General features: G+C 43.5%; 1 protein-coding gene across 1 annotated transcript; it reads right to left on the bottom strand.

The window, feature by feature from the left end:
* Positions 1–14,560: 14,560 nt before the first annotated feature.
* LOC124622455 lies at positions 14,561–49,934 on the bottom strand. The gene is made up of 5 exons (XM_047148157.1): positions 49,804–49,934; positions 32,769–32,938; positions 25,201–25,504; positions 17,887–18,072; positions 14,561–15,674 (listed from the first exon to the last, which is right to left on the bottom strand). The coding sequence occupies exons 1-5, from the start codon at positions 49,850–49,852 to the stop codon at positions 15,571–15,573; spliced, it is 813 nt and encodes a 270-aa protein (XP_047004113.1). The 5' UTR covers positions 49,853–49,934; the 3' UTR covers positions 14,561–15,570.
* Positions 49,935–72,089: the final 22,155 nt, after the last annotated feature.

Genomic DNA, 72,089 nt, shown 5'->3' on the forward strand with positions numbered 1-72,089 from the left:
GGCACTCTGGAGATTTAAGGCACCTGGAGGATCTGAACACAAAACAATAAGAAATGGAGGCAGTTTGTGGTAGCAACGCGTGATCTTCAGGGCCTGTGATCGCTGGGTATGTGTGTTTGTACGGTTTTGCTGGGTTTTTCCCCTTGTTGGCGTTGAATTATATTCTTGTCGTATTATGAGTGTATTATGTACTAAAGTTGTTATGAACCAATTGGAAGTGCTGTAGGATCTCTAAGCGGTGTACATATTCCAGTCCTGTGTTAGAATCTCGTAATCTTTCCGAGTCCGCAGCTCGTGGTCGTGCGGTAGCGTTCTCGCTTCCCGCGCCCGGGTTTCCGGGTTCGATCCCCGGCGGGGTCAGGGATTTTCTCTGCCTCGTGATGACTGGGTGTTGTGTGATGTCCTTGGGTTAGTTAGGTTTAAGTAGATCTAAGTTCTAGGGGACTGATGACCATAGATGTTAAGTCCCATAGTGCTCAGAGCCATTTGAACCATTTTTTGAATCTTTCAATTGCTATAGGGCACTGGTTATTAACATTGAGTTGTGACAAGTTCAACCGTGTCTCGTGGCTCAGAATGAGGCCGGCGACTGTTATTTGTACTGTTCCGACAGTACGTCCCGGAAAACAAACAAACAAACAAAGACACACACACACACACACACACACACAACGATGCGTCACGAAGAAAGTATCCAAGTGGGACATAAATCAAAATTTTGAAAAACACAGCCCTCAGTAGCGAACACAATTAATTTGTAACCTAGGTCTCTGTGTCACAAGGGACACCTTCTTCAGACAAAATTAAAACTAAATGTTACAGCATAGTTTTTTGTTGACTGTAGCAGAGGACACATGGCAGCCCCTAGTGGCTTGCACCTCTGTTGCATTTTATTTTAATTCTGACTATCTGACGCTGTCAGGTATGACCGCAGCTTTCGTATTTTTTGGTACGTTATGCTGTAACATTTAGTTTTAATTTTGTCCGAAGAAGATGTCCCTTGTGACACCGAAACCTAGGTTACAAATTAATTGTGTTCGCGATGAGGGCTGTGTTTTTCAAAATTTTGTATTATACGACAGTCGCTGATTGACAGCCTTGTTAAAAACATTGGGACATAAATATTTAGAGGTGATGTACATGTACAGATAAATAAATGATTACAATTTCGGAATAATTGGATGAGTCATTTAATAAAAAGAGCTTCACATATTGAGCAAGTCAATAATGCGTGCCGGCCAGGGTGGCCGAGCGGTTCTAGGCGCTACAGTCTGGAACCGCGCGACCTCTACGGTCGCAGGTTCGTATCCTGCCTCGGGCATGGATGTTTGTAATGTCCTTAGGTTAGTTAGGTTTAAGTAGTTCTAAGCTCTAGGGAACTGATGACCTCAGAAGTTAAGTCCCATAGTGCTCAGACCATTTTAGAACTAATAATGCGTTGATCCACCTCTGGTCCTTATGGAAGCAGTTATTCGGCTTGACATTGACTGATAGAGTTTCTGGAGTCCTCCTGAGGGATATCGTGTACAATTCTGTCCAAAATCCCGAGCTGTTTCTAGGGCTCTGCCCATAATGCTTCAAACGTTCTCAATTGGGCAAAGATTCGGCGACGTTGCTGGCGAAGATTGGGCTGCGCCACGACAAAGACAAGCAGTAGAAATTCTTGCAGTTTGCGGGACGGAATTAACTTTCTGAAATGTAACCCCCGGATAGCTTGCCACAGAGGGCAAATAAACGGCGGTGAGGGGGTGGGGGGGGAGGGGCAGGATATCGTACCGCTGTGCTGTAAGGATGCTGCGGATGACAACCAAAGGCTTCCTGCTATGTAAAGAAATGGCACCCTGAAACATAATTCCTGATTGTCAGACCGTATGGTGGGTGACAGACAGGTTAGTGTTCTACCGCGTTACTGACTTTCTAAATTTGCGAAGCTCTTGAACAAATCCTCCAATTTTTTCTGAAATTGTTGTTTTCGCCTCAAGTGCCTTCTACACTATCTTTCTTTTGGCATACGAACTACATGGCCCGCCCAGTGGATTCTTTAACTTTTCAGCTTCTGTAGGATTGTAATTCATTCGTTGTGCCTCGCTTTTTTACGTCTGAATGTATATCAGAGCAGTGCATTTCCAATTAAATTTGCAGAGTAGTGCGTCGCGTAATTTGTCTCAGGCACATCGCCTAGAGTTCGGGGATTCTGGATGCTGCCGCGAGTGTGCTTTCGCGTTACGCCGTGGAAGCTCCAGGCCACAGCCGAAAGGAACGCTTGATATCTCTTTAACAGGATACACCGCGTCACAGCCGACATTAGCCAACTTCTGGCGAACACCTACAACTGGTATGACACAAGGAGTGAAGCAGTGGTTACATTGCGCAACACCCAAGAGAAAAAAACCTTGGTAACGCTGATGTGACGGGGACTTTGTGTTATAAATGATTGTTTTCGCAGCACTATGAGCTGTGTCCGAGTTACTAAATGCTTTTGGAGATACTCTTGGACGAGTACAGGGACGGTAGATGGGCATTGTGGGCGTTGTTGGATGTAACTTTTCTGAATAAAATAAATTTGAATGTTGTGAACTAAACCTGTACTGGACTGGTTTCCTGTCTAACTCATGAGGTGACTTTTCTGTAACGTATACTACGAGGGGTAGTCTCTGAGCCCTAGATTGAACTGAAATCTAGGAATCAATTATTTAAATTTTTCATTTAAGTTATATAACATTTATTTTAATCATTATTACAGTGTTGTTTAAATAATGAACTTATTGCACTAAACAAAGCCTGTAGCATTTTATTTTCTGTCCACAAAGTCGCGTACTTTTGTGCCATTTTTTAAAATAGTACACATAAACAAACTTTCAGAGAATTGAATTGTACATTCTGAAAATTATAGTATCTCTGTAGCAAGTATATTTTCAGATAAAGCTAAATTCCCGGGTTTAAATTTGCAGATAAAAATTGTACTCGCTAGGAGTAAAAGGAAATTTGCAAAATTGACATTCAGGGCCAGGATCTGCATTTTCATTTACCACCACTCAGAACACATTTGATGTTAAGTAATTCTGTAAGTATTTTATTGGATAGACAGGAAGGTGCTCCACACCATTGTTCTGAAGTTCTTCCTCTGAATGACACTCTTGTTCGCCAGCAGAACTGTGATTACTGACTACAGCAAAATCGTCGTACTTTAGGTCTACGCGTTTATCTGACATGTTTCTCTATTCATAAACTAATAATGTCATCAAACCTAGGATCTTTAAAACTGACACATTCCTCTAACACACATTTTGTGCTCCACTAAGAAAACAGGTATGTAATTCGTGAGGTGTGGTTTAGGAGGCCGCATCAGGTGTCAGTACCGCGTGTCAGCGACAAACAAAAAAGACGATAATGCATCCGACAATAAAATATTATAGAGCTGGCGATTTAACGAGGATAGGTGCAGTATAGAAACACTTCACCAGATTTTACTTTGGAGAGCGAATGCGAAAATTCTCACGCGATCTCAGAGACCAGATTTCGTGAGTTATGGGCTAACTTGGTGTATCGGTCTCATTGTCCTGAACAAATGTAGGTGGTGTAAGAGCGGAAACGCTACCTGATAATAAGAGTGACCAAAAGTCTGCAACTATATAGCTGTATATCTGTATCGCAGTTAACTTCTACCAAATTAAATGAGAGTATCAAAACTGGAAATTAAATGAGCTGTCCTGTGAAACTCTGTATTGTGCAGTACAATGAACGATGCTACAAAGCGTGATGTCACAGTATGTGACTTGCAGTTTCATTATACAAAGCTAACAGAGTATAAAAGCTAAATAAAATTACAGAACAAATTTTGAAAGAATGAATAACCAAAATGTTCATCTGAATATACGTTGTGAATTTACGTGCGCAAATTGACTAAAGAAATTTCCAACACCAAATGATATACATGAAAATGTAACACTGCACTGTGAGAATAAAACTGTCTGCATAAGAAATGAGATCTGAAATGAACTTCACCTTATCTGACTTTAGTAGCAATTTTTAAATGCAACAGCTAACTATGAACGATCCTGTTGTTTCCTAACTGATGTGAATCTGGCCGTAATTAATTTCCATGGTTTGTAAATTGAAGCGGGGGAGAGTTACTGCTATCAGCTGCAGCGAGACAGTAAGCTGAATCAGCGGCGACGAGCGAAAATGTGTACTGCACCGGGATTAGAACCCGGGACCTCCTGCTTATTAGGCAGATACCGTAACCACTGCGCCATCCGGGACACAACGTTATCGAAACTGCACGGACTACCTCGGTACGCCACACGGCCGATCCACACTCCCATCGAGCGTCACTTCTCCGCTGCAGCTGATAGCAGTGTTCCCTCTTCAATTTACATATAGTGTTTCACAGCTGCAGGATCTGCGTGGTTTCTGTTCTTTCGAAGGAACAGACACTGTACATGCAAATAATTTTCACGGCTTACCTGTGGCAACGGAAACTCGATATTGCTCTAAGTGATGAAAATAACAAAATTCTGCGCAGCACTAAACTATGTAAATACGAAAGAAAGCCATGCGCAATGTAATGCAAGGACTTGGAACTATTCTAAGGAGATGATGCTTCAGTACCTGTGTGGGGCACAATCAGAAAATAAACTTTCGTAGGTGACGGTGCTAAATGACTGAAAAGAAACTAACCTTCTAAAAACCTACACTGCTGAATACCGAACTCACTCCTTGACTGTTACAATGATATTTACAAAAATTACTTTTTACAACAAATATTGCTCTGCCATGAAATGAGTTAGTAGAATGACAAAGACGTGGTAAATTTCTAATCTAGAGTGCAAGATGTGTGAACTGATGAGTTTGCTTAATCATGTCTCAATAATCGAACTAACTAACCCGACCCGATAAAGAAAAATTCCACTTGAAAAGTTTGCGGTATTCAAAATATTATAAATTACGTGCAAGCAACCAGTAGAGCAGGAACGTTACCTGAAAGTCTTCGCTTCTCAAACTAATCTTTACCAATCGCACGCACACAATTCAGCAATCTCTGTGTCTTCATCTCTCTGCTCTGCGGGATATTTCCAGACCTCTCAATACTCTGCTAAACACCCGACTCACTCACTAAGTTCTCTTAGACTACTACAGCAACTATAATGCAACTAGCAACCAAAGATCATACCTGTATTCCTTGTACACAGAACGTCTGTGGTGTGATATATGAAGAGCTTATTTCAATAGAGGTACAAGTCCATTTTTGTTCATATTGAGATATAGAGTCCTAAAGTTAAATGAGCACTAAAAAATCTACAGTTGAGATACCAGAAATATTCAACCATATGGCTTCTTGGTAGAGATGAACCTTTCTTTCTGTTTATTTGGATCATTAACTTCAGAAACATTACAGGAGAAAAGTGGAGGCAATGGACTTGTACCACTATTGAAATAAGACTACTGAAAACTCCTGTTTGAAAAATATCAAGTATACGGATAAGAAGTACGATACATCGAACGAAAACAGAGTTAACATCACTTTCCTGAATGTCAACAATAACCTATAAACCTTACAGCAATACCACGGTTTCTGTAAGTTTGAAAAATTGTCATACCCCATATCTATGTACTGTCGACGCTAAGTGTAGTAGGCGATATGTAAGCATTGTGAGTTTTGCTGCCTTCTTTCGTTTTCAAAGTAATAATTGTCGGCATCAGCTGAGATTAGAGCTGCTCGACTTTGTCAAGCGCGCTTCTACAAGCCGCCGGAGAGTAGAAAAATCATACACTCTCCATTAACTAGAAAGAATAAATTTATTTATCGAAAGTCAAACAATCGTATCCAATCAGTTACGTTAGTAAGAGGACGTATTACAAGAGTGTAATATCGTTACAATACAGGGTACGCTAACGGAGTATAAGTACACTACTGGCCTTTAAAATTGCTGCACCAGGAATATGACGTGCTAAAGATGCGAAATTTAACCGACAGGAAGAAGATGCAGTGATATGCATATGATTAGCTTTTCAGAGCATTCACACAAGGTTGGCGCCGGTAGCGACACCTACAACGTGCTAACATGGGGAACGTTGTAACCGATTTCTCATACACAAACAGCAGATGACCGGCGTTGCCTGGTGAAACGGTGTTGTGTTCCCTTGTTTCCGACTTTGATAAAGGTCGGATTGTAGCCTATCGCGATTGCGGTTTATCGTATTGCGACATTGCTGCTCGCGTTGGTCGAGATCCAATGACTGTTAGCAGAATATGGAATCGGTGGGTTCAGGAGGGTAATACGGAACGCCGTGCTGGATCCCAATGGCCTCGTATCACTAGCAGTCGAGATGACAGGCATCTTATCCGCATGACTGTAACGGATCGTGCAGGCATATCTCGGTCACTGATTCAACAGATGGGGACGTTTGCAAGATAACAACCATCTGCAGTTTCGCACATCCCAGTCGTAATCGGCGATCGGAATAAGTGACCTGTCGGGAAACTATCTGCGGTTGTAGCTACTAAACGAGGTCAGCACTTCTGTTTGCAGCCTACAGAGCAATCCAGTGCTGATAGCTATCTACCTATTACTCGACTTCACAGTTTCCTAAAGTATTCGCACCACCAGGAGTTTTGGGGCTTGTTTATTCTGTTGACGCTCTCAGCTTCACTCTTCGCCGCATTTTGCCCACATCATGGATTTTTGTATGTGCGAAGCTATAGAGTTATCTCAGCGATCACTATTGCACACCGTAGTCGAGTTTTTAATCCATTTGAAATTTCATGCTGCTCGCATTAGAATGTAGGGAATGGTAGTTGCATAGTAAGTCAAATGGGGACTTTGCAAACAGGTCATTCTCAAATACCTCTTTTTTGTCGATTCACAGGGTGTAACGAAAAAAATCATCCGATTTAAAAAAGTCACCTGGGATACGTGCGTGAACAACGTACTGTTGGAAAGAGCACACTTTCGAGTTTTACATGATTTCCGCTAGGTAGCAGCAGTGTGCGCCCACTTCAGTTCTAGTAGAAATTGGGTCGGGACAACAGAGAGTGTTTTGCGTTCTTCGTTTTGGGTAGTGTGGGTCAGTAGTAACTGTTCAGCTCAACTTTCGTGTTAGGTACGGTGTGAATTCTCCTACAGCACAGAGCATTAGACGATGGCATGAATAATTCGGAGAAACAGGTCGCACTGGACTAAATGATTCAACCTAACATAACTGGCTTCCAAGGTCACCGAAGCTGACTGCATGTGATTAATTCTTGTGGAGGGGGGCGGGTTATAATATACTCTGTTTATGTACTCCCGTTACCAACTACAATGAATGAACTGAAACAATGCATAACAACAGCTGTGGAAGCTGTGACTAGAGACAAGCTCGCTGCACTCTGGGAACAATTTGAATACATCATTGACATATGCCGTGAATCTCAAAAACGGCATTTTGTACACCTGTGAAAAGTAATGAAAAAAACTTTTTGAGTTTCCTGTTCATCAAAGAACAAAATTCATTGTGTATGTTCGTTAGTTTCACAAATATAGACGTGCCAAATCGGGTGATTCTTTTTGATACAACCTGTATTGTAAAATTATTGAGTTGTATGTTGAATCATATCTGTGTCTTAGGATAATATATCTCATAGTAATATTCAATCTGATTATCATTTCAGAAGTTATGGTACGACGTTTAACATATCTTTGGTGGACATTGATTAATCAAATTATCACGAAAATACATTATGACGCAACTGTCAGCTCTTGAAATGTCCACACTGAGCCTAAATACTTTCTTGTACTGTTAATTATTAACCACCGCATGATGGAAAAGTGGCAGCTCAAGAGAGGAGGAGGGGATGGCGGGGGGAGGGTAGAGTGTACTTGCCTTTCTGATAAAGATTAGTACGAAATCAGCTGAACATACCACGTCTCCACCCCAGCACCTCACAGTATGTTCACGATTCCGAAAGACAACATAATGAGACCGGGATTGCTATGGTCAAATCCAAGTCAAGATTTCTCAGATCCTAAATAATAACATAATTTAGTAAGCCATGTCTTAGATTATGGTATATTATTATTTACTGGATCACTTGGCTTAAATATACTACAATTATTGCATTTCACTTCTCATTTTTCAGGTATGTCACAGGAATTCCAAAGCTAGCAGCATTATCTGGGAAGCATCTTCCACAAACTGAGAAGTTATAACCGCTGCGTTTTCAAATCCACAGATTGATCAAAAGCTGTGCCAGTCATTTTACTGGTCTGTCCAACCTACCTACCTTCAGCTGCACGACCAAGCAGAGAGGGACCAGAAGAAGGTCGTTGGAGGCAGCAGTATTGCAGCAAAGCATCAAGACTAGTGTAGTCAGCCGTAATGAGTATTTGGAAAGAATTCCGTATATCACTTCATAAAGTGGAAGATAAAAACGTAATATCCTTACAAAAGAATTGGGTGAATATAGTGGAAGAAGAGTGTACCGTATTATTTTTATCGTTTTCGTCTATATCGATGTATCTGTGCAGTCTCATTACTTGGTGTATGCTTATGACTGGTAATCATTTGAAAGAGGAGATCTATTCAAAAAGGATACCATTAAACACAATTCTAGTCACTGAAGTTCTTCTTGTAGTTGCACTGGTAACAGAATATTGTGTGAATACGATCGAATGTGATGCACACACCTCTCTCCGTTTTCGTATAAGAATAATATTTGAAAATGTGTGAATGTTTTAACTACCTGTAAGACACATTTGTTCCTTTAAAGATCCTAAACTGTCTATAACAGTCCATATGCACAAAAATAGAGCATTTTTTCAAAGACGTCACCGGTTTTGCGTACCAACATGTTAAGTCGTGCTGTATATGCTGTGCACGATATTAATCGCGTTCTTAATTGTTTTAGCTTCATTTCTAAAAAACCATATGTGTTCCCTCCGTTAACTAACCGCTTTCAAGTACTAACTCGAAAAACCCTAATTTCACGAGCCACACAATTGGCTCTCCACTTGGGTATGACGTCACGATACGGTAGTTTGGTCTTGTCGCTAAAGCTGTAACTGTATACAACTACAAAGAGAATGAAAGTGAGGCAAAGAATAAAAATACTGTCGTCTGTGGCGGCGTGCGTAATTTCACTGAACTGCGCGACGACTACGCACAGCAGACGACGGCGTATGCGGATGACGTGCCGCTACATCAGCCCCTGTTGTGGAAGCTGAAGGTCATCTCTGAAACTCGAAGGGAAATTCGCGTGCCGTACAGAGCGGATCGTGCGTGCTCGTTGTGGAAATGAGTCGGAGAGTTGCTAAGTTTCTTGACAGAAATGTCTACTGACCGTGCACCTCTTCGTAACACTTTGTGAGGACCCATGTACGGATCTTTCAGAGAACGCTTCACGCCGTCCGTACATAGCATCACGTATCAACAGTTGGCCAAATCGTGATACACGCAGGGTCGAGTGCCATGTCTGGAACCCTCAAGTGGATGAAAGCAGGCGATACGCTCACTCAAGCGACGTAGAAATTTGGCTTGTCTTCCTGGCAGACTGCAGAGAATCTGGGTCGACGAATTCACCCGGAAGACGCATCGATTCGCCGAAAACCAATTCCGCCAGAGAAGCGTCTACGTCCGACTTGTAAGGGTTTCGCAAACCAAGTAGCACGATCGCCAGAGCAGTCCTCCAAGTCGTATCACGACACATGAGAGCTGCTTTGAGTGAACGCTACCGTCGATCTGTCAGATCGTTGCTTGCTGCATGACAAAGAAATAACTGTTATCTTAGTTCTTTTCTTTTTTTTCTTTTTTGCTTTTGTTAACTTACTTATGAACTGCTAGGACGAAAAAATTATGAAAAAAAAGCAACGCCATTATTTCCATGGTGAAATACTGTGGGCCGGCCGGGGTGGTCGAGCTGTTCTAGGCGCTACAGTCTGGAAACGCGCGACCGCTACGGTCGCAGGTTCGAATCCTGCCTCGGACATGGATGTGTGTGATGTCCTTAGGTTTGTTAGGTTTAAGTAGTTCTAAGTTCTAGAGAAGTGATGACCTCAGAATTTAAGTCCCATAGTGCTCAGAGCCATTTGAACCATTTGAACCAAATACTGTGGGTATAATTTAATTTTATAAAGTAATTCTGTTCAAGGAAAAACTTCGTTTGAACAGGCCTCAGAAGGCCAACGCTACCGACCGACTGACGTGTTATCTTCAGATGACAGGCGTCACTTAATGCGGATATGGATGTGGCACGTGACCAGCTCACCGCTTTCCCAGCCGTTATCAGCTTTCGTGATCGTTACCATTAGTTCCCAGTAAAGCAGCTCCTCAATTGGTCTCATAAGGGCTGCACCCATCTTGCCAACAGCGCCCGGTAGACCCGGACGATCGCCCACATAAATCCTGACCGAGCTTGACTTCGGTGATCTGACGGGAACTGGTGTTAGAACTGCGTCAAGGCCGTTGACAAATAAATTCGAGACTGCAAAGACAGGGTGAGGCTGAATCCAATACCCGTCTTTCCTCATTTCAACTAAACCCTTAGCAGTTTTATGCACTCACGGCACGGAGAATGAGACGATAGTGACGAGGCAGCACAAGGTCCATAACGTTATTTCATCTATCCGCAACAGATCACTCCGACTCAAGATCCCGCAGCGCTTGCTGACTGCTTAGCCGGTCCAGCCCATTCCGAACCATTTTCGCTTGGTATTAACAAAATTGATCCTACGTTCTTAAGAGTGGTGAAGGGTATACACAATTAGCAGAAGATATCAATATCAATATCTAAAGACAATAAAATGGCTCTAAGCACTATGGGACTTAACATCTGAGGTCATCAGTCCCCTAGAACTTAAAACTACTTAAACCTAACTAACCTAAGGACATCACACACATCCACGCCCGAGGCAGGGTTCGAACCTGCGACCGTAGCCGTCGCGCCGTTCCAGACGGTAGCACCCAGAACCGCTCGGTCATCCCGGCCGGCTTTAAAGACAATACAAAAACTCAATCAACATTTAATTTTAATAGGATAGGAAAGGGATGAGGCTGAATCTATTATCTATCTTTTCTCATTTCAAATCAAACCTTAGCAGTTCCAGGCATACACGATATGGAGGCTATGTTTTAGACCCATGTAACGGTGTGTCGGTGTTGGCTATTTATGGGAACGAACCGTGCCTGAAAAATCGTATTTCTTAGAAGCAGAATCGAGAGTCGGAACAAGGTTAGAACAGCTGTGAGAAGTGTAAAACTCAAGCGCCTAACTAAATTGAAACATAAAAGACTTTTCTTGTAACAGCTTTATATTTAAAATGATGAAAAGTGAATGATATTTAGTTCGTGTGTGTGTTCGTGTGTGTGTGTGTGTGTGTGTGTGTGTGTGTGTGCGCGCGCGCGCGCGCGCGCGCTCGCATGTGCGTGCGTTAGAATGAATGACGAAGGAATCTGTGGTGCATCGGAAGTCCTACCCAGAACTCCTTCTCAGAAAAGAATATCCACGGTGAGGATAGACACTTCTTACAAAATTTGCTTCCCTTGCATTACTCTTCTCCATTGTGGCACTTGCATGGCCTGCACGCTGAAACCCGATTTACAATCAAACAAGTTCAGATGTGTGCACTATATTTACTGTTCGTAAATCCCTTCATTGCTGCACTCCTTACTTCTGAACGGACAGAAATTGGACGACTTCAGGCTGTTAATGCACTCGAATAATGATAAATCTGTGTACAGTATAATAGTAGGCCTTACGTTGTTACTCTTGTGTCGTGCTACCTATTAATTCATTTATCTGTTTCTAAGAGACTAATGAAGCACTTTCTGGATTACTGCGGGTACTATCTACAACTTTGAGAAGACATTTTCTTAAGATATTTAGCATTTGTTACGTATATGCCTCACTTTAATCATCAGCGATGTACTAGACATAGCATGACATATGTGTATGGTGGGAGGACAGTGTGAGGAACTGTAGTCTCCACCGCATTAAGGCTACTAATAGAGAAGAATTAATTATTGATAACTTATATAATTAATATTATATTCTTTTGAGTTAATAGTAACTATCTTTTCAAAATAATTTTGTTTCGTGACTGAAACAGAATCGAATCGTTTACTTTTTACCCCATGTTGGGAATCGCTGCATTAAGCGATATCAGAAGTAAGCTAGGAGTCCTACCGAAAAACCTGCGCGGTCTTGTTATAGGCAAAGTAGAAGCTGCGGCTGATCCCACTGTCCCAGCCGATGAACTAAACCGGTGCTTTGCATTATCTACAGCCTTAATTGAAACATGAACGAAGCAGAGACACATTGATTACTTCATGACGTTAAATGACTATAGTTATGAAAAATTCTACCTACAGCAATTAACTTGCAACACTGTCAAAAGAGCCATCATGCGTATCAGATCAGCATCTAATGGACACGAGGGCATCACATTCCAGCTGATAAAGCTTATTACTCACCATCTACCGCCTACTATAACAGATATCTTCAACCACTCCTTAACCACATGTGTTCTCTCTAAGGCAGGGACTAGTTAAGCCACTACATAAAATGGACGTTGCCACAGCTCCCTCTGATTACCGAGCTATTTGCATTCTTCTTGCAGTGCCCCAAGCCTGAGAACATATAGTCTACGACCAGCTAACCAACTATCTAACTACAAACAACCTACTACACGAATACCAATCAGGCTTCCGTAAACATCGCAGCACAACTCCTGGCTTAATAAAGATAACAGATGACCTGAAGCTTGCCTTGGATGCACAAAAATGACTATCACGTGCTTCTTAGACTTCAGCGAAGCCTATGATACTGTCGACTACAAAATTTTACTTGCCAGAATTAGCAGCGTATATTTCTCAGCAAGAGCAGTGCAGTGTTTTCGTTCGTACATGATGTTTCGCCAGCAGGGTTCAATATTTAGTCATATACTCTTTTCAATGTATGTAAATGATATCATCAGTTATCTCTACAGTAAATTCCACAATTATGCTGATGACATTCAGTTGTATGTAAGTGCAAAACCAATAAACCTGAAGACATCTTTTGAAAATCTCAATATTGACTTTTGTGCACATCAAAATGGCCGCAGGATATAGGGTTGAAGTTCAACCCATCCAAAACCCAAGCAGTACTGGTTGGTCATTCTAGGCCCATTGGCCCGAAATATCGGAATCCGTCTCCAACCCTACGCGGGATAAATATCAACTTCTCTCCTTCAGCAAAGAGTCTAGGAGTAATGAGAGATTAAAATAGTAACTGGACCGAGTACTTAACTACCATGTGCAAGAAAATATCAGTATCTCACTGTACTCTACAAAATATAAGAGATCTACTTGAAAACGAAACTTGTACAAACGCTTACACTTCCAATTACTGTTTACAACGATGTTATCCTGCAATCCCTTTCTCAGGAAAGATCACGGCTCCTAAAAGTGTTTATGAACGTCTGTGTTCGTTATATTTGCGATGTTCGACTACTTGATCACATTTCACCATCATATGCATAGCTATCCTGGCTGCGCGCAGACAACTGCAGAGATTTCCATACCCGCTGTCTTCTCTGATCTCTCATCGACGTACACTTTCCCTCGTATCTCCCCTCAACCTTAACGCTCTTGTCTGAACGACACGGTAGGAACACTCCTTCCCATCAGAGCCAAATCCTTTCCGTTCCATTCCATTGTTTAGCCACTTTTTCTAAGTACTTCACAATAGCAGGAATCCGACTCTGTAATAACCTCCTGCTCTGCATTAGAGATTCGAATAAACCTCCAGCTTCAGAAGACAGTTAATGACATGTTTACTACACTAACGCAACAATAAGAATGACCATCGTCCCTGTACGTATTCGTTACTCTTGTACATCGCTCCTACCAACCTAACCTCCTCATTTTCAAGTATTCTTAGCCGATGCAATCTCCTTAAATTTCCTTTCCCCAGAACTCGCTAAATCAGAAAACATCAATTTTGTACATCTATAAATTTTTATTCTGTCTGCTACTATAATTATTGTTTTAATTTTAATTATAATTGGCATTATTTCTATTATTACTGTTATCACGATCAGCAGCAGCAGCTGCAGTCCCAGTATTAACTTTATTTATTTATAATCAGTATAATTTACTCATACTGACACTTCAGACAATTAAGTTATTTTAATACCAGCTGTCATAGTGAAACTGTTATTTCTCTAGTATCTGTGATGTAAAAAAAGGTAGTGCACGTTTGAAAGCGTGGTTCGATGTAAGAGAGGGCATGATTGACCTAATGAGATCAGGTAAATAAATAAATTGTTGACAAAGGACACTGAGTAGCAAGACTAATAAGTGTATTCGATTAGTTCGAACTGAAAATTAACGAGACTATAATTATCACGATGCTTACAAGACTCGTCTATAGTGCTTTATTCAGAGTAATCACATCACCAATTCTCTTCAATTCCAAGCCTGCAGTAGGATAGATAATGTTATATACCATAGCACAAAATTTAAACACTACTTTATATTTCTTACACATCTATAAATGTACCACATTGTCCTTTGGGAGGATAATATACAACAAATCTCTTCGTAGAACAATATTCGTATTAGTTACTAAGAACAGTAGAATATGGTTTCGTTTCATTACACGAATTTCACGAACAACAAACATTTACAAGTACTTTATCACAGTGGAAGCAGAAGAATAATGCTTTTTATCATAGTACAATATACTTACTCTATACAAAACCAAAATAATAATATCTGTGATGGTTCAACTGGGCCACCTCTTGATATAAGGGCTATTCGGAAAGTACGGTCCGATAGATCGCGAAATGGAAACGACAGTGATGCACCTTCACACAGATACGTTCGGCAATGTCTTTAGTGTGCCTGTCAACCACGTCACATCGCTCTTTTCAGAGTGAGGACTTAAGGATACCTAGAACAATAGTGTCTCCCACCAAGTGTGGGTGGCTGCTGCAAGGTTTTGCCTGATGTCATGCAACCCCTCACAACGTACCCGTTATGCATTTCCTTCTTGATCACCCACCATACAGCCTAGACTCTGTTCCCTCTGATGTTCGTCTCTGCTCACATTAACCGCTGGCTATGAAAACAACATTATGGCACGTACTACATAATGCACACCAGCATAGAGAAGTGGCGGAAATCACAGTCAGTTGCCTCCTATGACGAAAGTATTAGGAAGTTGGTACAATGCTATGACAGATGTATAAGTGAGAACGGCGACTATGTACGGAAGTACCTGGATGGTGATGCAAACTATTTCAAATAAAACATTTTTGATTTAATTGTGGGTTCCGTTTCCCGACCGATCGGACTTTACTTTCGGAATAGCCCTTGTGCGTTTGTCCATGATATTGTGTCATTGCTTATTGAATTTTATTGCTCTAAATTTAGATGAACATTAGAAATTAGAGCTAAACAGTCGTTAGCTGTCAAAATTTTGTAGAGTCAGTTCATGTGAGAATGTAGCCCCAGGTATGATCGGATGGATTTGATATTGGATCAGGTAGCCTTGAAATCACGTAGAACGTTACGCTGCCTGACTGCCTCATCTTCTTCTGTGGGAGGTCACCACCGTAGGGCGTTGACCAACAGAGCCCCCACCATACCCAGGACGAAAGACACCCTGCTGTCCAGTTTTGGCGCTGCAGAAGATGGATTGCACGATGTCACTGCAAACATAACAAGAAGGTCGTCGCTAATCGTGATTTTCTGCCCTATTTAAAAATGTTTTGCTGTATGTACCACACGTAAATTAATTACTAGAGCAATGTCCATGTCTTGGGTTACACACTGTCGACCACTGGACAGGTGACTGAACAATTACCAATATTTGGACATTGCCAGACAGAGCTGGGATTGCAGGAGTTGTATTGTTCTTGACAGACTAGAAGCCAACAGACGCAGTAATAATCCAGGTATATATGTCAACAAATAGTCACGAAGAGGTTGAAAATGACATGAGAAGAGATCACAGGAAGAACTGAAAAGTATGAAAATCTCATAATTTTTCAGGATATGAATATGGTCGTTGGTGAGGGAAGAAGAGCTAATTGAGGAATTTGGATCGGGAACAAGGAATGAAAGAGGAGACAAACTTACAGAGATCTGACAAAGATACAAACTTTGGATCATAAGCGACTCCTTCAAGATGGTTTAAGTGGCAAATGCCTAGTGATTCAACACATACCAATTTGGTTTCCTAATTATTAAGCAAAGATTTAAAAACGAAGTCTAAGGCAATAGATTCTACCCAAGCTGTAATGTATTGACGGACCAAACATTTGTAATGATGAAAAATGAGTTACATTTCAAGAGATTAAACAGAGAAAAAGATGAAAACGGGAATTATCTGCACTAAAAAAAGGAATTTTAGCCGCAGTCAGAGAAGTAACGGGAACGGAAAGCGTAAAGAAAATAGAACAGTGGATTGCTACAGACTTACTGAATATGCTGGAAGAAGGATAAAACTAAAATTTTAAACAAAGAGGAAGAGCTAGACAAACATAATCACCCAGTCTACTGAAATATACAATTATGAGATGAGTAATAAACAGGAAGAGGAATGCTACATTCGCCAGCCATAAACTGATACTAAAGAACAACGTAGAAAAGATTCTGTGGATCTGCATGCTCAATGGCTGTTTGTTTTATTAGTTCAATTCCTTGCTCAAATTTCATTTCAGAAATTAGTAGCTACATTACTCCGTGCTGTCTCTCTGTCCCTGTCTCTCTCTCTCTCTCTCTCTCACTCAGACACACACACACACACACACACACACACACACACACACACACACACTACCTCCATCCCTCTCGCTCTCTTTAACACACACATAATCATAATACCAGCTTAATATAATAATTCAAAGTATTGTAGAAAATGTTCCACTGTTCGCATCATAATTATTTTTAGAGTGGTTTGCACTTGTTAGCCAATAATACACTTTCTTTGCTTATTTCAGCGCGTAGTATATGATGAGAACTTGACTGAACAGGAGCTAGTGTAATAAAAAAATCCACGTAGCTTCGGGCTATGTAGTAACATTTTTCCCCCCTTCTGCTACCAAACAGTCCCAAAGATAAAGCAAACGTCGTGCATACTGTACATTCTTGCATTGTTATTCAGCGTACATCCGCTTATTGATGGATGTATAATCCTCGGAAACGCTTAGTGGAAAGTAAAATATAATGAATGCGCCTGGTAACAGCAATTTGTTTTCCGTTAACGTTTTTAACCGTTACTACCAAGTCTAAACTAAAATGTTCACATTTGAAGATATGAGAACCTACCAGTCAGCTGTGAGAGCAACTTTTCCACGACACCTTCGGAAACTAGGAGTTACAAAACTATTTTGTTAAAAGAAAAATTTTTGGACTTTTTGTGGTAGTACTTTCTTAAATGCTTTGGTGCACTACGAATCTCCAACTGTACCCACATGGCTAAAAGTAGGTTTCCAGTCAGTGGCTTATAACGTATTTCCTTGTTAGTTAAGTCCCCGAATTCATCCATACATCATTACAAACAGCTCATGACTGGACTATAATTTACTGTCAAATTAGGAACTCTGGTGTCATTACCGATACATACTGTACTGTCTCCTACCAAATATTCTGCAAAGCCACCACAAAAACGCAACGTTTATTCATTTGGCTGGTGGCTTAAAGAAGCTGATGACCAAGCGTCTCAAACGCACAAGCAGTGCCTTTTGTACAGTTTGCATAAGGGTTTCTACAACCCTTTCAAACACGCAGACACAACAAACAAATAAACAAACAAAAGGGGACAAGTGCTGACTCCTTAAATTGGAGAAGTGCTGACCTTGCAAATGGGTACAAACACTGAAATGTATGGGTACAAAATAGGGGAAACAGTATAGATACCTTTATTAGGCCAAAATGAGTCCTCGTAGTAGGCCAGCAGCTGAACGTCAGTCATAGTAATATTGGCGGCTGTGACGTTGCGGACGAAGTCCGCTTCAATGACTGTTGTTCCGTAGCACATGGACACGACTCCCAGCGGCGCCTCGAATAGTGTCTGGTTACTCACAGACAGCTCGACTACAGCGCCTGGAAGAAAATAGAGAAAGTCTTCTTAGTGTGTGGGTAGAAGAGGCGAGCAACCAACATATAAGCAGCTTATGCACTACTAGTCGAATGAAGAAAGGCCGAACCTTCACTGCAAATGACCACTAGGGACTAAAGCTCCGTCTCTAGCGGTGAAATTAAATCATCGCGTAAGGTCAGTTGTAGGTAAAGAAGGTGAAAGAAGTTGGTTCATTGGCGAGATTCTGTGAAATCCAAGCAGTCTGAAAAGTACATTGAAGTGACAAGAGTCGTGGGATAGCGATATTCACATAAACAGATGGCGACAGTATTGCGTACATAAGGTATAAAAGGGTAGTGCATTGGCGCAGCTATCATTTATACTCAGGTGATTTATTTGAAATGATTTCCGACATGATTCTGGTCGCATGATGGGAATTAACAGACTTTGAACGCGGAATGTCAGGTGGAGCTAGACGCCTGGGACATTCCATTTCGGGACCGTTAGGGAATACTATGTTCCGAGATCCACAGTGTCAAGAGTGTGTCGAAAATACCAAATTTCATGCCTTACTTCTCACCATGGACAAAGCAGCGGCCGACTGCCTTCACTTAACGAGCGAGAGCAGGGGTGTTTGCGTTGAGTTGTCAGTGCTGACAGAGAAGCAACACTGCGTGAAATACTGCAGAAACAAATGTGCGACGTTCAACTAACTTATCAGTTAGGACAGTGCAGCGAAATTTGGAGTTAACGTGCTATGCCAGTAGTGGTGTTCACCCAAGGACGTCATGTAGGCACCTTTTCAAGGAGTTAGGTATTTTAACTGCACCGTCAGAATACGTGTATTCGCTAATTAAATTCGTTACAAATAATCCATCTCAATTCGCGAAGAACAGTGGTGTTCATACGTACAACACTAGAGGGAAAAATGAACTTTCCTATCCGTTATTGAAGCTGTCAGTTGCTCTAAAAGGAGTACATTATTCAGCAACAAAAATCTTTGATGATTTGCCCAACAACATAAAGTGTCTGCAGGTAGCAAAACAAGTTTTAAATCTAGCATAAAATAATTTCTTTTGGACAACTTCTTCGGCTCCATGGACGAGCTTATGTTTCAGAAATGATAAAAAAGTACCTCTAAATGTAGTTGCATGTGTAGAACTAAAAATTTCAGTAACATTAACATTAGCACTATTCATGTGTGTATATACACTACTGGCCCTTAAAATTGCTGCACCACGAAGATGACGTGCTACAGACGCAAAATTTAACCGACAGGAAAGAGATGCTGTGATATGCGAATGATTAGCTTTTCGGAGCATTCACACAAGGTTGGCGCCGGTGGCGACACCTACAACGTGCTGACATGAGGAAAGTTTCCAACCGATTTCTCATATACAAACAGCAGTTGACCGGCGTTGCCTGGTGAAGCGTTGTAATGATGCCTCATGTAAGGAGGAGAAATGCGTACCATCACGTTTCCGACTTTGATAAAGGTCGGATTGTAGCCTAACGCGATTGGGGCTTATCGTATCGCGACATTGCTGCTCGCGTTGGTCGAGATCCTATCACTGTTAGTAGAATATGGAATCGGTGGGTTCAGGAGGGTAACACGGAACGCCGTGCTGGATCCCAACGGCCTCGTATCACTAGCGATCGAGATGACACGCATCTTATCCGCATGGCTGTAACGGGTCGTGCAGCCACGTCTCGATCCCTGAGTCAATAGATGGGGACGTTTACAAGACAACAACCATCTGCACGAACAGTTCGACGACGTTTGCAGCAGCATGGACTATCAGCTCGGAGACCATGGCTACGGGTACCCTTGACGCTGCATCACAGACAGGAGCGCCTGCGATGGTGTACTCAACGACGAACCTGAGTGCACGAATCGAAAAACATCATTTTTTCGGATGAATCCAGGTTCTGTTTACAGCATCATGATGGTCGCATCCGTGTTTGGCGACATCGCGGTGAACGCACATTGGAAGCTTGTATTCGTCATCGCCATACTGGCGTATCACCCGGCGTGATTGTATGGAGAGCCATTGATTACACGTCTCGGTCACCTCTTGTTCACATTGATGGCACTTTCAACAGTGGACGTTACATTTCAGATGTCTTACGACCCGTGGCTCTACCCTTCATTCGATCCCTGCGAAACCCTACTTTTCAGCAGGATAATGCACTACCGCATGTTGCACGTCCTGTACGGGCCTTTCTGGATACAGAAAATGTGCGACTGCTGCCTGGCTAGCACATTCTCCAGATCTCTCTCCAATTGAAAACGTCTGGTCAATGGTGGTCGAGCAACTGGCCCGTCGCAATACACCAGTCACTACTCTTGACGATCTGTATAATCGTGTTGAAGCTGCATGGGCAGCTGTACCTGTACACGCCATCCTAGTTCTGTTTGACTCGATGCCCAGGCGTATCACGGCCGTTGTTACGGCCAGAGGTGGTTGTTCTGTGTACTGATTTCTCAGTGTCTACGCAGTCAAATTGCGTGAAAATGTAATCACATGTCAGTTATAGTATAATATATTTGTCCAATGAATACCCGTTTATCATCTGCATTTTTTCTTGGTGTAGCAATTTTAATGGCCACTAGTGTATATATCTTGTAATCTGACTTGTTCCACATCATATCGATAAAATAATCGGGAAAATGATCCACGGAACATGACATAACTAAAATTAAACTCAACTAAAGCTAGTGTCTTGGCTAACAGCACGATATCCGCTGCAGTGCCTCTCCTGGGCTCGTGATCATATCGATTGGCCCCTAGACGACAGGAATACCGGGACCTAGTCAGATGTGTCCCGATTTCAGTTGGTAAGAGCTGATGGTAGGATGCGAATGTGGTACAGACCCCACGAGGCCATAGATCCTAGTTATCAAGAAGACACTTTGAAAACTGGTGGTGACCCCAAAATGGTGTGGGCTGTGTTTGCATGGAATGGACCGGGTCCCCAGGTCCAACTGAACCGATAATCGATTGGAAATGGTTATGTTCGGCTCCTTGCAGACCATATGCAGCCTATCACTCACTTCATTCTTTCAAACAACGATGGAATTTTTATCAATGACGATAACCTATGTCAGCAAACCATAATTGTTCGCGATTGGTTTGAGCAAAATGCTGCACAATTTGAGCGAATTTTTTTACCACCCAGATCACCGGACGTGAGTCCGATCGAATATTTATGGGACATGGTCGCGAGGTCAGTTCGTGCACAAAATCCTTCACGGGAAACATCTTCACAGTTATGGAATTCCAACGACTTTTTGAGTCCATGCTGCGTCGACTTCCTTCACTACGCAGGACAAAAGAATGTCCGACGTGACTTTTGTCATCTCAGTGATACCTGTGCTACCCATCCTAGAATATTGGTCAAGTGTGTGGAGTCGAAACCAAACTAGTCTAACGGGGGATATTAAAAGTATACAAAGAAGGGCAGCAGGAATGTCATAGGTTTTTTCGCCCTCAGCCTCATGGAAGTGCTGAAAAACTAAACTGGCAGAGGCTTGAACTGCCTCGCGAAGGTCCACTCACATAGTTAAGTGAGGAAACCCACGTATATCTCGTGGAGGTACTGCGAAAAAGACGTCAGACTAATTACTAACTATTGAACTATTTTAACAGTCATACTTACACCACTCCACATGCAAGTAGAACGGGAGCAAGCGTAATGTATTGTATAAGGTAACTTCCATCACCCACGCACTTTACAGTGGTTTTCAGAGTATAAATGTAGTTGTGGGTAGATGTAGGCTACTATGCTTATGAAACGTTCAGTCGTAGTCCTCATCAAATGAACTTTACGGTTCTTCTGATTAACAGCAGATCCATTGTCCTCTTATGTTCTTGCGAACTTGGCGACATATTTTGTAACTGCCGGCTGTAACCAAGGAAATGTCTATGAATTTCACAAAAGATCTTCTCATGGGCAAGAACGCACAAGTGGTTTCTTGTTAGATAAAGGATGCTTCTGAATCACCTACTGAACGGTGAGAGCATTATCAATGCCAGACACACCCTTTATAAAACCAGTTTCCTCCCCTTTAATACTTGTATGAACTACTGGTCTAACATTTTTTATACGCGTATCCACATACAATTTATGTTGCATATATCGAGTTTATCGCACTATAATTCACACATTTTGTGTCATTTCCCTTTTTAAAAGGAAATCGACATCACTTTAGGAGCTATTCATTCCAAAGAGCCTTGCTTTGTTTATACCACATAGTGATAATGTAGAAGGCGAAGATTAAAGACCTGTAAGGCGTGTTACAGACGCTCTAGATTTCAGCGGTTTGACGTATATTCATCTGTCCACTGAATTTATGAATTAAAAAAACGCTTCCAGTCACAAATTTTCGTGTTTTATTAAATACACGATGCATTTCGGACCCTGTGGGTCCATCCGCAGGTGTACGTTGTCTTAATACATGATTTATTTTTGCTCTTGACTGAGGTGAAACGCATGTTCCTATCATGGGAAGGTTTGATATTAAGTTACGAATTTCGTAAGTCAAATGCGGAAAATATTTTCGAAACAGAGGAAGAAATGAACATCGTAAACTTAGCACATAATCCAAGAAAAGCGTTTTTAACCTTTTGACATGATCATGCAATGGTTTCTCCATCCTGTTGATGCATATCACTTCACTCAAGAGGCACATTTGCATGCTCATTTTTGTAAACACTTCACTGATGGTGTTGGATATGGTGTGAACTTTGATCAGTAGTGATGAAAGGGTACAGTACCGCCCGACATTGAAAATAGGTACAACATACTTCATTATTCTTGTCAGAACAACACATTTTTTGTAAAAATAACTAAATTTCAATTAATACAGCGAAGCCGGATACCAGTGTGGGAAAGAATGACAATTTATTTATTTAATTGATCACATGTGCACTCCCACAAAATAAATCCCTACATCCAGTTTGGTGAGATCTGTGAAATGAATGAATGTACGGTCGTCTGCTAACCGCAGATAGTGAATGTGAATATATGATCATCTTTGAGACGGTACTTGGGTCACCTTTGGTGGGACCAAAGAGATGAAATTTACCTGAGCTTTGAGCGCCTGAAATGTGGCTGACCAATACGGTAGCAAGGTGCTTCCCCACTTCGGCAGAGGTGCGAGAGGACCTGAAGAACGGCCATGTTTCGGCACTCTGCCGCTGGATCTAGTGTTGGTAAGACCTGTCTTAGGCGTGCTCCGTAAGGACAAAAGAGTGGAGACATGGTATGCATGTGAAATGCTTAAGAGTAGTTTAGAATAGTAATTTCTCTATTTCAGGAACTTTTGTGGGGTGAATTAAGTGTCAGGCAGGTAATATTAAGGGGATCGTAGTAATCTTCGGAAGTGACCAGCGGTCACAATGAAACCACATGTAGCAATAAGTTGAAATACTTCCGAGTGCTTAAGTTAAGCTGAATTACTAGCGTGTGTACTATAAGTTGCAAATACTTAAGAAATGGCGTGTGCAGGACTTGAAATTAGAGACGAGTACTTCCACGTGGTGAGTACTGTGTGAGTCTCAATCTGTGTATGAGACAAAGGATAAAGAGAAGTACTCGTCCATGGTATCAGTTGAGGACTCGCGTGTGTGATGAATATGTTCTTAATATTACTTTGCGTGTTATGTTTCCGTGTGACGCTTGATTCAAACTATAATACTCTGAGAGAGAAGCAAGGCGAGTCAGCCATCTATCCAGCAACGCCACTTGGCTTGCATTGCACAGGAAGACGTGCATATATCGTCCAGAGTTCGTATTAGGAAGAAAAGTTACGAAGTGGGGCAGTGTCGTGTGAAACTGGAATGAATATTAATTGAAGTGGGAAAGCTGAAAGTGATGTGATTATAATGTTGTTACTATTCCTTATGTTGTTTTCCATGTTGCAGTGTGGTGTATGTCATGTAATTTAAGTATGTGTGGTTTGCATGGGAGAGTAGCAAGGTAGTTTCAGAGGTAGTGGGTTATGCATGTTCCTTTTGTACCGCTCGGTCTGGAGGAAAGTTTCGTGATGATGGTTGTGAGAGTCGAAGTGTGAGATACAGCAAAAGATCCACCATCCTATTCAGAAAGTGCACTGTAGCATACCAATGTAAAGCCATGCCCACTGGGCGGAATTTCTAATTTGTTATTGTTGTAGGTTATGGAATTTGTGTGTTTAGGTTATAGAATTTATCGGAATAAATAAGATAGTGAAAAGAAAAAGATTGGTGGCCTTTTCCTTCGAACTGTATGTTGTCATGATATCCAGAATTTATAATGTGTGCGCCATTCATATTCAGTGCGATGGCCACGCATTGATCAAAGCCGTTAAATAAGAAAGAAAATGTGGTATTGCCAGTGCGTAGTGAACAGTCAGAGTTCTGTAAATTACTGATAGTCAGAAGTGCGTTTCCGTTGCATAATATTCATACAGGAGGGTAATTTGTAGCTTAATTGTGAGTACGAGAGTTCATGTTACTCGACAAATAAGAATGAATTCACTCGCTTGGCAGACCACTCATCTTGCAGGCATGGCTGCTTGATGCCACAGTATGAGCAAATCATGTGGGTGACTCTCAGTGAGAAGGCGTGAATTAGACAGCAGCATTAAGAGAGAAAAACAGGAAGACAGTGACAGTGAGGGAGACAATAGGCCAGAACGTGAGAGACTATGGCTGTGAATCAAGAGACAGTGACAGTCAGAGAGAGACAAAGAGATAATGACAATGACTTGGGCTGAATCACTGAGTGTGAATCGATATGCGGGAGTGGATGCGTATGAGTGACTTACTGCGAGCGAACTGCATTGAGCTACATGTTAAAAAGAGTGCGAATATGTTGAATGCTAAATTTTTGGGACAATTTTTCAGGTGCTGAGGAACATAGAATGACACAGCTTGTACATCACTTTTCAGTCAGAATCCTTTAAAACAGGAGCGTATTAGCCTTTTTTGTGCTTCGATAGGAGCATTCTTCCTTTGATCAAATAATACGCGACCTGTGACAGTTGTTCTGTATGTTAATCACAATATGTATCCTGCTTCAGTACATCATTTAAAACGTTAAAGAAACTTCAAGAACTTGCTGACGGGCACAAAGAGAGGGAAGAGGTAATAGTTGTAGAGACTTACTGTCTGCTGGAAAGTCCTCGGGAGCGTCGACGATGTTGATGACACCTGCGATGTTTGCAAGGAAGTAAGAGTCGTTCTGCTGCACGAAGCTGAAATGAAGGCTGTTGACGTCGGATGCTGTGGCCTGATACCACGATGTCTCTTCCACTCTCAGAGCGGTAGGTTCCTCTGCCGCAGGAGTTGTCGTCGGCGATTCTGTCGTTGCTTCAGGAGTCCAAGACACATGGATAAAGGCGTCTGGACCACAACTGCCCTCCAGGTTGTCTTCTGTAAGGCGAGGAACTACTACCTGCAAAGTTCCGTTCTGTCCGGGACAAAGGAAGAAATCAGTAACGTGGAGGAATATCTGCACATAATGATTGAAGCAAACTGCAAATGGAAGGAGAGGTGTCAAAATAATGACATTCAATTCCCACTGAATATCTTAATTCTTCTTTTATTTAGTTATTTTTCGGAGTTCGACCAAACAATAATCTACGCAGTATAGCAGATTCGTTGTGGTACGCATCGGAATTTCACCAGATAATTGTTGTGTTATTAAACAACCGTTTACTGCTTTTCTTTATTGACACTGTGTGACAAGACTCAAAAGCTCCAATAAGATAGTTTACACGGAGCAGGGTAAACGTGGAGAGGGGGAAGACGAGTGGCGACTTGTTAGTAGACATAGAAAAGTTTCTGGCTCTCTCTAAGTACTATGGGACTTAACATCTGAGATCATCAGTCCCCTAGAATTAGAACTACGTAAACCGAACTAAGCTAAGGACATCACACACATCCATGCCCGAGGCAGGATTCGAACCTGCGACCGTAGCAGCCACCTGGTTCCGGACTGAAGTGCCTAGAACCGCTCGGCCACAGATGCTGGCAGAAAAGTTTCTATTCCGTCCCTGTTAAAGACTTGCGTAATACTGACTTTTAAACGATTTTCTTGGAAGAAAAACAGCTGACTACACTATAGTTTTTCCTGTCCATGAGAGCTAGGGGAGTGATACAACCCCCCCACCCCCCTCTCCGCCTTGTACCCCATTATGTGCGCCCTTGACCAAGCGTCTCAAAAATCAGCGAATCATAAAGAGGAAGACCTAGCAACTGGCGGTCCGGTGGCGACTGTAAATGTAAATACGAGAAGATGGCACTGGATCACAGCGATGTCATGCTAAAAGTTTACATATCTACCAGAAAAAAATAAGCGATTTCCCAATACCATATATGGCCAGTGGCTTCGGCAAAGATTTACATGTCCAGTCGTCACGCGTAAACTCTGGGTGGTTTTAAAAATAGCGTTCTTAGAAAGATTAGTGATGTAGTTGTTTGTGTTGACGGTAATGCTTTGTAACTGCATTAAGTATCGTCTGATGGATAATGTTGGTATTTTACTAAGTACCAAGAGATCCGTTATCTGAATATTTCATGGGATCTGGGGCAGAAGTAAGCTATTGTGTAAACTTTGACTTTTGCTCAATAAGATTTAAAATCGTTTGTTGCCCTAACTAACCTGAGTACGATAATGTTGGAAGCTGAAGGAATGAACTACAATTTGTGCCACGGCCGGGACTGGAGCCGGGGGAGGGCATTCGACTTGGGTATTTCGTGCAGCAATGTAGACCATGTGCTGCGGCGGTGTAATCTTCAGCATTTCTGTTTGTTAGTTCAAATGGCTCTGAGCACTATGGGACTTAACTTCTGAGGTCATCAGGCCCCTAGAACTTAGAACTACTTAAACCTAACTAACAAAGGACATCACAAACATCCATGTCCGAGGCAGGATTCGAACCAGCGACCGTAGCGGGCGCGCGGTTCCAAACTGTAGCACCTAGGACCGCTCGGCCACCCCGACCGGCATTTCTGCTTATTAAGCAGGATTAATGGTCACGAAGTAGATGAAGTTAAGGAATTCTGCTATCTAGGCAGTAAAATAACCAATGGCGGATGGAGCAAGGAGGACATCAAAAGCAGCTTCAACACGATACCACAGTTCATCAAGAGTATTGACGGGCGTATTGTGACGAGCCAGTTTCTCGGCCACCATTGACCAGACGTTTTCAATTGGTGAGATACTGGAGAATGTGGTGGCCAGGGCAGCAGTCGAACATTTTCTGTATCCAGAAATGCCCGTACAGGACCGTGCATTATCCTGCTCAAATGTAGGGTTTCGCAGGGATCGAATGAAGGGTATAGCCGCGGGTCGTAAGAAATCTGAAATGTAACGTCCACTGTTCAAAGTGCCGTCAATGTGAACAAGAGGTGACCGAGACGTGTAACCAATGGCACCCCATACCATCACGCCGGGTGACAAGCCAGTAAGCGATGACGAATACACGCTTCCAATGTGCGTTCACCGCGGTCGCCCAACACGGATGCGACCATCATGATGCTGTAAACAGAACCTGGATCCATACCAAAAAATGACGTTTTGCCATTCGTGTACCCAGGTTCGTCGTTGAGTACACCATGCAGGCGCTCCTGTCTGTGATGCAGCGTCAAGGGTAACCGCAGCCATGATCTCCGAACTGACAGTCCATGCTGCTGCCAACGTTGTCGAATTGTTCGTGCAGATGGTTGTCTTGTAAACGTCCCTATTTGTTGACTCAAGTCGGCCGGAGTGGCCGAGCGGTTCTAGGCATTACAGTCTGGAACCGCGCGACCGCTACGGTCGCAGTTTCGAATCCTGCCTCGGGCATGGATGTGTGTGACGTCCTTCGGTTAGTTAGGTTTAAGTAGTTCTAAGTTCTAGGGGACTGATGACCTCAGAACCCATAGTGCTTAGAGCCATTTGAACCATTTGTTGACTCAGGGATCGAGACGTGGCTGCACGATCCGTTATAGCCATGCGGATAACACGCCTGTCATCTCGACTGCTAGTGATACGAGGCCGTTGGGATCCAGCACGGCGTTCCGTATTACCCTCCTGAACCCACCGATTCCATATTCTGCTAACAGTAATTGGATCTCGACCGACGCGAGCAGCAATGTCGCGATACGACAAACCGCAATCGCGATAGGCTACAATCCGACCTTTATCAAAGTCGGAAACGCGATGGTACGCATTTCTCCTCCTTCCACAGGCATCACAACAACGTTTCACCAGGCAACGCTGGTCAACTGCTGTTTGTGTACGAGAAATCGGTGGGAAGCTTTCCTCATGTTAGCACGTTGTAGGTGTCGCCACCGGCGGCAATCATTTGCATATCACAGCATCTTCTTCCTGTCGGTTAAATTTCCCAGATTGTAGTACGTCATCTTCGTGGTGTAGCAATTTTAATGGCCATTAGTGTATCTTTCATGTTCTGATATCCGTCCACTAGTCCACTCTCGCACCGATTTCGTAAAATCAAGCAGCATGTAGGTTGCGTCTTTCGTTGAGCGAAGAAGATCTTTCATTCTGTTGCTGCTTCGAAAAATCGGCATGATACCTGCTCGACGGAAAACTCTTCCCACACCATCAGTGGCTTCTTGAACATTAGGTAGTGGGGCAATGTTTTGTGCTTCTTTCTGTACTTTCCTATTGGTTTCATCCTTTTCCGCAGTAATTTTATCTATCGTCTTCATCCCATAACTACTAGCTCCAAAAACGGACCTGAGGGTTTGAAGTTCAGCCTTCGGATATTCTTCATCGCTTATGCTGTGGGATCTCATGGTTAAAGTGCGCAGGACGAGTTTCTACGTAGTGTGATGGTGGGAGGAGGCATGTTGGTACCTGTCCGTACTGGTGGGCTTTCTGTGTAATCTACGGCCAAGTTTACCATCAGGCTTTCGGTAAAGTTCCACTTCGAGGAAAGGCGACACCCTATTCTTTTCTGTCTCCATAGTGAATGTGGTAAGGCTGTGCTACTGATTGAGGTGTTGGTAGAAGTTCTGTAGCTGTCCTTTTCCACGTCGTCAGATAACGAATGTGTCATCAACATATTGGAGCCAGCATTCTGGGCGTAAAGGTGCGGCCTGGAGTGCTGTTTATTCATATGCTTCCATGGAGATGTCTGCCACAATAGGCGAGAGAAGAGAACATACGAGTATAACTACACAATATGTCGGTTAGTAGAACTTCCCTTTCCATCTGAAAAAGGGTTTCCTGTCGAGTGATTAGCGACAGGGCAAACCAACAGACGAAGAGGAAGGCGAGTAAGGAAGGTCTATCAAGAAAACAGCCATTCCTGGCTACACAAGGCTGTGACAGTCAACAGAATACCGTAAAATGAAATCGTGCCTTAGCTTCTGTGTGGTCAAACCAATGTGTTATTGCTTGCAGCTCGCCTGAAACATCACCAATAATATGTGTATCGTTGTGATCCCCGTTGATTGACTGGGCGGGGTGGCGCAGTAGTTAGCACACTGGACTCGCAGTCGGGAGGACGACGATTCAAACACGCGTCTGGCCATCCTGATTTAGGTTTTCCGTGATTTCCCTAAATCGCTTCAGGCAAATTCCGGGATGGTTCCTTTGAAAGGGCAGGGCCGACTTCCTTCCCCATCCTTCCCTAATCCGATTGGACCGATGACCTCACTGTCACTCAAATTAACCACCCAACCAGCCTCGTTGATTGCCTCATCTCACTTCTTTAGAGGAATAGAAAACACAACTCCTGGTGTAATGCTGTATAGGATGCTTATCTGACAGTAGGGAGCAGTCTTTGTGGAAGAAGGAGGAGCGACGGACCACCTGCTAGGAAACGTGACTGGATTGCACGAGTGGTAGGGGCGGGGGAGGGGGTCGTCAATCCCTAAATGCATCTTACATAATAATTCATATATAACCGAATTCATTTTAACATAATTGATTACGGACGTTCATTGATTAACACAACTCAGTCTATTCCTTAATAAGCGATGTTTGGCAGTGGTTAAAATGAACTTGGTGGCAGGCTTGCTGATTGTGGAGGTTGAGATGCTGATGGCGATGGCAATGATCGTAGAGTTGATGGTTTAGTGGTTGTTATGAAGATTAACTACAGTAAATAGAAAATCAGAAATTCGAGCTAGGAAACGTTTTCAAGACGCTCCTCAAGGTGGTTGTAAATAGAATGTGCGCAACGGAAATACTGAACGCGATAATGAAGATTTGGCCCTGTTTGACTACCCCCTGAAGCAGATCTTAGGGTCTCTAAATGGTAATTATCTCCTCCTTCTTGCACTTTAACATATAAATTACAACATAAACGTAAATGAATGATTAAGAGAACTAGTAACTATCAAATGATAAATGTTGTTTCCGCCTATACATTTATTGTACATTAAAACCCCTTTATATAACAAATGTTTGTATAGCAATGTCCAATGGACATAAAGAGATACAAATGAATTTTCTAACTAATAGGCTGATCAATTTCCCAAATCTGTCCCCCTTTATGGCTACGCGATCTAATATGAATAACATGAGACGACTGACATCATCTACGTACCAACCACTAGAAGACACTACTTTCAAAGATGATCTACAGTGGTGTGCAACCCAAGTGGAAATAAAGCTTATGTGATCACAGCTGTTTAGCCTTATAGCCCCAATAAGCCGAGGCAATTAGCAATATCACCGTATGTCGATGTGATGGTTCTCGTACACGTCTGCGATGATGGAAGAACTCCAGCCACAAAATAAACTGTTTCAGACACTAGGACGGCAGAAGGCGGTGCTCTGACTAGTATACTCTAATACCGTCTTCTCCTCCCTCCTAAAGACGAGAAACGCGAACTCCCATACACAAGGACGGAGTGCAGATAACGTCTCAACGTGAGTATGGGCAGAAGAAGTGCTCTTAATCACTGAACGCTGCGTTCTCAACGACGACTCCCAACCCGGAGGCGAAGTCCAGAATGGTATAAGTTCGCAACAGTACAGTGCCTAACCGTTGTAACTATAAACTCTTCTGAGAGCAAAGACAGCAAGTCCGTTTGTACCAACAAAAGCTGATACTGAGCGACTGTCAAACGTGGGCCCTCAAAACGGAAGACCTCTTCTCTCCACTGCTGGCTACCCAGCAAAACTCCGCTCCTCTCCTTCATAACTCAGAAGGCGAATCATATTCTCGAAACCATGGAATATTCTCATTCTCTACAGATTCTTCCGAACGCCGATCAACCATATTTTAGTCTTTTCTCGTCCACCGCGGATAGTTTGCGAGGAAATATCTATACTCATACAATGGTACGCTTCTCAGAGTACGCTTCTCAGAGTAAAAATCCTCGGAAACAACCCAGCCTGCGATTTCCGAGGTAACGCTTCCTCGTTCCTCCCTGCTGCGTCCAAGATTTTCACAGTTTCCTAAGTACATCCGGTTACCCTTCCGGTGCCACTACAATGCCGGCGAGCCCCCGCTGTATTGTGCTTCCGCGCTCAGGTGCCCAGACCGTCCGTCTCGGCACTTCCTGTGTGAAGCAGGATCAACACACCCGTGCGGGATTTTCCACTCAGGGTTTGATTTACGCCTGGCGTTTCATTTCCACTGGCGTTCCAACCTCTAGTAGTATATGCAATCATTCATTACGCCATTTTGATAATAAACACACTCCGTCATCTTTCATACAATAAGCGTTAACAGTTATTTACAAAGTGTACGTGACAAAGTCAGTCTTCTTTGAATATTCGTATATACGATGTACAACCTACCAAATGATTCCTAATTCCGGTCGTAAATCACGGCAAAGTACCGGGTGATCAAAAAGTTAGTATAAATTTGAAAACTTAATAAACTACGGAATAATGTAGATAGAGAGGTAAAACTGACTTACATGCTTGCAATGACATGGGGTTTTATTAGAACAAAAACAAACAAAGTTCACAAAATGTCCGACAGATGGCGCTGGACAGCAAAGCGTACGCCGATATGTTACAGAATCGCATCATCCCCAGCCTGGCTGATAAACACCTGCTGGAACGTACGATGTTTATGCAGGATGGCGCTCCACCCCATATTGCTAGACGCGTGAAAGATCTCTTGCGCGCGTCGTTTGATGATGATCGTGTGTTCAGCCGCCACTTTTGTCATGCTTGGCCTCCCAGATCCCCAGACCACAGCCCGTGCGATTATTGGCTTTGAGGGTACCTGAAGTCGCAAGTGTATCGTGATCGACCGACATCTCCAGGGATGCTGAAAGACAACATCCGACGCCATGCCTCACCATAACTCCGGACATGCTTTACAGTGCTGTTCACAACATTATTCCTCGACTACAGCTATTGTTGAGGAATGATGGTGGACATATTGAGCACTTCCTGTAAAGAACATCATCTCTGCTTTGTCTTACTTTGTTATGCTAATTATTGCTATTCTGATCAGATGAAGCGCCATCTGTCGGACATTTTTTGAACTTTGTAGTTTTTTTGTTTGTTCAAATAAAACCCCATGTCATTCCAAGCATGTGTGTCAATTTGTACCTCACTATCTACATTATTCCGTGATTTATTCAGTTTTCAAATTTATTCTGACTTTTTGATCACCCGGTATGTAGATGAGTGCTTGTAAGGTGCGAAATTATAGCCACCTCACTCGTTTAGTACGCAAGCGCTCTACAAAAAAAGTTTGTGATGAGCTCTTTCTAACGTTCCGAGCATCCCAGGGGACATGCAGACTTACCTGATTGTCGGCGGTCGTGTACTGCAGCTGGATGGAGATAGCGGTGGACAGTCGCAAGCAAATGGTGCTAGCGTTGAAGTGGTGGATGTTGAAGTCGTTGCCGGGCACCTCCACAGCTTCCTCGTTTCTTACTTGCAGCTGAGGAGTCCATGGGAGCCAAGACGCGTCCACTAAGAAATAAAAAGCATAAAAAAAACTTACGTAATGTTACTTGGGTATCATTCATCCTAGAGCTAGAAGCAACACAATGCAGCGTGATACATGGAGTGCAGAGACGTAATTTAGCTACAGATTTAACTGTGACAAAATGCGTCTTTCTCCCTCACAGAAATAGTGCTTATCAGGTAGGAATAGGTTTATGGGAGAATGGTGGCTCATTTTTCAACATGAGCTACAATGGAACCACAGATTTGTGATCTGACGAGAAAGTTGCCCTTCAAGAAGTAACGTGATATTTGCTCGTGGCTTCCGAAAATGGTCCATGTTATTCCGTTTGTGACCCCATAGAACACACGCATCCAATTTAAGGTCTGTTTATTTTATTTCTCGTTCTATCTGCTAGATACATTTTACAAAGAACAGGTAAGACTAATATAAATCAAAATAAACGTTTGGAACTTACAATGTGGAAACAAATTATATCAGTTATTACATTACAGTTATGTCAGGGAAACTACATTATTACATTAAATGGAACAAAAATCACATACCAGAATGAGATTTTCACTCTGCAGCGGAGTGTGCGCTGATATGAAACTTCCTGGCAGATTAAAACTGTGTGCCCGACCGAGACTCGAACTTGGGACCTTTGCCTTTCGCGGGTAAGAGTTTTACCATCCTTTTTTTTTTTAATTTCACTTTGTTAATTTTCGTTCGTTGCATCTGATCGGGACGGACGTCGCAAGACACCCTTTTAAGTTCGTTGTTGATCTATTAACTCAGTTTTTTTATTACAGGGGGCAGCTATCTCTCTGACCGAACACGCTGAGCTACCCGTGCCGGCAAGCCATCTGAGCTACCGAAGCACGACTCACGCCCGGTCCCACAGCTTTACTTCTGCCAGTATCTCGTCTCCTACCTTCCAAACTTTACAGAAGTTCGAATTGAAGACAATTATTTACACAGTAGCATTAAGATTATGGAGCCATTTCCTGGCATTGTCCGTTGACTTCTGGAGCGACATCAGAGAGCCGTCTCTGAAACCATGAATGTTACAAACCAGAAGATGGTCCATTGTTTGTACCTCGCCACAGTCACAACACGAATCGTCTGTATAGCCCCATTTGGTTGTTTGCTCTCTGCATCGTCCAACTCCCGTGCGAAACCTGTTTAGATCCGACCAGTGTTCCCCGTTGAGATTGAAGCCTTCAACCCTTTTGGTTGGGTCGTGGATTAGGTGATGGTTTTCCACGACACCTCTTCTTATACCCTGGCATGCATTCTTCCATTCAGTATAGAGACCCTCTGTGCCCAATGTTCTACTCCAGACGGTAGGTTTCCTGGACTTGAGTCTCGTGGGTCCTCCCATGTTGGCATGTATGGGTAGCCTTGGGTTTGCTTCAGTTTTTTCTATTATGTCCTGGGTTGCTTTCTCTGTACGTATGGAAGCAGGAGCGATGTTTGCCAGCACCGGAAGCCACTCAACGGGGGCAATTAAAATTAAATTAAGGTCCGTGAACAACGGAAAATAAACTCGATGGATAGGTTTCAGTGCACTTCCGTTTTCATTGGGAAGACAATTGAAAATACATGGTGATTTTGGTAAATGTGGACAAACTACAGGAAATGATTCCTGAGAGAATAAGGAATAAAGCAGTCATCTAGACATATTGCAAGAAGTGCGTTCCAATGGGAGATACATTCACTTGAAGGTGGACATGAAAGATTTTTGACATTGTAGATTTCAGTGATGGAAAGCTACGACAAGAACAAACCAGGCAAGTGGGAATGTTCTGTTTGTACTTGTGTTTTAGGTTCACACTCGAGACAGCAGTTAATGTCCATAACAACGGCACGCTCAGCATCGGTGCCAGGCGGCAACCGCTTCACTGCTGTTGCCGACTCTGGTGTGGACGTGTATCATGTAGTGCAGCGCTGAGAGACGACGGCCCAGTAAGCTAGCAAGGAATAAGCCGACATGGTCCTTACACACGAACAGGCAAATGGCTATGGGCGACTGTATCGGGATAAGTATCCCGACGACAGAAACTGCCCCACAAACTGCTAGCGACAGCGTTTCGTAGTTAGTGTGAGACAGGCCAATTCACGGGAAGGGACAACCATGATAGGCCTGCCCGGCTGATATGTTCTCGGGTCTTAGAGGAACAGGGGTGTGCATTGTAGAATATGATACCAATATCAGCACACGCAGAGGGAGACCAAGAGATGAATACACTAAGCAGATTCAGAAGGATGTAGGCTGCAGTAGGTACTGGGAGATGAAGCAGCTTGCACAGGATAGAGTAGCATGGAGAGCTGCATCAAACCAGTCTCAGGACTGAAGACCACAACAACAACAACAACAACAACAGTCAGCACACGATAGCTGGCCCACCAGCATGGGGTAAGCCGCACAACCATGTGGAACATTGTCCACCCCAACTTCCACTATCCGTATCACTTTCAACATATACACAAATTATTACCTACACACTTGACTCCGCGGCGACAATTTTGTCGCTGATTTGCCTAACAGCCCATTACGGTGCTACGAATTCCGTCACGAACTCTATTCACAGATGTTACCTATACAAGGAGTGTTATCGTCAATCTCCACAACACTGTGGGCCACGAAGTATCCTCATAGTATGGTGTAAGGACAGCGGACCATCTGTACCTGTTCAGCTCAACGTATTCGCTGTGATGATTGGCGACGGCCTCGTGGGTCCAGTCATCCACAACCCCTCACAGGCGAGGTACACTGCAGTGACACAAGTCACGGGATACCTCCTAAGATCGTGTCAGACATCCTTTTGCCCGGCGTAATGCAGCAGCTCGATGTGGTACCGACTCAAGTCGTGGCTAGCCTCTGCAGAAATATTAAGCCATACTGCCTCTATGGACGTCCATAATTGCGAAAGTGTTGACGGTGGAGGATTTTGCACGCGAACTGACCTCTCGATTATGTTCCATAAATGTTCGATGGAATATCGTGCGATTTGGGTGAACAAATCATCCGCTCGAATTTTCCTGAAAGTTCTCCAATCCAATCGCGAGCAGTTGTGGCCCGATGACATGGCACGTTGTCGCCCATAATCCATACTTGAATGGCTGCAAGTGGTCTTCAAGTCGCCATACATAACCATTCCCAGTGACTGGTCGGTTCAGCTGGATCGAGGACCCAGTCTGTTCCATCTGAACACATTCTGCACCATTATGGAGACACCACAGTGCCTTGTTGACTACTTGGATCCATGGTTTCGTGGAGTCTGCGCCACACTTGAACCAAAAGCTCTTACCAACTGGAATTGCGACTCATCTGACCAGGCCACGGTTTTATGGTTGTCTAGGGTCCTACCTATATGGTCAGGGACCGGCACTCCTGGCGATGTAGTGATGTCAGCAGAGACACTCGCGTCGGTGTACCGCTGTAGTCCACTAAGGCTAAATTTCGCTGCACTTTCCTAACTGATACGTTCATCGTATGACCCACATTGATTTCTGCTATTATTTCACTCAGTGTACCTTGTCTGTTAGCACTGACAAATCTACGCAAACGGCACTGCTCAGGTCATTAAGTGGAGGCCGTCGGACACTGGGTTGTCAGCGATGAGAGGTAAAGCCTGAAATTTGCTATTCTTCACACACTCTTGACACTGTGGATCTAATTCCCTAATGGTTTCCTAAATATGTCCCACACATCTAGCCCCTACTACATTCCGCGTTCAAAGTCTGATAATTCCCGCCGTGCGGCCGTAGTCACGTCGGACGCCTTCACACATGAATCACCTGAGTACAGATGACAGCTCCACCATCGCACTGCCCTTATAAATCTTGACCACGAGATACTACCGCCGTCGAGATCTGTGCATATCGCTATCCCATGACTTTTGTCACCTCATTGTACATCTGCACTTCCTGCGGGTGATCACCCAGTGTTCCTGGCTGAAAGACGTGCCTTTGGTGGTAAGAAGGATAATTCTTCTACTACACGATGGTGCTCGAGCACACTTCTGCGTTTCCGTGTAGAGGAATATCGATAACATCTATCCCAGCTGATGGATCGGATGTGTTGGTACAGTCGTATGGCCACTTCGCACACCTTGTCTAACAGTAGCCAATCACAGCATATCGTGCTCTACACTTTGCTGTACAGAGGTACAATACATTTCCACTCATATGTCCATATAACCATTTTGACTCCTTATCTTTTCAGACATCGTTACTTGATGTAAAAATCACAATTGCGAAATCTGTATATGAATATAAACTCTGAGACAAAAATAAAAGAAAAACTTCGCGCCACGAAAGAATTATCTGAATGGGACGGGAGTCGGTGTATGACATGTACATCTACAGACAAGCAAACAACTACCATTTCAGAAAATTTGGATGATTTATTCAAGAGAAATAGCTTCACAAATTGAACAAGTAAATATCGCGTTGGTCCACCTCTGGCCCCTGTGAAAGCAGTTAAGCGGCTTGGCATTGATAGACAGAGTCGTTGGATGTCCTACTGAGATATATTGTGCCACATTCTGTCCAGTTGGTACACATATCGTCAAAATCCGAGCAGGTTGGAGGACCCGGTCCCTAATGTTCCAAATGTTCTCAAGTGGGAAGGGATCCGGCGACCTTGCTGGCCAAGGTAGGCTTTGTCAAGCACAAGACAAACAGTAGAAACTCTCCCGTGTGCAGGCTGGCATTATCTTGATGAAAGGTAAGACCAGGATGGCTTGTCACGTAGGGCAACAAAACGGACCGTAGAATAACGTCAACGTACGCCGTGCTGTAAGGGTGCCGCGATTGCCAACCGAAGGGATGCTGCTATGAAAAGAAATGACGCTCCAGACCATCAGTCCTGGCTGCTGGGAGCTGGGACGGATGGTGGGCGGTAGTCAGGTTGGTATCCCACCGGTGTCTGCAGCGTCTCCACAGAGTCTTCGCTGGTCATTCTGGCTCAGTTCGATTCAGGACTCATCACTGAAGACAATTCCACTCCTGTCAACGAGATTCCAGGCCGAAGACGCGTCTGGAGACGCCCCTGAAAGCGATAGGATGCCGACCGCCATACGACCCGACAGCCAGAAGTGCTGACCTGGGGTGTCATTTCTTTTCATAGCAGGACCACTTTGGTTGACCTCTGCAGCATCTTTACATCACAGCGGTACATCGACTATGGCTTGTTTTGTTGCCTTTCATGACAAGACGTCCTGAGTTTATTGCAGTAAAACGATGCCCGACTGCACTGGCCTAGAGGTTCTACTGCTTGCCTTCGTGCCTGCCAACATTACCTTGACACCAAAGTCGCCAGATCTCTCCCCAACTGAGAGCGTTTGGAGGCCGACCGCTCCAGGCATCTCCGATTTTGACGATCTACTTCTCCAGTTGGACATAATTTGGCTTGATATCACTCAGGAGAACATCAAAGCGCATAACTGCTTGAATACGGACCAAAGGTCGACCAACGCATTATTGATTTTTTCAGTTCGTAAAACCCTGTCTTGAATAAATCATCCTGTTTTTCTGAAATAGTAAGCATTTGTTTGTATGTACATGCACATACCGTATACCGACTTGCGTCCGATTCGGATGATTCCTTCATGGTGCGTTGGTTTCTTTTTCTGTGAACGTATGCATACATATTTCACAAACTGCTGCACTGTGGGTAACACTTTCTTTCTATTGAATTCTCGAATACATCGAGAATGGTATCGCTTTCGGGATCTTTATCCTTGTGGTCCTCTCGCGAAGTAGAGAAAGATCTAGTTTAACAGTCCACAGGATATAACAAAAAAGTACGACCAAGTTTCTGGACACACGTAGAAGAGGAAAATGGTCCAGAAACGTAGAACACTTTTCCTACAACTTCTCGCAATACATTAATCATGGGAAAGACACAGGAACAGAACATACCAGCGTATCACAAGAATCTGTTTCTTACATGGAATATTCAAAACGCTCTTACGGCTGGGTATGGTTAAGTTTTAACCCTTAGGTTCACCGCCAGTGCTTCCTGCTCTATTCCACCGGAGACAACGTTGACAGCAGACCGACAGCATTGCTTGGGTCTACATGAAACTCATTTTATTGCCTCGCTTACACATAGAATTTGAAAGTTCAGAGATTGTTTGAGCTCGTGTCGCAGAAGACTGTGGCACCACGCGCAGTTCTCCAGAGTAGGTCACTGCATATGGGATTTATTGCGACAGCGATTTCTTCCACGCATTAATGCTAATCTAGGCTGCTTTAAACCTTTCCACGTAAGAAAGAGTTTCGTGCGGTAACCTGGTACGAATATCAAGAGCTCAGATGGAAAGCCAGTACTAAACAAAGGAGGGAAAGCTGAAAGGTGAAAGAGGAATGTAGAGGGTCTATAGAAGGGATATGAACTTGAAGGCAATATCATAGGAATGGAAGAAGACTTAGATGAAGATGAGACGGGATATATGATACTATGAGATGAACTTGACACAGTACTGAAAGACCTACGTCGAAACAAGGCGCCTGGACTAGACGACATTCCGTCAGAACTGCTGATAGCCTTGGGAGAACCAGCCCTGACAAAACTCATTCTTCTGGTAAACACGATGTATGAAACAGGCGAAATTCCTCAGACTTCAAGAGGAATATAATAATTCTAATTACAAAGAAATCAGGTACTTAAGTGTGAAAATTATTGAACTATCAGTTTAATAACCCTTGGCTGAAAAATACTAACACGAATTCCTTACAGAGGGATGGAGAAAATGGTAGAAACTGACCTCCGGGAAGACCGGTTTGGACGTCGGAGAAATGAAGGAACAAGCGAGGTGATGCTGATCCTACGACTTGTCTTAGAAGATCAGTTAGGCAAAGGCAAACATGCGTTTATAGTATTTGTAGACTTCGAGAAAGCTTTTGACAATGTTGACTGGAATACTCTGTCTGAAATTCTGAAATGGAGGCAGTGGCTGAGAAGGGAGTGACACAGGGTTGTAGCCCATCTCCGTGGTCATTCAATCTGTAAAGGAGACCAGAGAAAAATAGTGAGTAGGAATTAAATGTCAGGTAGAAGAAATAAAAACTTTGAGGTTTGTCGATGACGTTGTAATTCTGTCAGAGATAGCAAAAGACATGGAATATCTGCTGAACGGAATGGAACGTATCTTGAAAGAAGGGATGATGATGATGATGATGTTGGGGTTGTGGGGCGCTCAACGGCGTGGTTATCAGCGCCCGTACAATTATCCAATCTTTGCTCAGTCCAATTTCGCCACTTTCCTGGATGATGATGAAATGATGAGGACAACACAAACACCCAGTCATCTCGAGGCAGGTGAAAATCCCTGACCCCGCCGGGAATCGAACCCGGGACCCCGTGCTCGGGAAGCGAGAACGCTACCGCGAGACCACGAGCGTTGAAAGAAAGAAAGGGTATAAGATGAACATCAACTGAAGCAGAACAAGAATAATGGAGTGCAGTCGAATTAAATCAAGGGTTGCCGATACAAATAGTGTAGGAAAGGAGACACTTTAAGTAGTAGATGAGTTTTAATATCTGTGCAGCGAAATAACTGATGATGGCCATAGAAGAGAGGATATAAATTGTAGACTGAAACTGGCAAGAAAAGCGTTTCTGAAGAAGATAAATTTGTTTTGAATATAGATAAGAAGAGAATAGAAGCCTTTGAAAGGTGGTGCTACAGAGGAATGTTGAAGATGAAATGGGTACATCACGTAACTAATGAATCTACTGAATAGAATTGGGGAGACAAGGAATTTGTAACACAACTTGACCAAAAGAAGGGATCGGTTGATGGGACTCATTCTGAGACTCAAGGGATCACGAATTTAGTACTGGAGGGAAGTGTGGGGGATAAAAATGTGTAGGGGGACCAAGAGATGAATACAATAAGCAGATTCAGAAGGATTAGATTGCAGTAGTTGCCGGAGACCCTGTATGTTTGGTCTTACCTTTATGCCACTATTCGCCGTAAATTACCGAATATCTTTGTGTGTCTTTGTTTTCCCAAAGTTCTCTATTTATGTCCCCAGAGCTTCCAAGAGGTACGGAGCTTAATTCTGTTATCTCTACTGTCGCACAGATTTAATTCTACAGAATATTACAGTTTAGCTATGTCTTCCAAATGCATCTAGCTCTTCTTTTCAGGTTTTAAAGAGTGAACCCAGTAAAGAAAATTTTCCGTAGACTTTTACATGTCAGAATAAAAATCTTCGTTCGTTTTACTTCGATGAATTACAACGTTGGAAATTAAATGTAAAAGTATTTCAAAACGAATTTACCTACCCGAGACTTGAAAAGTTACCCAACATAAAAATGAGATTTATCAGATATATTAACACTTCAGTCATTTACACCTCTTCCTGAGGAACGCGAAATAAGTGTAATTTTGCAGATTACTCGGGACAATGGAGACAACGAGTTTTCTGCAACATATGACATGGAAAGAAAGGGCGGCATGTAGCTGTTTGACCGCAGTCACGTAAAATCAGTACTACGAGTGGAAGGCTTGGATTTGCGTGAAGGATCCTGGAAAAATATAATGGATTTTAAAGGAAATCGCATACGAGACGCCAGTGCGACCAATTCTAGAATATTGTTCTAGTGTTTGGAGTGATTATCTGATGGGCAAGCCAGAAGACACCGAAAGAATTCAGAGACGCTCTGCTGCGATCGTAAAAACTCGGTATGCGGTCTCCTGCTACCGGCCTCGAAGGCTCAAAGTATGTTGACCGGCCGCCGTGTTATCCTTTGCCTTGCACTATCATGCTGACATGGTATGGAGATGCATGTGGCCGGCACACCGCTCTCCCAACTTTTTCCCGACTTTCCAGACTTGGAGCCGTTACTCATTCCAGTAGCTCCTGAACTGTCATCACGACGCCGTACCACGAATCGAGTCCAAGTCTTCCGCACAGCTGCCATCTGTGCCGAACATTCAGTTATGGAGGCAGCACAAGTTGGTGCAGCCCGTACCGAAGTGTAACGCAATGCTTTGGAAACTAAATGGGAATCATCAGAATAGAGGTGTCGTTATTATCGCGAAACTACACTATGAGATCAAAAGTGTCCGGACACCTGGCTGAAAATGACTTACAAGTTCATGGCGACCTCCATCGGTAATGCTGGAATTCAACGTGGTGTTGGCACACCTTTAGCCTTGATGACAGCTTCCACTCTCGCAGGCATACGTTCAATCAAGTGCTGAAAACTTTCTTGGGGAATGGCAGCCCATTCTTCACGGAGTGCTGTACTGAGCAGAGGTATCGATGTCGGTCGGTGAGGCCTGGCACGAAGTCGGCGTTCCAAAACATCCCAAAGGTGTTCTATAGGATTCAGATCAGGACTCTGTGCAAGTCTGTCCATGTTATTGTCGTGTAACCACTCCGCCACAGGCCATGCATTATGAATAGGTGCTCGATAGCGCTGAAAGACGCAATCACCATCCCTGAATTACTCTTCAAGAGTGGAAAGCAAGAAGGTGCTTAAACCATCAATCTAGGCCTGTGCTGTGACAGGGCCACGCAAAACAGGGGGTGCAAGCCCCCTCCATGAAAAACTTGACCACACCATAATACCACAGCCTGAGAATTTTACTGTTGGCACTACACACGCTGGCAGATGACGTTCACCGGGCATTCGTCATACCCGCACCCTGTCATCGTGATTCGTCACTCCACACAACGTTTTTCTACTGTTCAACCGTCCAATGTGTACGCTCCTTACACCAAGCGAGCCGTCGTCTGGCTTTTAGCGGCGTGATGCATGGCTTACGAGCAGCCGCTCGACCATGAAATCACAGTTTTCTCACCTCGCGCCTAACTGTCGTAGTACTTGCAGTGGATCCTGAGGCAGTTTGCAATTCCTGTGTGATGGTCTGGACAGATGTCTGGCTATTACACATTACGACCCTCTTCAACTGTCGGCAGTCTCTGTCAGTCAACAGACTAGGTCGGCCTGCAATCTTTTGTGCTGTATGTGTCCCTTCACGTTCCATTTCACTATCACATCAGAAAGAGTGGAGCTGTGGATGTTTAGAAGTGTGGAAATCTCGCGTACAGACGTATGACACAAGTGACACCCAATCACCCGACCACGTTCGAAGTCCGTGAGTTCCGTGGAGCGCCCCATTTTGTTGCCTCACGATGTCTAATGACTACTAAGGTCACTGATGTGGAGTACCTGGCAGTAGGTGGCAGCACAATGTCCCTAATATGAAAAACATATGTTTTTGGGTGCGTCCGGATACTTTTGATCACATAATGTATTTTGGGTAAATTTAGAGAAATTCAGAGAATATTCAACAACCATTAGTACGCTGCCGCCACCACGTATCTCGCGGAGGGCTCACGAGAATCAGATGAAGGAGTTTAGGGCGCCTGCAGAGGCATGTAGACAGACATTTTTTCTGGCTCATTACACGAATAGAATGAGAAACAAAATCTCCACGCGCTGCCCACTGGTTTTCGGAGTAGAGCTTAGATGTACAGGTAGAAGGGACAGTATTTGGCTGTGTAGTCAAGCTTATCTCCTTCCAAGCCACCGGACCTTGCCTTACTATTTGATTAACCTGTAATCTCATACTACTGATTGCGAATGCTATCTACTGATTAGGAATGCTATCATGTTGTTTATAAAAAGATATCAGCGATACATACATGATGAAAAACAAATCGCGTATATTGAGTTCAGGTGCACAGACGGAATTTTTGTAGTGACGCAGTAATAAGAGCTATCTCTCTGACACACTGGACTGTTAGAGTCTTGGAAAGTAATTGGACCAGTTCTTACATGTAAACCTAAGATGGAGAAAGTGCTCGCGCCGGTCGCTGATAGGCCAACAGGAACGGAGGCTAAGTCGTTAGTCTGCTAATTGGTTTGATACAGCCAGTCACGAATTCCACTCCTGTGCCAACCTCTTCACCTCAGAGTAGCACTGGCAATCCACGTCCTCAGTTATTTGCTGGATGTGTTCCAACCTATGTCTCCTCCCTTTGTAGCACCCTCTAGCACCATGGAAGTTATTCACTAATGCATTAACGCACGTCCCGTCATCCTGTCCCCCTCTTCTTGTCAGTGTTTGCCACGTGTTCCTTTCTTTGCTGATTCTGCAGAGAATCTCCTCACTCTTCATCCAATTTCCAACATCATTTTGTAGCACCATATTTCAAACACTCCGATTTTCTTCTGTTCTGGTTTTGCCACAGTACCGTACAACGCTTTGTTGCAGATGCAGACACTCAGAAACTTATTCCTCAAATTTAGGCCAATGTTTGATATCAGAAGACTTATCTTGGACAAGAATGCCTTTTTTGACAGTGCTAGTCAGCTTTTTACATCCTCCTGCCTCCGTCTGTCATGGGTTATCTTGCTTCCAAGGTAACAGAATTCCTTCCCTTCGTGTACTTGGTGATCCCCAATCCTTTTGTTAAGTTTCTCGCTGTTATATTTTCTGCTACTTCTAATTAATTTCGGTTCTCTTCGCCTCCCTCTCATTCCATATGGTGTACTTCTTAAACTGTTCATTTTATTCGACTATTCCTGTAATTCTACTTCACAGTCATAGAGGATAGCAATGTTATCAGCGAATCTTATCATTGCTATCGTTTCATCCTGAATTTTAATTCCTCTCTTGAATGTTTCTTTTATTTCCGTCATTGCATCTTCAATATATATAGTGAACAGTAGTAGCGAAAGACTGCGTCCCTGTCATGCACTCTTTTTGATCCGAGCAGTTTGTTCTTGGTCTTCCAAACTAATTGTTCCCTCCTGCTTCTTTTGCATATTGTATGTTACCCTAAAGCTTACTCTGATTTTTCTCAAAATTTCGACCATCTGCACTGACCGAAACATTAATCACTCTATAAATCCTTTGACCTAATGCTTCCAAACTGACGATCCAGCATATCCACAGCTTTTGGATATATTGATTAAAATTCCGTACTTAGGTGAGGCTATTACCGGCATATTTCGACAGAAAAAAATCATTTCTACAGATGAAGAACGGTGTGAGTGCAAGGCAACTGTTGGGTCTGTCTTACGTTACGGATCTTTTCAGATGGAGATCGCATCAGAGCTGGCGCAGAGGATGTGTACGTGAAACTTATAACCAACTTTCTGACTGTGAGAGTCTGTCACTGGTACCGAATGGTTACAATTAAAGTGCAGCTATTCACTAAGGTTGTGTGTGGGGCCTATTTAGCGTGTTGTAGAGAAACTTTGTAGATATGCTAATATGTTAATGCAGAATCGATTAAGGCTGCAAATAAATTAGTTCCAATTTTGGACATCAAGTATAAATCTCGTGCTGTGAATGCAAGAAAGACATAGACAAATCTTTCCGTATGCAATGGATTAGGAACGGGACGTTGGATGAAATGGCCAAAGAAGAGAGAAAGGCTTAACGTCGATTTTATTATTAACCTCTGCTTACACAATTTGTTCAATATGAGCTCCAAAGACATCGACGAGATGCTGCACAGCTCCAGATTTGCACCTGGTGGACAAAATTGGAACTAATTTTCTTTTCACCGTACATCGCTTCCAAATTAACGCATTAGCATATCTACAAAGTATCGCTGCCAAACTATAATTATAGCTCACACTAGAAGTCCGTGAGTTGCTGCACTCTTCACTTTAACAACCCTGTGTGAGGGATATGGGACATCATACTGACAAATAGCACAGACAGTTGGCCATAGTCCAGTGACTGCAGAACAAATGATAACGAGATAAATTCAGGACAACAGCGTGGCAAGTAGAGTAGGTACAGATGCTTTCAGAAGGACCACACCACAAAAAGATCGTAGGATTGTTCGAATGACCCCGAGGAATAGACAAGAGCTGAGAGCCGGAGAGAATTAACCACAAAATGACGAGAACATATTACTGGAAACAAAGTTGGGATCTCGAGTTACCATGTGACGTTTACCACTGACACCATACCACAGATAAGATGCTGTAAAGCCAAAGACAACTGGAACGTTGAGTGGCATCTGCCTGTGATGATCACGTCGACGCTAACGGTCCTGCAAATGACACTGTGAAAGAATGTAGGAAGCAGCGATTATCGAGTACGTGGCATCGTATTGTGGGGAGGTACTGGATATGGCTACAACACTGATTTAGTAATTGCTGACGGAAGACTGAATGCCACATGTGGCAACCCTGTTTTGATATCATCCAATACCAGGATACCAAATGTCATATTCCACCAGGATACTGTAAGACGCCACCGCACCGCAAATGCCTTTAGGAACGTCCCCTATTCTGTCCTCTATTTTGTCGCCCATAGAGAATGTCACGGATGCTATGGGAAGATGTCTGCTGTCCTAGAAACCTCCAGCCGTCAATCATCTTGAAGTGACGCGGTATATGTATCAGGCATGGCGAGAAATTCTTCAGGATGACATTCAGAGGGCGTTTGCTCCTAAGCCACAACGAATAAAAGAGAGTATTGTAGCTATTGGAGGACGTCGTTAATCAGATCCGAATTAAATGAACATTCACTCATTTAACACCCGTAACGTGATGAACATCTGCACAAAGTTCGAAATTTTGGACTGGTGTTTCACGGTGTAAAATTTCCACTTCCGTAAGTGTATAAATGAATAACTCCATGTAATCTTGCCTATGAGACACGTAATATACAGAGCTATTCGTTTTTCGTTTAAGTAGTATCCAAAACCTATAATACACAAGAAGAGCCACGATGCAAAAAATCCAAAGAAAGTATACCGTGTAGGTCGTTATCAGGAAAAACAATACTAGCACTCTACGGGTCGCAGAGTGGTATATTGGATCCCTTAATTGGGCAGATAGGTTAGAAAATTTAGAATCGGAAATGGACAGGCTAAAGTTAGATATGGTGGGAATCAGTGAAGATCGGTGGGAGGAGGAACGGGATTTCTTGTTAAGTGAGTATAGGAATATAAATAAAAAACCAAATAGGGATAATACAGGAATAGGTCTAATACTGAATAAGAGGAATGTAGGTAAGCTACTATCAACAGCATATTGAATGCGTTGTCGTAGTCAAGATAGACACGAAGCCAACAGTCACCACAGTAGTACAAATTTATGTACCAAATAGTCCGTGGATGATGAGGAAACTGGAGAAATATATGATGAGATAAAGAAATTATTCAGATAGTTAAGGGAGAGGAAAAGTTAATTGTGAGGCAGGAATCGAATTCGGTACCAGGAAAAGGAAGAGAAAGAAAAATAATAGATGGATATAGGCTTGGGGAAAGGTTCAAAAATGGTTCAAATGGCTCTGAGCATTATGCGACTTAACTTCTGAGGTCATCAGTCGCCTAGAACTTAGAACTAATTAAACCTAACTAACCTAAGGACATCACACACATCCATGCCCGAGGCAGGATTCGAACCTGCGACCGTAGCGGTCGCTCGGTTCCAGACTGTAGCGCCCAGAATCGCATGGCCACTCCGGCCGGCCCTTGGGGAAAGGAATGAAAGAGGAAGCCACATGGTAGAATTTTGCACAGAGCATAATTTAATCAGGGATAACAGTTGCTTTAAGATACATGTTGAAAAGGTTGAATACATGGAAGACACTTGAAGACACTAGAGGTTTCAGATTGATCATGAAATGGCAGTACAGAGGTTCCAAATACATTTTAAACTTTAGACATTTCCCGGGGCGGATGTGGACTCTGCCCACAATTTATTGTTTACAAACTACAGATTAAAACTGAAGAGATTACAAAAAGGTAGGACATTGAGGTAGTGGGACATGGATGAGGTGAAAGAGCTAGAGGTTGTTGAGAGTTTCAGAGAGCGCATTCGGCAATGACTGACTGAAACTGGGAAAAGTGGAAGACGACCCAGAAGATGGCCGCTGCAACCGTGACTGAAACGTTGGTTTTTTTCCAGCAGCAGTAGGTTTATACGTTATGACGCGGTATCACATCCAGAAAACGTTTATGTCGACTAATGATTTCCTTTGAGGGTTAAGTTGGGAAATTATACTTTAAAACATGTGGATGAATTTTGATATTTGGGCAGTAGAGTAACTGATGACGGCGGAAGTAGAGAGGATGTACAATGTAGACTGGAAACGGCAAGAAAAGCGTCTGTGAAGAAGATAAATTTATTGACATCAAATATAGATGTGAGTGTTAGAAATATTTCCTGAAGGTATTTGTCTGGAGTGAAGCCACGTTTGTAACTGAAACATGAGCGATGAACATTTCAGGCAAGAAAAGAACAGAAGCTGTTGAAATGTAATGCTACCCATGAATGCTGAAGATGAGTAGATGATGTAAGTAATAAGGGCGTACTGAACAGAACTAGGGAGAAAAGAAGTTTGTGGCACAACCAGACTGAAAGAAGGTATCGACTGAAAGGACACATTCTGAGGCATCAAGAGATCACCAATTTAGTACTCGAGGGAAGTGTGGGAGGAAGCGGTGAGTAAAAATTAGAGAGTAAGACAACAGTAAGCAAGGATGTGGATTGCAGTTGTTATTCTGATAAAAAGGGCTTGCACAAGATAGAGTAACATGGAGAGGTACATCAAACCAGTCTTCAGAATGACGAGCACAACAAAAAACAGACTGGACAATGACCAATGACCCCTTGACTAAGAAAGTTTGGACCTGTATAAGCGAAACAGAAGGTAGTAAGAATACACAACAGACCTGTTACTAGTCACAATCCCAGGATACACCGTCGAGTATAGGGATAAATTCAGAAATACGGTAGATAACTACCAAAGATTTATACTGCGAGTAGAATCTGCAAGAAGGTCTTTCTGAGAAGCTCACGATATAGTAGCAGAATGTAAATACCGACGGAACAAGTAGCCCTAAAAGACGGAAAAATATTTTGTGTTACTGTATAGTTTATACAATTACTGCATAATCTACATGTTTGGTGAATAAATATTTGAACATATCTCGAGTCGAGTGGTTCTAAGAACATCCTGGAGCGAACGATTCGTTCGCCAAAATCGCCCGATATGACTACCGTCGATTATTTATGGGACTTAATCGAGAGGTCAATTCGTGCACAAAATCCTGCACCTACAACATTTTCGCAATTCTGTACTGCTATAGAGGCAGCATGGCCGAATATTACTGCACGGGACTTCCAACGACTTGTTAAGTCCATGCCACGGAGTTAGCGCACTAGGCCGAACCAAAAGAGGGTCGACACAATATAAGGATGTTTCCCATGACCGTTGTGGCCTCAGTGCAGTTTAAGCTACTGTGCTTCATTATGATAGGGCTCGATTTCTTAGTGGGTAAGTACTAGACTGCAAATCGGGTGGTCTCCTGTTTGATTCCCTGTCCTAGGACTTCTTCCGTCACTCATCGGTTTTTCAGTTCTGGAAATGATTTGTTTGTATGGAAAGTGCTAATCTGCACCGAGATTTGGTGTCCATTTTAAACTGTAATTAATCTACACTACTGACTTTTCGAAGGTCGAAAAAAAAAAGACAACGATTCGTTATCTCAAATAGCACCATGGCTAGTAAAGCACTGTAACGTTCACAAGAACCTACGAGTTGAAGGCATCTTTACTTTACTTCATTTTGTAATGTGTGCTGCTGTTACAGCTGATAAGCTCTAATTAAATTTACGTGTAGTTAATATATCCGATGAAAGTATGACAGCCACAGTGAGATCCGAAGTACAATAGGGCAAATGACTGTTCAACAGGCGTAGTAACAAAAGTGCAAGCTAAGTTAAAAGACCTAGGAAAAGTTAAAGGAAAAATAGGAAATTCTATCCAGAGCGTTTGATCTAATCGGGCCTGCGTGTACAGTTACAGTAATAAGACGAAACAGATGCAGATTTAATGGAAGAAGTAGGGATCTGAAAAATCATTTTAGTTGCAGAAACTCACCACAGGACACGACCACAAGCGCGGCCAGAAATAAAGTCTTGCTCGCCATCACCGCAATGATTACGCTGCGCTCTCCGTAACTGACGCTTTCAACTGAGATATGCGAGATCTTGGTCACCTGACCTCCATCATCTCACGATAGCCCACGCACAACAGTACAAAGTACCTCCGATAGCGGCAAGCATATCGTGCCCGAGATCAAGTTCGTTCAGTCATGTGACTAGTTAAGGTCATCAATAAAGGAACTTTAATCGATGTGGATGAAGGCTCAATCAACAAGAGGCGGTTCAGCAAGGCTGTGTTTGTTCTACATCTACATAGAAACTCCGTAAGCCACCGAAAGGTGCGTGGCGGAGGGTACTCTGTACCACTACTTGTCGTTTCCCCTCCTATTCAATTGGCAAATAGAGCGAGGGAAAAACGACTGTCTGTACGCCTCCGAATGAGCTCTAATTTCTCGTATCTTATCTTCACGGTCCTTAAGCGCGATGTATATTGGCGGCAGCAGTATCGTTCGGCAGTCAACTTCAAATGTCGGTTCTCTAAATTTTCTCAATGGTGTTTTTCGAAAAGAACGCCATCTTCCCTCCACAGATTCCCATTTGAGTTCCCGAAGCCTCTCTGTAATATTTTTAAGTTCTGTTCGAACATATCGGTAACAAATCTAGCAGCCCTCCTCTGAATTGCTTCGATGTCTTCCTTCAATCCGACCAGATACGGATTCAAACACGCGAGCGGTACTCAAAAATGTCACGCCAGCGTCCTGTATGTGATCTCCTTTCTTTCCTAAAATTCTCCCAAAAAACCGAAGTTGACCATCTGCTTTTCCTATCACAATTTTCACATACTCGTTCCACCTCATATCGCTTTGCAACTTTACGCCCAGATATTTAAACGACTTTCCTGTGTCAAGCAGGACACTAACAATACTGTATCCTAACATTACAGATTTGTTCTCCTTACCCATCCGCATTAGCTTACGTTTTTCTACATTTAGGGCTGGCCGCCATTATCACACCAACTGGAAATTTTGTCAAAGTCGTCTTGTATCTTCCTACAGTTACTCAACTTCGACCATTACCGTGCACGACGGCATGACCAGCAAACAACCACAGACCGCTGCCCACGCTGTCCACCAAATCATTTATGTGTATAAAGAACAACAGCGGTCCTATCACACTTCATTGGGGAACTCCTGACGATACCCTTCTCTGATGAACACCCAACATCGTGGGCAACATACTGGTTTCTATTATTTAAGAAGTCTTCGAGCCACTCACATATCTGTGAACTTATTCTATACAGGGTGGTCCACAGATAGTGATTGGGCCAAATATCTCACTAGTCTAGCTTGAAGGGGGAAACTAGATGGGGCTATCGTTGGCCCGCTAGATGGCGCTGCCATAGGTCAAACGGATATCAACTGCGTTTTTTAAATAGGAACACCCATTTTTTATTACATGTTCATGTAGTACGTAAAGAAATATGAGTATTTTTGTTGGACCACTTTTTTCTCATTGTGACAGATGGCGCTGTAATAGTCACAAACATGTAAGTATGTGGTATCATGTAACATTCCGCCAGTGCGTACGGTTTTTGCTTCGTGATACAGTACCCGTGTTAAATTGGACCGTTTACCAATTGCGGAAAAGGTTGATATCGCGTTGATGTGCGGCTATTTTGATCATAAAGCCCAACGGGCGTGTGCTATGTATGTTGCTCGGTATCCTGGACGAAATCATCCAAGTGTCCGGACCGTTCACCGGATAGTTACGTTATTTAAGGAAACAGGAAGTGTTCAGCCACATGTGAAACGTCAACCACGAACTGCAAGAAATGATGATGCCCAAGTAGGTGTTTTAGCTGCTGTCGCGGCTTATCCGCACATCAGTAGCAGACAAATTGCGCGAGAATCGGGAATCTCAAAAACGTCGGTGTTGAGAATGCTACATCAACATCGATTGCACTTGTACCATATATCTGTGCACCAGGAATTGTATGGCGACGACTTCGAACGTAGTGTACAGTTCTGCCACTGGGCACAAGAGAAATTACGGGACGATGACAGATTTTTGGCTCTGAGCACTATGGGACTTAACAGCTGTGGTCATCAGTCCCCTAGAACTTAGAACTACTTAAACCTAACTAACCTAAGGACATCACACACATCCATGCCCGAGGCAGGATTCGAACCTGCGACCGCAGCAGTCGCGCGGTTCCGGACTGCGCGCCTAGAACCGCGAGACCACCGTGGCCGGCGACAGATTTTTTGCACGCGTTCTATTTAGCAACGAAGCATCATTCACCAACAGCGGTAACGTAAGCCGGCATTATATGCGCTACTGAGCAACGGAAAATCCACGATGGCTGTGACAAGTGGAACATAAGCGGCCTTGGCGGGTTAATGTATGGTGCGGCATTATGGGGGGTAGGGTAATTGGCCCCCATTTTATCGATTGCAATCTTAATGGTGCAATATATGCTGATTTCCTACGTAATGTTCTACCGATGTTACTACAAGATATTTCTCTGCATGACACAATGGCGATGTACTTCCAACATGATTGACGTCCGGCACATAGCTCGCGTGCGGTTGAAGCGGTGTTGAGTAGCATATTTCATGACAGGTGGATTGGTCGTCGAAGCCCGCACGTTCACCGGATCTGACGTCCCCGGATTTCTTTCTGTGGGGGAAGTTGAAGGATATTTGGCATCGTGATCCGCCGACAACGCCTGCTAACATGCGTCAGCGAATTGTCAATGCATGTGCTAACATTACGGAAGGCGAACTACTCGCTGTTGAGAGGAATGTCGTTATACGTATTGCCAAATAGATTGAGGTTGACGGACATCATTTTGAGCATTTATTGCATTAATGTAGTAGTTACAGGTAATCACGCTGTAACAGCATGCGTTCTCAGAAATGATAAGTTCACAAAGGTACATGTATCACATCGGAACAACCGAAATAAAATGTTCAAACGTATCTACGATCTGTATTTTAATTTAAAAAACCTACCTGTTACAAACTGTTCGTCTAAAATTGTGAGTCATATGTTTGTGGCTAGTACAGCGCCATCTATCACAAATCGTAAAAAGTGGTCCAACTAAATCATTTATATTTCTTTACGTACTACACGAATATGTAATAAAAACTGGGGTTCCTGTTTCAAAAAACGCAGTTGATATCCTTTTGACCTATGGCAGCGCCATCTAGCGGACCAACCATAGCGCCATCTGGTTTCCCCCTTCAAACTAGACAAGTTTCGTTCTTTCTAGTTTTTTAGTTTGACGATTATTTCGTGAGATATTTGACCCGGTCACGATCAATGGACCTACTCCTAAAATGTCAAATGATCCAGCCATTCAGATAGTCTGAACTTCCTGGAAGATTGGAACTTGTGCCCGACTGGGATTCGAAACGGGATCTTTGCCTAGAGGTTCTGGCGGAAGTAAAGCTGTGAAGGTGGATTATGCGTCGTGCTTGGATACCTCAGTCGATAGAGCATATGCCTTCGAAAGGCAATGGTCCTAGGGTAGAGTTCCGGTCAGGTACAGACTTTTAATCTGCCAGAAAGTTTCAGACCAGCGCACTCTTTGCTGCAGAGTAAAAGCTCATTCTGGTTCTAAACTTTCTGCTGACCATAAAACTACTGGAGACGCCGATGACCTATTCAACTGATCTCTCCATGGATACCATTCCATTTTGGTTACACATACGGTACAGCTATTCGTATTGAGGCACTCGAGCTACCTAACTGCAAGGAGGTCCATGTTTCGAAGGGATCGTAAAAGATTAGTCAAACAGAATTCCAATCAGCATATAACTCAGTACGAGAAACAGAACGGAAGATATGTGATCTGAGGCTTTCCGGGCTAATGTGCTGTATCCAAGGTTCTCGGGTGTCCAGCCGGATCATTCCATCGGCACCACCTGATGATGGCGGAACGGTTATCCGCCGAAATATCGTGGAACTTCGACGATCGGATCCGGCTGGACACCCGAGAACCTTGGATACAGAACGAAAGATGGTCGCGAGATAGCAAAAACGTATATAACAAAACAGTCGAAAATTCATGAAGAGTATCCTAGTTTTTTGGGAAGGCCGCGTAGACATGTAATGGCCGGACGTTTCGTGAGCGTGCAACGATAACGAATGAAATGGAAGAACGTACTTTTTATTCCTGTGTCAGTCGATCGTTGCGTACCACATAACGTGTCGTACATGGCCGCGATCTTTATAATGCTACAACCTCGCCAACTATATGGGATCAACAACTAAGAAATTCACTATGTGGTCAGTCTGAACCGGAGTCGGACCGGTACATTTAAAACTGTAGCATTTCGAAGCAGGGCAGTCATCGAATGGAATGCTTCCTACTGCTACTGTTGATTACTTGCCTGACACCTGACTGAGAAAGTATTTTCAGGGGGTGTCAAATGGCTCTGAGCACTGTGGGACTTAACTTCTGAGGTCATCAGTCCCCTAGAACTTAGAACTACTTAAACCTAACTAACCTAAGGACATCACACACATCCATGCCCGAGGCAGGATTCGAACCTGCGACCGTAGCGGTCACCCGGTTCCAGACTGTAGCTCCTAGAACCGCTCGGCCGCCCCGGCCGGCTCAGGGGGTATAAAAGGGCGCGGGAACTGAATGTAGCAGAGTGTCCGCTTAAGGGGACCCGCTGTTGGGTGATTATTTTCAGTTATACATGTTAACATTAAGCAGGTGTGATATGTGCACTTTTCCCTTCTTATTACTTCGCTTCCGGTTTCATAAGCGGGTTCACTGGACATATATTTGCTTAAGTTTTTGTTGCAATATAAAGAAAAGCAAGTAAAGTTACAGATCTGTGTTTACAATGTCCAGTCTTTCGTTAATCACTGCCTCTCGTAAGTTTTATAGTACGATACTTGTTTTGTTGACAGATATCGTTGAGAGCCTATACACGATCACATCTACACTCTTGTTCACAGAAAACAGACCACGTTGTACAACTAGGACCAGGACGTTCATATTCACAGGATATGTACATTAGGATGTTTTGCAGAAATGATTAGTATTTGAACCATGTCGGCCAGCGGGTTCAAGGTCAACATTGATATCACTGCGCAACATCAAATACCGGTAAAAAGTGCCTGGCCTCTCGTTGAAGCTATATGGGATGCATATGTGTGACTTGAGCAGGTATGCAGGATACATCGCAGACGTATGCGCGAATCGTACCGTCAAATTAGTGAGTTTGAAAGAGGGCGAATTACTGGCACGAGAAAATGTCATCGATCCATCCAGGAAACTACTGCTAGTGTCGGACGAACTGTTACGGCAGTGCAACCGGTGTGTGCAGAATGTTTCACGGAAGACCGTAGAACGCGACGACATGGGTCAAGTCGCACCGCTCAGATACCCCCCCCCCCCACCCCCACCCCCTAGAAGATAGATACCTCGTCCCAGTGGCATTGCACGACATATCTACGTCCTCAGCTCCGGCGAAACAGTGGAACAGTGGAGCATATCACACACTATCAGGGGGTGACCATCCGTCGGCGTTTATTGAGGCATGGGTTACGTGCGTGTGCGTCGTCCACTTCTCCTCCCACCTTTGACGAATGTATAGACACATGCTAGACGGCAGTGGTGTATGGAAGGACGACACTGGGGACCGGAATGACATCAGATAGTGTATGCCTACTAGGCAACAGGAAGTGTGCTGAACCGAGGTGATTCAAATGCTAATCATTTCTGCAGAACACATTAACATACATGTCCTATGAGTATGATCGTCCTATCTGTAGTCGTTCAACATGTTCTGTTTTTCTCTGAACATGAGTGTATAATGATTATAATGGCTCTATGGCCATTGGAAATATGCTAGAATCCCAACAAAACGTCTGGTGTACGACATCCAGCCGGTATTATGATTAGTCCCATCCCTTATCGCTTCTTTCACCTACAATAATGATTCGTACATGCGAATAACGCGGAATTGCACCGTGGTTCGCAGCCCACGTTGAACCGTAACTCCCCCTATAAATGTTTGGGTAAGTTAGTTCAGAGGTAGAAATAGGCAAGGGTCCGCTAGAGCATATCACCTCCAATATCACTATTGTCTAGTAAAGCTCTGCGATGTTCAACGTAGCCTTCAATTCGAAGATAGTTGCACTTTACTTATGGGACATACAACAAACCTTCTGGAATTCAGGCTTAGACTGACGATTGGTTAATGCCGTGTTGCACATTCTGCGAGGTAGCTGAGACCATCTGCAGGGGCAAAGTTGGACGATATGGTAATTTTTCTTCTTGGCTTTCTTGGAACTTAACTGAAATTCGTTCTACTACGTTCAGCTAGAGACTGAAGCTCACATGCGAAATTGTTTATCTGCTGTTCAACAAAAAAAAAATGAACGCACTGACGATGGTGTAATATCACTGAGCTTGTATGGATTTTAAAGACGGATATTATGTTTGGTCAAAGTAGAAACCTACACTCATAATTATCTATTACTATGGAAACCTCTCACAAAATTATATGCAATTACAGGACACATCCTGCTGTTTATTTTGAATTCAAGGCCACTGCATCGAATATGAACTTACCTCTGGCCTTCTTGGGATAATGTTTTTCCAACAACTGGGTCAGCAGTGTTTTGAAAACTATTGTTACCCCCAATCTTATCTAGTTCACAACTAAAGTTCTCGCGATATTAGAATAACATAATGCAGGAAGCAAGGACATAATTGTTATAATTCCTTTTGTACAGACGTGAAGTGACGTATAAGAAAGAATTAAAGTGTCTATTTTATTCTTTGTTTAGGATCAGTACAATATACCTTTATCGAGATTGTTGCTACTTTTGCACTGTATTATTTGTTGGCTGTTCTTCATTTTGTGCAACAGAATTGTCATTTTATGATTTATGTCTTGCTAACAGTAATTTCAACCTCTGTCAAGAGATTTCAAGTCCTCTTCTCCATCTAGAAGTCAGACTTTCATGTGATACAGAAAAATATTAGTGTTCTGTACTTTTATATGTCTAAAGTGTATAGCTGGAGGGTCCTGAGAAGAACCATGTGAGTCCATGCTTGTGAAAAATTCATTGTAGCCAGGAGATGTTTGAGATTATCTGGCTGCCTCTGCTTCTTGGCTTTAGATATTTGCCTTTAAGTGACTGTTCTTTAGCAGCACCCACAGGACATGTCACGGACGACGGCTAGCAATCTTGAGCCACATTCCACCTCCTGAGAGCAGGCGGAAGAGCGCATTGCTGCGTGAATACCAGTAGATTGCTAACAACACCGATCTTCTGGTAATGAACGACGTATTCCCTGCGGAGCGAAAAAGACTAAGATCAAGTCATCCCACTCTCATCACAGCCAGGAGTCTCAAGGTAGCTGACTTCAATCCCATTGATGACTGGAAGCGCTGCTGACAACAGAACTGTTCTTCACAATGCCTGAATCTGCCTTGCACCCAGAGGAAACCCCTTGAATTCGACAAGCCTCGGGCAATAAGGACTATCTTGAACGCATCCGAGTGGGCCATGTATGATGTGCGGACGCTATAAGTGGGGCAAATCTTCATAACCATCCTGTGACTGTTTTGCGGAACGACAGACAGTTGCTCATGTTGTATCGACATTTGTCGCACGTGCCAACAAAGATCCTTTCGAAGATTTCCTCACAGTGACGACTGATGTTATAAAATACATAAAAGACCTTGACATCCGTCTGTAGCTGTTGTTACTTATGTTATTTTATGCTGGAGAGCTGCGCTTAAACGTTGACGTGTAGTAGTTTTGTAATCTTTGTATATGTATTGCAATACGATAAATAAATTACTCCTATATGCAACATGATCAGTATCTTCTGCTTCATAGTTTATCACATGGGACATCTGTAAGATTACAGAAACAGTAATATGATCTATAATACATATTTTTTTAGAAATACTCATTCGTCCGATAAATCGCAATTATTGCAGTCGATTACAATTTGTAGTTTCACAATAACCACTTTCGGATCTTTTAAGAGACTGAGAAATTAAATTGCAACATAATCTAGGAAGACGCTGGTGGTACGAGTAATAAATAGTAAAATTTAAAAATTACAAAAAAATCTGCCACACTAAAATTATTGCCATGGCTACACCACAAAAATTGATTTTGTTGAATCACAGATGATGTTAAAATTGAGATAAGTAAACTTTTTTTAATCATTATTCTGACTGGTTTGATGTGGTCCGCCACGAATTTCTCTTCTGTGATAAACACTTCATCTTAGAGCAGCACTTGCAACTTACGCCCTCAATTATTTGCTGAATGTATTCCAAACTCTATCTTCTTCTAGAGTTTTTACCCTATACAGTTCCCTCTCGTACCATCGAAGTTATTCCCTGATGTCTTAACAGACGTCCTGCCATCGTGTCCCTTCTTGTTGTCAGTGTTTTCAGTATATTCCTCTCCTCACCGATTCTGCGGTGACCCTCCTCATTCCTCACGCTATCGGTCCACCCCATTTTCAACGTTCTCCCGTCGCGACACATCTTAAATGCTTCTTCTCTTCTACTGCCGTTTCCCAAAAGTCATTGTTTCACTACGATTCAATGCTGTGCTCCGAAGGTGCATTCTAAGAAATTTCATCCTCAAATTTAGATCTATGTTTGACACTAGCAGACTTCTCTTGGCCAGGAATGCCCTTTTTGCCAGTGCTGGTAGCTTTTTAATGTCGTCCTTGCTCTGTTCGTCATGGGTTATTTTGCTCCCTGGTTAGCAGGATTCCACAGCTTCGTTTACTTCATGGTCACCAGTTATGACAATTTTCTCGCTGTTCTCGTTTCTGCTACTTCTCATTACTTTCGTCTTTCGGCGGTTTACTCCATATTCTGTACTCATTAGACTGTCCATTTCATTCAACTGGTCCTGCAATTCTTTTTCACTTTCACTGAGGTTAGCAACGTCATCCACGAATCTTAGCTCTCGTATCCTTTCACACCGAATTTTAATCCTACTCTTAAACTCTTCTTTCATTTCTGCCATTGCTTCTTCGACGTATAGACGTATAGCAGGGGCTAAAGACTGTAACATTGTCTTACCCCCTTTTAATCCGTGCACTTCGTTCTTGGTCTACCACTCTTATTGTTCCGTCCTCGTTCTTGTACGTATTGTATATTACCCGTCTTTCGCTATAGCTAACCGTTTTCTCAACATTTTGTGCATCTAGCACCATTTGACAATGTCGACCGCGTTTTACATGGCAACAAATCCTATGAATGTTTCTTGATTTTTCTTCAATCTTGTTTCCTTTATCAGACGCAACGTAGGAATTGCCTCTGTGGTGCCTTTACCTTTCCTAAAGCCAAACAGATCATTCAAACATATCATGAATTTTCTTTTCCATTCCTCACTTATTGCTTTTGACAGCATCTTGGATACATGACCTCTTAAGGAGATTGTACGATAATTCTGCACTTGTCGGCTCTTATTATGTTTGGAATTTTGTGGATGACGTTTTACCGAAAGTGTGATGGTATATGACCAGTCTCATACATTCTACACAACAAGGGGAATATTGTTTTGCTGCCACTTCTCCAATTATTTTAGAAACTCCGATGGAATATTGGCTATCCCCTCTTCCAAAGCTATTTCCCATTCTGGATCTAATACAGGATCGCCTATCTCTTAGCTATCGACTCCTGTTTCTTCTTCTATCACGTCAGCTGACAAGTGAACATGTATCGTGTCAAATTACATAATGGTAGACATATCTAGCTGATGTCAAAAATGTAAAGGCGCCTTTCGCGACATACGAGGAAGCGAAGAAATAATTTACACACGCATAAAAAATATAAGCCTGATATTGGACGGCGAATTTACTAGAGGAAATATGTCCTACAGTATTTCTAAAAATGTAGTTTACCAAGTACACTATGTGATCAAAAGTATCCGGACATTCCCAAAAACATTTTTCATATTAGATGCATTGCGCTTCCACCTACTGCCAGGCACTCCACATCAGCGACCTCAGTAGTCATTAGACATCGTGAAACAGCAGAATGAGGCGCTCCGCGGAACTCACGAACTTCGAACGTGGTCAGGTGATTGGGTGTCACTTGTGTCACACGTCTGTACGCGAGATTACCTCACTCCTAAACATCCCTGGGTCCCCTGTTTCCGATGTGATAGTGAAGTGGAAGCGTGAAGGGTCACGTACAGCACAAAAGCGTACAGGACGACCTCGTCTGTTGACTGACAGAGACTGCCGACGGTTGAAGAGGGTCGTAATGTGTAATGAGCAGACATCTATGCAGACGTCACATAGGAATCCCAAATTGCATCAGATTCCACTGCAAGTACTATGACAGTTAGGCGGGAGGTGAGAAAACTCATAAGCCACACATGAACCTCGCTTGGTGTAAGTAGCGTAAACATTGGACGATTGAATAGTGGAAAAACGTTGTGTGGAGTGACGAATCACGGTACACAATGTGGCGATCCGATAGCAGGGTGTGAGTATGGCGAATGCCCGGTGAACATCATCTGTCAGCGCGTGTAGTGCCGACAGTAAAATTCGGAGGCGGTCGTGTTATGGTGTGGTCATGTTTTTCATGGTGGGAGTAGCACCCCTTGTTGTTTTGTGTGGCACTATCACAGCACAGGCCAACATTGGTGTTTTAAGCACCTTCTTGCATCCCACTGTTGAAGAGCAATTGGAGGATGGCGATTGCATATTCCAACACGATCGAGCACCTGTTCATAACGCACGACCTGTGGCGGAGTGCTTACACGACAATAACATCTCTGTAATGGATTGGTCTGCACAGAGCCCTGACCTGAATCCCATAGAACACCTTTGGGATGTTTTGGAACCACTACTTCTTCCCAGGCCTCACCGACAGACATCTATACCTCTCCTCAGTGCAGCACTCCGTGAAGAATGGGCTGCCATTCCCCAAAAAACCTTCCATCATCTGATTGAACGCATGCCTGCGAGGGTGGAAGCTTGTCATCAAGGCTAGGGGTGGGCCAACACCATATTGAATTCCAGCATTACCGATGGAGGAAGCCACGAACTTGTCAGTGTTTTGCAGCCAGGTGTCCGGATACTTTTGATCACATAGTGTATATTCAGAATCAATAACTGCTCTCACAAGTATCATTATCCGCACAGGGATGACATCACAAAGCAGCAACACAACATAAAATTAATTATACGTTTCACAATATAAGCATCTTAAAATAATTTAAGTGCAAAAATAGAGACGTTTCTCAAGGCAGAAACTAATTAGCTGGGGAATGGATGCTTCATTAGTTGCATTTCAAACGGTGTAGAAGACCAGCAAGCTACGTAGTGACGAATAGTTTACCAAACACGGCAATTTAAAACACCCAAAAGGATTTCAGATACTGTCATGAGAATTGTTTTGGGCAAGAAATTGTGTGTTTCTTCAAAACAGAATGTTTGCCATTAATAATTACACTATGAGCAGCTGTACATAACTTGACCGTAATATGACTGAGATATGCAGACCGCAAGCAGCCAACTCGAATATTAGTGCTGGAAGAAACTTTCATAAAAAGGATTGGCACTACTAAATGGCTCTGAGCACTATGGGACTTAACAGCTATGGTCATCAGTTCCCTGGCACTACTAGTTAGGAGAAATTTTTAAAGCTAAATTGTGTGCCAAAGTCATAGATTAATTTCAAAACATCTCTCCACTGTTTTATACAGTGAGAGCGCAGTTCAGTCCGTTGAGTAGAGCTCAGGTTGTGTACGGTTAGTCTCAGTGGCTCTTTTACTGTTATTTCAGAGAGTATTCCGTATGGAAAATAATCCCTCTCTCCTTTACACATTTTCATAAATAGTGAGGACTAAGTAAACGCATCTGTCCACATTACAAGCATTCATCAAAATTATCTACATGGAAATCCATGCAAACATTGGTGGGTAGCAGTGGTAAACCATCTAACCATCTCTGGTAGAAGTGTGCTGTGAGGATCTAATCATTGGTTTCGTGATTCCGCTAGTCTTGGGAACAGTGTCCGCAGAGGGCACGCTCTTTCATTTGTTAGAGGGAACAATGTCGATGCACTGCGAAAGCTACACTAGGATGCCCTGTAGGTAAATGGAAAGGAGCTTTTGGCGTCATTGGCGAGAGGCCCCTTACGGGGCAGGTCCGGCCACCTTGGTGCAGGTCTTATTACATTCGACGCCACATTGGGCGACCTGCGCGCCGGATGTGGATGAAATAATGATGAAGACAACACAACACCCAGTCCCTGAGCGGAGAAAATCCCCGACCCAGCCGGGAATCGAACCCGGTCCGTAAGACGGCAATCCGTCACGCTGGCCACTCAGCTATCGGTGCGGACTCCCTGTGGGTGGTACTGTGCAAGATAGAGAAATGCTTACATCTTCAATGAGATCATCCTGCAATATCATTTTAAACTAAGGAGTCTTTATAATTAATATTGATAGCTATGCAGACGAATGGGCCATCATCAGGATGTCCAGATGACTGATTTTGCTTCCACTGGGCTCCTTCTTACATACATAATCTGACCAAAAGTTTACAGGCACCTATTAGTAGCCATTATACTTTCAGTGCAGTGTCCGAATGTCTATGAAGCAATGGTAGACCATTCTTCAGCAGCCGAAAGCAGAGAGGATAGTGATGTAGGATGCCTGGGTGTGGAGCAAAGTCGACATTCTGGCTCATCCCAAAAGTCTTCCATTGGGCTTACGTCGGGCCTATGGGGGGCCTGGCCATTTCAGCAGTACTATTGTCCACAAACTATTGCTTCGCAGATGCTGCTTACGACAGGGTGCATTGTCATGATCACTGTCTTCAAATGGTTCAAATGGCTCTGAGCACTATGGGACTGAACTTCCGAGGTCATCAGTCCCCTAGAACTTAGAACTGTTTAAACCTAACTAACCTAAGGACGTGACACACATCCATGCCTGAGGCAGGATTCGAACCTGCGACCGTAGCGGTCGCGCGGTTCCAGACTGTAGCGTCTAGAACCGCTCGGCCACACCGGCCGGCTCACTGTCTTCATCTCTGAAATGTTCCTCTGCTGTACGCAGTACATTCCAGGGCGTCACCTCAAGCATCGTTTAGCATTGGCTACAGAAATGTGTGCCTTACGAGCAGCTGCTCGACCATTGTACCCTATTCTCTTTAAAGCCTCAAGCACAGTGATTATGGTAGCTGGACTGATAGCTCACAAGCGATTCCTTCCGCTGATTTCGTGCGATATTTTACAACTACCCTCCGCAATGCCTGACAGGCCCATTCCGTCGGTAAATGATGTCCGTCTGGCCGTGATTTAGCTGCAGTTGTTCCTTCGCGTTTCCACTTTACATTCACATCGCCAAAGTACACTTGGGCGTATTTAGAAGGGTTGAAACGTCGCTGATGGTTTTGTAACCCAGGTGACATCCATTGACTAATTTGCATTCAAAGATGCTGAGCTTTCCTAACCCACTCATTCTGCTGTTAGTGCTTCTCTAGCGACAGCACAGTATTCCCCGCCTCCTCTTATAATGGTGACACCGTCTCTACTGACATCTAGTGGTCAAGTCCACGTTAATCCCCCCATCCTCCGCCGACGAGATGAACCGGAGTGCGGCTCCGCTAGAGAGGTGGCAGGGGAAATGCGCTACAGGGAAACGAACCGCGGTCCTCAGAATGGTTGGCGCCACCACATGGCTCAGGACGCCGTCGATGGGAAGGAGGGGTGCTAGTTGGTGCATTCACCTGACGTGGTGTGAATGGATCTTGCCGCAGTCGTTGCGCTTTGACCATTCTCATGACTGTGCCAGAAGCCCTACTTACTGTCAACCGCTGTCTTTCGTTATCAACTCATTACATACCCATACAGCTACACAGAGTCTTTAAAAACGGAGTGTGTTGGTCGGTTATAATACACTCTAAGAGTAAAAGAGGCAGTAGAAACTTCAGTCTGGAATCACGTTGACTATGAAACGTCCCCTTAGAAAAATTAATGAATTACTGTGCTGATATACCTCTTACATTATTTGATTTTCAAACAGCTGAGCAGAACTGAACGTACTCAGACATTTCGCTCTTTACCTATTCTGATCAACACTAAACTGACACACAATATTTTTAGCGCAACGCAATCTGACTTTTAATAATCCCTACAAAAGAATGGCCCTGACTAACAATAACCTATACCTTTCACAAATCACTTACCTCACAAAAATCTTCGTTACTCAAGCTACTCCAATACAGCGAGCGCCAATAGTGCCAGCTAAATAAAAGAATCAAACTACTGAAGGCACTAACTACTGATAGGCATAGTTAGCAAATGAAAGATTTTGATAGAGAACAAACAATGTATTTACCTTAACAGTGTTCAAAAGTCATAATATATATATATATATATATAGCAGTTCATGACATCAATTCTTAGTTGTTGCTCTTCATGGCAAGCCATCCTGAAAGTACTTTTCAGCAAGATAATACCCACTCGAACACGGCGACAGTTTCTACTGTTTGTCTTCGTGCTTGCAAATCCCTACCTTGGCCAGCAAGATCGCCGGATCTCTCCCCAACCGAGAACATTTGGAGCAATGTGGACGGGGCCCTACAACCAGCTCGGAGTTCTGACGATCTGAAGCGCCATTTGGACAGAATTTGGCACGCTATCCCTCAGGAGGACATACAACATCTCTGTCAATCAAGTCAAGTCGAAAAACTGCTTTTATAAGGGCCAAAGGTGGATAATCACGTTATTGATTCACTCAGTTTTGTGAAGCTCTTTCTCTTGAATAAATCATCCAATTTTTCTGAAATTGTTATCATTTATTTGTCTGTACATGTACATCACCTCTATTGATTTCCGACCCACGCGGATCTTTTTTATTCCAAGGAACTCTTTGAATGCGAGACGCAAAAGGAAAATAATTTTTACAGCATTCTACGCCCCACGTATTGTTTACCATTCAACGACAGTATTGGCTCTGAGCACTATGGGACTTAACATCTTAGGTCATCAGTCCCCTAGAACTTGGAACTACTTAAACCTAACTAACCTAAGGACATCACACACATCCATGCACGAGGCAGAATTCGAACCTGTGACAGTATCAGTCGCGCGGTTCCAGACTAAAGCGCCTAAAACCGTTCTGCCACACCGACCGGCTGTTACTATGCAGTGCATTAAACTTCAGTTAGAGGGCTGGCTAGAGGCGAAAGTCTGAAAAGTGCCCAGTAGTGATTGCTCAGTAAGCGTGATCTAAGGATAGTTGTTAATAAACGGAAACGGCTTATCAGTAGTTTATAATTTTAAATTTTTCGATTGTGATGAAGAATATTAAAATTTTTAACAAATAACACACACATACGAAATTATTAAAAATATCGTCTAAAATATCGTTTTCATCTGTAGTATTAAACCAAATTGTTGACGATTTACGTTTGTAATTAAGGAATAAAACTGAAAATTAAAAATATTATGCTGAAAGTTGGAGATGAAGCAATACACATTTGTTGAAAGCTGATGAAATGGCACTTGGAAAAGATAGGAGAGCGAAGAATAGGAGCTTGTATTGTCGAAGGATGTAAGTATACACAGGGGTGATAGAGGTGTCTGCTAGGCCATGAAATGAGGAAGAAATGAAGAGGAAAAGATAGAGCCCTAGCATATAGTGGGATGGGCTGGGGACATTGCATGAGTTGATAGCTTGTGTAAATATCTGGGTGGATTTACTTGTATGGGCGAGAGATCGGTCGAAGCTTCGTTGAGAGAGGTATGATGTGATGATGATGTGTGTGTGTGTCTGTGTGTAAATGTTCGGTTGGTAATATGTGTCGGTAAAGGTGTGGAAGATTAGCAGGATTCGAAATCAGAGTTGAAACAATGAAGTTGCTAGAGTCGCGTTTGTGTATAATGTGAGACTTACGTAGATGTTTAAAGTGGGTGAGGTTAAGTGGGAATTTAATGAGTTAAATGATTGATGAAGGACAAGCTAAACGCGTGTGTAAGTCAAACCTGACTGCACGTCGTTCAAGGATTTGGAAGGAATTATGGAACTTCAGAAGAGCCGTTATACAAGCTTCATTGTGCGTAAGAACTTATACTATAAATAGGAAGTAAGAGACAAAAAGAGTGCGCGGTAGTTCTGACAATGTAGGCTGTTACTGTTTACGTGCTACTTATACTACCTATATATTAATATAGTTCCTGTATTTTCTTTGGAGAGAAAAAGTTCGTGGTTAGTAAACAGTATATGAGTGCTCTTGTACACAGAGAAGCACATAGGCCACATAAGTGACGCCACTGCACATGACAGCTGGCCACAGCAGGTGGCAGAGAGATGTCGCACTGCCGTGCTGCGGGCTGCGTGTGATACGGGGATCGTGGCACGGAGGCGCTGTATCTGATGGCGGTGCCGCCCCCTGACCGGACACTCCCACAGTTTGATTCTAGCCGCGACAACCCCGCCCCCTACATGTGCTGACGCTTCCCGCACGCCACGAGTGTGTCACACGCGTATTTTTCGTGCGATGTTCTTCATTTATCTCCAGCACTCCTTCTTCCGCAACTACGGTGCACCACTGTTTTCATGATTTGGCCTTTCATATACACTACTGGCCATTAAAATTGCTACACCAAGAAGAAATGCAGATGATAAATGGGTATTCATTGGACAAATATATTATACTAGAAATGACATGTGATTACATTTTTACGCAATTTGGGTGCATAGATCCTGAGAAATTAGTACCCAGAACAACCACCTCTCGCCGTAATAACGTCCTTGATACGCCTGGGCATTGAGTCAAACAGAGCTTGGATGGCATGTACAGGTATAGCTGCCCATGCAGCTTCAACACGATACCACGGTTCATCAAGAGTAGTGACTGGCGTATTGTGACGAGCCAGTTGCTCGGCCACCATTGACCAGACGTTTTCAATTGGTGAGAGATCCGAAGAAAGTGCTGGCCAGGGGAGCAGACGAACATTTTCGGTATCCATAAAGGGCTGTACAGGACCTGCAACAGGCGGTCGTGCATTATCCTGCTGAAATGTAGGGTTTCGCAGGGATCGAATGAAGGGTACAGACACGGGTCGTAACACATCTGAAATGTAACGTCCACTGTTCACTGTTCAAAGTGCCGTCAATGCGAACAAGAGGTGATAGAGACGTGTAACCAATGGCACCCCATACCGTCACGCCGGGTGATACGCCAGTATGGCGATGACGAATACACGCTTTTAACATGCGTTCACCGCGATGTCGCCAAAAGTGGTTGCAACCATCATGATGCTGTAAACAAAACCAGGATTCATCCGAAAAAATGACGTTTTGCCATTCGTGCACCCAGGTTCGTCGTTTAGTACACCATAGCAGGCGCTCCTGTCTGTGATGCAGCGTCAAGGGTAACTGCAGCCATGGTCTCCGAGCTGATAGTCCATGCTGCTGCAAATGTCGTCGAACTTTTCGTGCAGATGGTTGTTGTCTTGCAAACGTTCCCTTCTGTTGACTCAGGGGTCGAGACGTGGCTGCACGATCCGTTACAGCCGTGCGGATAAGATGCCTGTCATCTCGACTGCTAGTGATACGAGGCGAATGGGATCCAGCACGGCGTTCCCTTTTACCCTCCTGAACCCACCGATTCCATATTCTGCTAACAGTCGTTGGATCTCGACCGACGCGAGCAGCAATGTCTTGATACGACAAACCGCAATCGCGATAGGCTACAATCCGACTTTTATCAAAGTCGGAAACGTGATGGTACGCATTTCTCCTCCTTAGACGAGGCAATTAGAACAACATTTCACCAGGCAACGCTGGTCAACTGCTGTTTGTGTATGAGAAATCGGTTGGAAACTTTCCTCATGTCAGCAGGTTGTAGGTGTCGCCACCGGCGCCAACCTTGTGTGAATGCCCTGAAAAGCTAAACATTTGCATATCACAGAATCTTATTCCCCTCGTGTATATTTCGCGTCTGTAGCGCGTCATCTTCGTGGTGTACCAATTTTAATGGCCAGTAGTGTAAACTTAGTATGTGTATCTCATTCCATATCCTACGAATCGTATTAATATTTTCATTCTAAATGCAAAAATTGTACACTGAATAGCCAAAGAAACTAGTACACTTTCCTAATATCCAGTAGGGCGCCGCAACACGTGGTATGGACTCTACTCGTATCTGAAATACTGCTGGAGAGAATTGACACCATGAATCCTGCCGGGCTGTTCATAAATCGGTAAGAGTAGGTGGCGCTGGAGATCTCTTCTCAACAGCGCGTTGCAAGGCATCCCAGATATGCTCAATAATGTTCATGTTTGGGGAGTTTAGGCGCCAGTGGAAGTGTTTAAACTCTGAAGAGTGTTCCTGTAGCAATTCTGGATGTATGGGGAGTCGCATTGTCCTGCTGGAATTGCCCAAGTCCATTGGAATGCACAATAGACATGAATGAATGCAGGTGATCAGACGGGACGCTTACATACGTGTCACCAGTCACAGCCGTATCTAGACGTATCAGTGGTCACATACACTCCAACTGGACACGCCCCGCACTATTACAGAGCCTGCAGCAGCCTGAACAGTCCCCTGCTGTCATGCAGGGTCCATGGATTTATTAGGTTGTATCCAAACCCGTACACATCCATCCGCTCGATACAATTTGAAACGAGACCTGCCCGACTAGGCAACGTGTTTCCAGACATCAGGCATCCCATGTCGGTTTTCACGGGGCCTGGCGAGTGGTAAAGATTTGTCACGTGCAGTCGTCAAGGGCACACGAGTGGGTCTTCTGCTCCGAAAGGCCATATCGATGATGTTTCGCTGAATTGTTCACACGCTGACACTTTTGATGGACCAGTATTGACATCTGCAGCAATTTGCGGAAGGATTGCACTTCTGTCACGATGAACGATTCCCTTCAGTCGTCGTTGGTCCCGTTCTTGCTGGACCATTTTCCGCCCGCAGCGATGTCATAGAGTTAGTGTTTTACCGGATTCCTGATATTCACAGTTCACTCATGAAATCGTCGTACCGGAAAATACCCACTTCATCGCTACTTCGGAGATACTGTGTCTCATTGCTCGTGCGACGACTATAACACCACGTCCAAACTGGCTTAAATCTTGATTACCTGCCACTGTAGGAGCAGTAACCGATCTAACAATTGCGCCAGACACTTGTCTTATGTAGGCGTTGCCGACTGCAGCGCTGTTTTCTGCCTGTTTACATGTCTCTTTATTTGAATACGGATGCCTGTACCAATCTCTTTGGCGCTTCAGTGTACATATAACATTTTAGATGTAACAATTCCTACGCTTCTACAATGCTTAGAAAAGAAGTGGAGCGTCCAGAATGGAAGGAGGAAAAGAAATGAAGACTGGCTGATTGGTATGTGGTTTTATTTCAGTGATTACAAAATCGAGTCAAATTTACGTACATAGCATTTGCCGACTCGAGCTCGCTTATCAGTATGACGTTGCACCCCTTCTGGCCTGGAGGCATACACTGGTACAGTCGGGAAGCAGTTGTATCCTCTCCTGAGATGAGTTGGCCCACAACTGTTGTAGCTGGTCTTTGATGTACTGGCAGCTGGTCACACACGTGTTCTATCAGGGATGGCTCTGAATATTTTTCTGGCCACAAAAGTACCTCACCATCACGCAGGCAGTTCATTGAGATACGTACCACATGTGCACGATCATTCTTCTGTTGAATACTGGAGCCAAGATAAGCTCTCATGACATGTTAACACATGCGGACGTAGGATTTCCGTGACAAATATTTGTACCATCAGTCACAACCAATCGTGTCCTGACGTCATACCCGATGGCTCCCAACATCATGACGACAGAAGTAACACCCCTGTACCTCTCCATAACTTTGTACGTAGGGCCTCTCCTCAGGTCGTCGCCATACTCTCAGATGGTGGCCATCTGGGGTCGTACAGGATCGCCATTCATCGCTGAAGACAGTTTAACTTCATTCATCAGCAGTTGATGCGTCCTGGTCACGGAACCACTCCAGGCGCAGCCGTTTTGTTGTAGTGTTGACGGCAGTCTATGAATGGCCAGTAATTCTCTAGTCCTCCTTCTATTACTCTCGATCAGTGCTGCGTCATGACGCAGAATGTTGTATCCTGTTACTCGTCAAATATGGGGTGCCTAGGAAGCCTACTTTCTCAGATAGCTAGACAATAATTCAACCAAATCGTATTAATGAATTTTATTACAGAAAATAAATGACAAAGCTTAACTTTAAGAATTGCTGATGTGTCGCAAGCAAAGGGAGGCATGCAATGTATTTTTTTTTTTTTAATCGTATGGCTAGGGCCCCCCTTCGGGCAGGCCGTTCGCCGGGTGCCGGTCTTTCAATTTGACGCCACTTCGGCAACCTGCAGTAGATGAGGATAATTGGATGATGACGAGAACAGCACAACACCCAGTCTCTGGGCAGAGAAAATTCCCCAATCCAGCCGGGAATCGAACCCGGACGCAGATGATTCACAATCTGTCATGCTGTCCATTCAGCTACCAGGGCGGACATGCAATGTAAATAATGTTTTTCAGTATAACTATTTCAATACATGTGAAGTAATACAGTGGATGCTTCTACACACGTTGCTGGCCCTGACGCTTCTGTAGAACTCGTAGAACTGGCTCGCGACAAGGCAGCGTGGCACTTCGTGTAGAGGGCTCTGCCATCGCATTGTTGTCCCGGAGAGGGGTTGGTCAGCGTGCAATGGGCTGACGTGTTCTTCACAGCCCTCTCTGCTCTAACGTTCCCGTCTGGCGTGCCGGAGCTTGGCTTTATGCCGGAACATAGAATGTTGCATGACGTTCATTACTTGTGCTCGCATGACAGCTGCACGCTCGTATAACAGGTGCAGATGTGGAGGGGTTGCTGTGTGCTTGGTGCACAATATGGCGTTTTCCTCCCTTGTGGTGCTCAGGCGTGATAGAAAGGAACCTTGACGACGACTATGGCTGTCATCACTTCTCTATACTGTTATATTGTCCAATATCGAGCCTCTGTCATATCTGAATGCCACAAAAATCTCGATATTGGACGATACGACCAGTGGGCCAAATAGAGACCCACACGGAAGTCCACTTCAAACCCTATGAGGTGCTGACAACACTGTGACACACGAGTACGCAGCATCTTCGTTTCCTTCAGAGTGATCACTCAACATTAAGGGAAGATGTGTTCTTATTTTATGGTTTTCCATGTTGGATCTATTCGTTATGGCGCCAGGTACAGGCTGGGAAGTAGTAACATCGTTTTTCAAGCAAGTAATGTGGAGCTCACCGGGTTTCCATAACAGATTGTCTAAAACCACATCTGGCACTGTTCTTTCTGGGAAGCTTAATAGACTTCTACCCAGGCCTAAGTTCTCTTTAGCATTTCGATGTAAGGCTACTGCGTGAAGCAGAGACCGAAATGCCTAGGAGTGCATCTGTAATAAGGTAACCAGGTAGGTTTGCAAGAAATCGTACTGCAGGAAAGGGCCCAGCAGCTGCACAATCTGTATTCGTTTCTGATTCCAGCTTCAGGTGCCAACAGGATAGACAGGCGAGGAAATGCGAGGGTGTGCTGAAAAGTAATGGCTCTGAGTTTTTTACTTTGTTCTTATCATCGGTTAAGGTTTTACATGATGCACTTATTACTCCGTCAATTTTCACGCTTCACTGACGTAAGTTGCATTCCTCTGCCGCTGAAGGGCTGCTAATTGTAGCATGTAACATGGCGGTGAGTAACGTAACTACATCGGTGCGTGAGAAACAGCGTGCTGTAATCAAGGTTTTAACTACAGAAAAACCTCGTCCACCCTACTACCTTCGGCATGACAATGCCAGACTATACACGATCGCTGCATCTGCAGCAATCCGACGCCTGCCATCTATCATCCTCCATACATGTAACAAATTGTAACACCTACAGCCATCCTTACTGTGTTACATGTTATATGGGTACCAGTTTCGGTGCTTCAGAACACCATCTTCAGGCCTCAACTCACGCTAAGGGGGTTAACTCCAACGGTATATAGGGCTCCTTCAGTAGCCAACATTTATAAACTATCAGCTTTCCTTCAGTTCGGAAAATGGGTGCACTCAGCACCTATTACGTGACTTATAAATTATAGAGCACAGCAATCAGTCGTCCTTTTTTTAGATTTTATTACCCAAATCCAGATTTCGGCTAGTATTCAAAAAACTGTGACTGACGGCCGAACAACAGGGACTTACATGCATTGAGAACAGAATATAGTGCATTGA

Source organism: Schistocerca americana, chromosome 7 (genome assembly GCF_021461395.2).
Source record: "Schistocerca americana isolate TAMUIC-IGC-003095 chromosome 7, iqSchAmer2.1, whole genome shotgun sequence".
NCBI classification, from domain to species: Eukaryota; Metazoa; Arthropoda; class Insecta; order Orthoptera; family Acrididae; genus Schistocerca; species Schistocerca americana.

Bases quoted from the DNA above. Each gene is read 5' to 3' on its own strand.
- LOC124622455 (XM_047148157.1), bottom strand. From the start codon at position 49,852: ATGGCGAGCAAGACTTTATTTCTGGCCGCGCTTGTGGTCGTGTCCTGT. The intron at 25,505-32,768 runs GTAAGTCTGCAT...TGTCCCGGACAG, and splicing joins ACACGACCGCCGACAATCAG to AACGGAACTTTGCAGGTAGT. The intron at 18,073-25,200 runs GTAAGTCTCTAC...ATTTTCTTCCAG, and splicing joins CGAGGACTTTCCAGCAGACA to GCGCTGTAGTCGAGCTGTCT.